Source organism: Panicum virgatum, chromosome 5N (assembly GCF_016808335.1).
Source record: "Panicum virgatum strain AP13 chromosome 5N, P.virgatum_v5, whole genome shotgun sequence".
In the NCBI taxonomy this organism is placed as follows: domain Eukaryota; kingdom Viridiplantae; phylum Streptophyta; class Magnoliopsida; order Poales; family Poaceae; genus Panicum; species Panicum virgatum.
Window position 1 is genome coordinate 70,855,123 of NC_053149.1, and position 65,674 is coordinate 70,920,796.

At 46.9% G+C, this 65,674-nt stretch overlaps 3 protein-coding genes, 1 long non-coding RNA gene, 1 other non-coding gene and 1 pseudogene across 8 annotated transcripts in view; 3 read left to right on the plus strand and 3 right to left on the minus strand.

Annotated features, from left to right (window-relative positions):
• The first annotated feature begins 956 nt into the window (after positions 1-956).
• On the plus strand, positions 957-2,000 carry LOC120671954 (probable NADPH:quinone oxidoreductase 2). The gene is made up of 3 exons (XM_039952231.1): positions 957-1,152; positions 1,238-1,429; positions 1,523-2,000. Exons 1-3 carry the CDS (start codon positions 1,047-1,049, stop codon positions 1,741-1,743), a joined length of 519 nt encoding a protein of 172 aa, XP_039808165.1. The 5' UTR covers positions 957-1,046; the 3' UTR covers positions 1,744-2,000.
• Positions 2,001-19,975: 17,975 nt separating this feature from the next.
• Positions 19,976-22,233, plus strand: LOC120672145. The gene is made up of 2 exons (XR_005673969.1): positions 19,976-20,343; positions 21,949-22,233. It is a non-coding gene; the product is annotated as an uncharacterized LOC120672145 (long non-coding RNA).
• A 3,916-nt stretch (positions 22,234-26,149) lies between these two features.
• On the plus strand, positions 26,150-28,451 carry LOC120673555 (annotated as a pseudogene). The gene is made up of 4 exons (XR_005674683.1): positions 26,150-26,381; positions 26,467-26,597; positions 27,328-27,432; positions 27,517-28,451. The product of XR_005674683.1 is annotated as an uncharacterized LOC120673555 (transcript).
• A 4,555-nt stretch (positions 28,452-33,006) lies between these two features.
• LOC120675584 (protein LATERAL ROOT PRIMORDIUM 1-like) lies at positions 33,007-35,348 on the minus strand. Of its 3 annotated transcripts, none has more exons than XM_039956784.1 (2): positions 33,876-35,348; positions 33,007-33,772 (listed from the first exon to the last, which is right to left on the minus strand). In XM_039956784.1, the coding sequence occupies exons 1-2, from the start codon at positions 34,555-34,557 to the stop codon at positions 33,387-33,389; spliced, it is 1,068 nt and encodes a 355-aa protein (XP_039812718.1). In that variant the 5' UTR covers positions 34,558-35,348; the 3' UTR covers positions 33,007-33,386. The 3 variants fall into 3 exon arrangements, with proteins under 3 accessions (XP_039812718.1, XP_039812717.1, XP_039812716.1); XM_039956783.1 differs by having other exon boundaries at positions 33,007-33,781; XM_039956782.1 differs by having other exon boundaries at positions 33,007-33,781; positions 33,858-35,348.
• A 28,567-nt stretch (positions 35,349-63,915) lies between these two features.
• The window catches only part of LOC120671868 (aspartyl protease AED3-like), a 1,993-nt gene continuing 234 nt past the window's right edge, over positions 63,916-65,674 (minus strand). Inside the window, exon 1 of the mRNA XM_039952130.1 lies at positions 63,916-65,674. This exon is cut by the window's right edge and continues 234 nt beyond it. Coding sequence (XP_039808064.1) covers positions 64,235-65,557 — 1,323 coding nt within the window. The 5' untranslated portion in view covers positions 65,558-65,674 and the 3' untranslated portion in view covers positions 63,916-64,234.
• TRNAK-CUU lies at positions 63,999-64,071 on the minus strand. Its single transcript has one exon. It is a non-coding gene; the product is annotated as a tRNA-Lys (tRNA).

Sequence of the window (65,674 nt, forward strand, 5' to 3'; positions counted from 1 at the left end):
TCGATAACACCGATCAATACTAAATACTTCATTTAGTATCGGTCAATCCGATTGGTACTAAATACTGGTGTATTTAGTACCGACAGGTCGGTACCGGGCAGGAGACCGGTACTAATCGGGTTCCCGCCCGGTACTGACGACCATTTTTCTTGCCGTGATAATTCGTCGAAAGGGATGCGGAGCACCATGCCTTGCACGCCCAAGGGCTGGTATTCGGTATTCCTCGATCGGCGGCTTAGCCACACGGAGGGAAGCTTTCATGCTAAGCTGCTGGAACCAGGGTTGTGTTCACTTCCAAATTTTCTCTCTCCAAACTTCACTATTCACCTATCACATCAAATCTTTTACCTTATGCATGGAGCATTAAGTGTAGATAAATAAAAAACTAATTGCATAGTTTTGATGTACACGACGAGACAAATCTTTTGAGTCTAGTTAGATCATGGTAGGACAACAATTACCACAAATAAACGAAAAGTGTTACAGTATGCCACAGTGTCCGATATGACTCTTTTTACTACTATTTTACGGATCTAAACACACCCCAAGTAGCTGGCAAACGGAGGGCCACGCCATGGCTTTAGTAAGCACTAGTGCTCCACTTCTGGTCAAAGACGGCGACGTCGGATTCCGCATCGCTTTGCTAGTTGCTACATATAGACTGTGTTCACTTCCCCAAACTCCTCCAAACTTTACAAACTTTCCATCACATCGAAATCACATCGAAATACTAAATATAGCAAATGACCCATGCATGTAGTATTAAATGTAGGTAAATAAAAAAACTAATAGCATAGTTTTGATGTACGTTGTGAGACGAATCTTTTGAGCCTAGTTAGTCTATAATAGAACAATATTTACCACAAACAAACAAAAAATGCTACAGTATACTACAATAACCTATGCGACTTTTTCTTCCAAACTTTCGCGGATCTAAACACAGCCATACACACCTACTACCTCTGCAGATCCAAACACTGTAAGGTTGCCAGGTAGGAGGAGGTAAGATCACCACTCAACCCGACTCCGACACGTCACAGTCACTCATGGAAGCCTCCACGGCACAGGCGCCGGCGAAGACCGCCCTGAGGCTGGCGGCGATCTCCGGCTCGCTCCGCAGGGCGTCGGCCAACACCGGCCTCATCCGCGCCGGTAAGTTCCAACCCTGTCTCGCTCTCTTCTTATCTGAATTTAGCCTCAGTGTTGTGTGGCTGCTGACCGCTGAGCACGGCTAAAGCCGCGGAGATCTGCCAGGAGTCCATCCCGGGGTTGCAGGTCGACCACGTCGACATCTCCGAGCTGCCGTTGCTCAACACCGGCCTCGAGGTCGACGGCGGCTTCCCGCCGGCCGTCGAGGCGTTCTGCGCCAAGGTCCGCGCGGCCGACTGCTTCCTCTTCTCCTCGCCCGAGTACAACTACTCCATTTCAGGTACGCGACCCTGAAGTCTGAACTCAGAGCACCAATATTTCCTTCTGAATCCCGCGTCCCTGACTGCATGCTCTGGACGCCTCTCCCTTGCAGGCCCTCTGAAGAACGCGCTAGATTGGGGATCGCGGCCGCCAAACTGCTTTGCAGACAGAGCCGCGGCGATCCTGAGCGCGTCGGGCGGGTCCGGCGGCAGCCGGTCGCAGTACCACATCCGGCAGGTCGGGGTGTTTCTTGACATCCATTTCATCAACAAGCCAGAGATCTTCACCAAAGCACACGTGCCCCGAAAAAGTTCGACGATGATTGCAACCTGATCGATTCAGAGACCAAGGAGCAGCTCAGGAAGATGCTCCTGTCGCTGCAAGCTTTCGCGCTGAGGCTCCAGGGGAAGACTGCAAGCTCTGAACCGGGGAGTTGATGGCTCCATTTGTTTCTTGAGGTGAATAGTACCTACTACTTCTAGTTCAGCAACGCGCTTCGCCGCGCCCCATGTCTCCATCCACTCAGTTTTATTCTATAATTTTTTACCCCATGTTGACGCAAAAATCAACACACTGGAATTTGAGGACAAGTGTTCGCCGAATTACATAAAGTCAACCAAGCGTGCCCGTCAATTTGACCTGAAATTGACAAGGGAGAAAATAAAATCAAATTCGAGAGCGTATCGGCTGGGACTCCGAATATCTCTCAGATGGGCGTATAAGCAAAGCTTGGCTGATACTATAGACGATGAAAAAATATTAAATGCAAGCGCGTAGTAAAAAGCGCATCGGCAGGATCAGCCGATACACTAAACAACAAAACCGGCTTTGAATAGCCGATTATATATATATATATGATAAGATCTAAGCTACGAATGTGTAACTTAAATGATGTGAAGCTAAAAACAGATCTAAACCGGCTCTTGAGATAACAAAAGTGTCACTCCAAAATCTAAAGCCGATCTAGTATGTTTTTAGATGTGATAATGGCCAAAAAGTATAGAAAAACCTACAAATCTAGCCGATATCGATAATTGGTGAATAAATCTAGACAAGACGACAACGATGCGCCCAGAAGTCAAAGTCTAGATAAACTCGATAACTTTTGAATAGATTTGAACGAAGCCACATCGATGCGCCCGGTAGCTAAAGCTCAAATATACTCGGTAAAACGAAAACTCACCAGCAAATCAAGTCGTTCGAATATGAGGCGTCCTTGATCAACTTGAAAGAACTCGTCGAAAAAAGAAGAGAAAAGGCGAAGTCGCCGAAAAAGTGCAAATGAATTGTAAAGTTTGTTGTATTAGATGTGTACCAAGTTTTTCCGGTCCCTTACAACTGATATATATAGCCTAGCGCTATCAAGTCCTAACCGATCATGGCAAACATTAATTAACTAAAAAGAAAAGACTTTCTAAAAGATAAACTACTTTAAATATTACAACCGAATAATCAAGAGTCTCGTAGAGTCTGGATCCTCTTCTCCTTTCTTGACTTCATCGGCAACTATCCATCAGCCGAACACTAGAACAGACAAATCAGCATCTTCATGGTATATTCCTCTGGTCCATCGGATGGACTCCATCGGCCGATTCCAACACTGTGCATCTTTTGATTTCTTCCAAATCGGTCACCTTCTCTTCACAAAAATTACCTCTCTTGACACGTGTCAAAAAACGGTGTCAACACATGCCCCCCAGTTTCGGAGTAATTTGTTTTGCACCGAAATTAACTCTAATCATGTTTGCCAACGTCTAAACGAATCTCTGTCTTCTAAACAAACAGTGCACCAAATCCCCACTCTACCCTTGGACAAAGATTATAAATATCTCTATCTTCCTCTCCGCTGGCACATTCCCTGTAGCACCTCCACCTTCTCTCTTGCTCGAGAACACATCTGTTTCGCCGCCACCATCGCAGCTCTCTAGGGTTTCGAAGATTCAAGTCCAAGGACCATCCCCTCCAGCAATGGCGTCCATCTCCGAGATTCCAGACGTACGTCTCCCTTCTTCATCCGTAGCATTTGTTTTTCACCCCCTTCCGATCCCTTCAGTCGTGTTCCTCATTTCTGCCTTCGTTTTCAGAATCTGAGGGCTAACATGATTATTCCGCTAGAAAATCAACCTAGCATGATCTGCTTAGGTCCCATGGGAAATCCAGACTGTGACATCCCAGAGTTTTAAAATGCTAAGCAAGAAATATTAAATACGATATTATGCATAATCAACCAAGAAGATGGACTCGAATACATTTATGTGTGCATGCACGTGTATGTGTATAGATGCATAGGTCAGAAATCGTAAATAATTTTGTAAACCAATGTAAGTATACATATGAAAACGAATAGGCGTCTCTCTAAAATCATGTTAAATCAAAGTCTTGTTGAAGTCAAAGAGAGAAAATAAAAGTTTGAACATAAAATGACAGGTCCTTTGAACCGTAGTGTTCGAAGATTTAAATTATCTGTCAAATTTCAAACTAATCTGTTTTGAAAATAATTTCTAAAATATAGCTCAAATGAATTTTTGTCCAAAACCAAAGTTGTAGGTTTTCAAAAGACGAACAACTTTTGTGTTCAAAGTTTTTCGAGTTACCGCACAAAAATGGAAGAAACATTTGAATTTCGAAGCGCACAGGACATTTTCAAATGCACTTAAGTTTTAAATTTTATCTTTCAAAAGAAGCTTCAAATGAACTTTTGCCTAAAACGAAAGTTGTAGATCTCGAAATTCTAAGCAAGTTTGGTATTCAAAAGTTTTTCATTTGAGGCCATGTAGAAGGAGAAAATTTGAGTTTTCAAACTGGAGTTTTGAACTTCGCTTTATTTACGAAACTGCCATTACCTCCATTCCCTCACACCTCCCTCTCTGTTCTCGCCGTGACGACGGCGTTTGCCGCCGCACGCCGCCGCCGTCGGCCACGCGCCGCGCCCCTGGTGCCTTCCTGGAGCTTCTCGAATCGCCACGCGTCGCCGTCCATTTGCGCGCACGCCGAGGTTCGACGCCGAGCCGCCACGACGAAGCCGTGACGACCCGACCGACTGCGCCTCGCCTCCTTCCTTGCCCGTTTCCTCCCCTTTGGCCCGTGCAGCAGACGTGCTCGACCCCCTCTCCACTCCTTTCCCTTTCTCCAGAGCCGAGCCGAGATTTTTTCCCTGCGCCAGGGCGCTCGCCGTCGCGTCCCTGGCGCTGCCGCCCACGGCCTCCACGCGGAGCCCCCTCCTTTGTCCTCCCTCGACTCGAGCCACCCCCGGGAACGCGTCCCTCTCAGCTCACAGGTCCCTCCCAGCCCGCTCATCGCCGCCCAGAGCCTCCGGAACACTGCCGCCGCGACACCCCATGGCCGCCGTCGCCCTGCTCCCGTGGAGCTCCCACCTCCAGTCTTCCTTCGTCCAAACTGAGCCCGGGAATCGCTCCACGACCTCCCCCTGAAGCTCACCGACCCCTCCACTGCTCGCCCTTGCCCACCGGAGCGCCGCCGCGCCGGAACAGACCACCGCCAGCCGCCGCTCTCCGCGGTGCCGCCGATTCCAAGCACCCCAGCCACCACCGAGACCTTCTACGGGTGCGGCTCGACCTCCTCTCCCTTTTCCCCAACTTTTCCCCCACCTCCGGTGCCACCCCTCGCCGGAAAACGGTGCCGTAGACCCTCCCCTGTTCTGTTCCCTCCGCCAAGGGCCTCCCGTGAGAAGAAACAGAAACCCAGGGGCCTAGATGCAAAAGTTCGTTTCCTTTTTCTTTTGTTTTCAAAAACAGCAAACTTGTAAATTCCATATAAAATCGTAGAAAAATCATAAAAATACAAACTAAAATGTTTTGGAATCCTTAGATAAAAACCTACAACTTTTGTTACAGTCACATGTTCGTATTATGCTTCTATTTTAATCTAGGATAAAGATTAGATTAAATAGCACACAAATGTATCTCCTGTTGTAGTCATGAACTAAGGCTAGTTTTTGGACAGTATGCTATACCCTAGATGAGTACCTTACTTTAAAAATTTGATGACATTTTGGCAACTCTAGCTATATGTTTCATTAGATCTTGGTTTATGCTTATGTTAAATAAAATTAAATCCATAGGAGCTGAAATTTTCCTGAGCCTTACTTTAGTTCCTAGATGCTAGAGAAAAATTTTGGGAATTTTTAGTAAGGTATCACTAGTCCTTTTGATTTATTCATGAATAAACTTTGTAAATCAAAAAACCTAGTTTCCTTCATTAGAAAAATCTCATATTTTTACTAGAGCTCTCCCTTGAGTACATAATCATGACAGTAAAGTTTGAGCCCCTGAAACTCAGTATAATTGCTTGTATGACTTAAACTTGATTAATGTAGCGATCACGTGTTTTATTTTTCATGCCTTGTGTACTGATCTTTTAAATCTGAAAAATTTATAGTAATCTCATCTTAGGATAGTCAACGTTCAGTTAAGCTTTCACTGCCATTAATTGCACTATTTGACCTATACAATTTAGCCTTTAGCTAGGAGGAACTTTATTGTTGGACTATACACTGGTGATTTAGTCTTTGTTAAAGTGCTGGTGTTACATGAGTTAGTAAGATTTTGAAACCACCCCGTTCTTTTATGAACTAAGTTGTATTAAATAACTACTTCATAAATGACTGCCCAGGAAATGTTAATTAAGAAGTTTCATATCCAAACTCACCTCATGTTGGACTGCAACTTTATCGTGAAGGAAAACTAATAACACCTAAATCACTAAGCCACTCGGAACTTTGCATTCATACGTATACATTGTTGCATTTTATTTAGGTACGATAGATGAACCATGTGAAGGATGTGACGTTGGAGTCGAGCCAGAAGACGGTGAATGGTGGACACATCCAGAAGATGGACGGATGGATCCCGATGTACACGACCGAAGGAAGACGTTTGCCGAGCAGTTATTCTCTAACTAACACTGACCTAGTGTTATTCCCAGGCAAGCCCCGGAGCATGTCCTACTATTTTAAATTTATGCAATTTATTTTTGTTTCTATCTACTTGCGCATTTAAATTTACAGGAGTTGCTTGGAACCTTAGTTGCATTATCTTAGGTACCTATGCTTGAACACTAGTATGTGTAGGTCGCTAGTTGGCTAGGCTAATGGTTCGGTAGAAGTCGAGTGATTTCCTGTCACTCGCGAGAATTATAGGAGTTGAATGTTTACTACATACTGCAACTATAAGGCTCACGGGCGGGGTTGTGGTACTTGTGATACCCCGTCTGTCTAGTAAAAGATGTTAAGGCCGCAGTGTGTGGTAGTGGTGGTTAAGCGTTTGAACGTACTAACCACATGCCGAGAAATATGGCGCTTAAGTACCTGATTGGCCCGGCGAGTGGACTTCTCCCTCACCTTCTTTGAACGTCGTTTCTCATGCGCGCACATGCGGGTGCAGAGTCGTCGTACTCTGTAGTCGAGGACGGTGACCCTGATCCACAACCCGGAAAGAAAGGGGAAAAGTCGTGTGGGTGACTTGGTTCCCATACGTGTGTGTTAGGTCTGCCTGGCCAGGTTAACAAATTCGATTCGAATCGTCCGCTTCTCACGGTTTGGGACTGCTTAACCCTTTTGCCACATAGAGTAAGAAGTGAGAGATGAGGATGATGAATATGGTTGATTGGATAATAAAAGATAATTGTTTTCACCATGCATGCTATAGGATAGATGCTCACCTAGAATGGGTAATTGAACTAGAACCTGCAAACTATAACCTGCAATTAAGGATCTACTCTTTACTGCTTTTCGGCAAATAAACCCCTCAAGCCAAAAGCCTTGCATGTCTAGATAAAAGGGCTAAGTATACCCTTAGTCGGGTAAGCCTTGCTGAGTATTAGTATACTCAGCCTTGCTTGTGGGTTTGTTTTTCAGGTGGTACATCTGAGGATGGATGACGTCATGTACGGGCTTCATCATGACGTCTTGTTTCATCGCTAGATTATCGTTCGTTTTCTGTCACTCTTGAACTCTATTGTACTTTTATAAATTCAAACTCGGTTTGTAATAGCATTTCAATTTCATACTCTGTATTGTAAAATTTGCGGAATGTTGCATTCTCTGGACTGCTTTGTCGATCCTATTTCAAGTGGTTTAATCGGGATTTTACCCGACAGCACTGCCGGATTACTCCGTTTTAAGTGCGTGTTAACCCTGATTGTCGTTTTGATGATGGGTAGCGCACTTAAGCCGGATTAATTTAGGCGGGGCTGCCACACAGACCCAACTTGTATAATCAACTTGGAAACCAGCAGGACCCCCTTAAGTCCTCCATTATGAACGTGGATTGGACTCAGGCCTTCAGATCTTGGCCGAGCACCACCCCTGGATGGAGAAATTGGTTCCGCAGAATAGCTAATTCCCAGAGGACCAACTGGGAACAATACGATATCAGCCAATGCCTGAACCTATTATTATCGGAGATGATTAGGAACGAGCTGATGCTCATATCAGCTTCCTACTTCTGGTCCGATGCGCTTAATGCATTCATGTTCAACCATGGACCCATGACACCGACTCTGATGGATGTCGTGATGCTCACCGGCCTGAATATCTATGTTTCTGATCGACCTTTCCGTCTGCTAGGAAAGGCTTCTTTCAAGATCGAAACAAAGAACATTGGCGGATGGAAAGGATATATCAATAAGAACATGAAAACTGGATTTGTATCTGCCAGAGAACATGCTGCATTCCTCAATATGTGGCTTGAGAAATTTATTTTCTGTAGTAAAACCGTTGGCCCATCAAAAATAATCTCAAGTTGGCAGAAAATCTGGCTACTGGCAACCCTGTCCCTCTCGGCAAACATCTTCTAGGGTCAGTTTACCATCTGCTTCATCAAGTATCATCAAGACTCAGAAAGAACCAGCCGATCACCAACTTGGGAGGCCCCTGGTGGTTTATTCAGTTGTGGCTGCACATGTACATGCACAAAACTATAACAGTCGAATTATCAGAGATAGAATTCCCATCAGAAAACTTCTCTGAAGAAGAAAAAACCGTCACTCGTCGATGCACATCATTCGGTGAAGCAGTTATTATAATTGCCAATGATTCCAAGACCCTTGGCATTACTGACTTTTTCAAATCTTTCTACAATGGGTTTCCAGAAATCTCTACTATCTGGTTTGCATATCAGGATGAAAAAGTCATTTATGAGAATCTCTTCAAATTCCAGCTTGATTCTTGGAAGATTGATGAAGAAGCCACAAAGATTATGAAAGAGATAATTTCTCCAAGAATTCTGCTAATCAACTTCACAGCTGGCAAAGATACTTCTAGCTATGAGTTTTATAATCCATCAATGGCAGCTAGACAATTGGGATTTGGCCAAGTGCCCCCTTTTCTCTTCTTCGCTAGCAAAGTTCAGTTCAGAGGAGCTCTTGACAACGCCCTCTCTTATAATCGGCTGAAAAACCTGGAGCCTGATGTGAACATGATACTTCTAGCCGATTGGCAGACTGCACCTTTTGCCACCACCCCTTTCATCCAATGGTGGTCTGAATGGCAAGAGCATATTTTCTGCAAATCGGCCAACTTATACTGCATCGCTCTAGACAACAATTATCAATCAGGCGAGAATGAGGTACAAGCAAAATCAACCCCCACAATGTTCCTTAGCACTTCTTGCTTGCAGCCTTTTAACTTCTACTCTTTGCAGGATGATGACCGGAATTCTCCAACAATCAGTAGGAGTGGACATCCGATCAACTACGCCCTGCCAGCCGATAAGCCAAATATCGGCTATGGTGCTCCAACTCTGACATATATGGCCACTGGGAGAAAACGTAAGGTATCTTATACCAAGGTGACAACTCATAAGAAAAAGAAATCTCCAAGCCAATCTTCAGCAGCAGCAACACTCCAAACAGACACTCCGATTGACCTTCCCTCCTCTTCTTCAGAAGGTAAAAGCCTGAACCCCATGTCTTCACTTTATCTGAATGCTGATCATATCCTTACTTTATAATTAATATGTCCCTGAATACTAATCTGGAGGAGAAGAAGACTCTCATAGTACACCTCCTCATACATCATCAAATATTCAGGTATTATTCTGCTTACTCAGCAAGTATTTAAATTCTCCCATGATCTTGAATTTGGCATCATTTTCCTTTGATTTTCATCAGGCACAGCATTCACCTTCGGCTCCCAGGAAATCTAAAGTAAATTCTCCATTGATACAGGTATGACTTCAGAGCTTGCTCATAAATGCATTATGTATATTCTGACAATCATCCTTCAGCTTGCCGACCATGCGCTATCGGACCAACCGGACATTACAATCCCGAGCTCTTCATCGCAGCTCCTCGTCCCTGCTGGCTCCAACATAGAGGAAATATGCCTGAAGCAAGTAAGCATCCTTCCCCTTGGCCGATTTCATCATCCTTTTGTTTTCATCGGCCATCCTAAACACATCTCCCTGTCAGGCACAAGAATCTCCAGACAATAGTCTGTTTTTTTTCAAATTGGAGCCACTCCCCAGGAAGAAGGAGAAGAAGCAACGTCGGCCGATCCAGTTGTATTGTCAGATAAAATCAAGGCCAAACTCCAAGAATCCCTCCAATTCCTAAATCAAGACATCGGCCAACTGATCAAGAATGCACAGCCGATCCGCACCATTTTAGAAGAACTGGAGGGCAAGCTTCCAGAATCAATTGAAGAAACATTAACTCCTGCAGCCTTCATCGAGAGTCATCGTGCACAATTCAACAAGACCCAGAAACAACTTGCCGATCGTCTTCAGCAGGAAAAAGTCATCAAACAAAGGGACGACTTCAAAGCTTTAGCAGAATCGGCCATTGGTGAAATCAAATCCCTGAATGACACCCAGGCTAGCATCTTGTGGAACAAGGCTAAATTGGAAGCTGAACGTGATCGTCTTCTGCAAGAACTTAATCGAGTGAACCAAACAATAGACATCACAGATCACGATCTTTCTCAGATTCCACCGGCCATCACCAAACTCCAAGAAGACAAGTAGAAATACGCTCGTCAAGCATATCAACTCCATAAGAGTCTGCATTCGATTTCTAGCTCATCGGCGGATAATAATCAAGTGATCGCAAACATTGATCAAATTCGCCTGCGTGCGATAAAAGTAATCTGAGAAGCTCTAGGATTACTGTAAAGACACTCCATGTATTATAATCTCCAGGAATTGCAAACACATGATCCAATTCCAGAAACTCTGCCTTTGTGATTTATTGGTCTAAGGGCGACTCATATCGTGTCGGCCATATTACAACCGATGCATCCAACTTGCGAATCGGCTTTTACATATTTTTCGCACTAAAGGCAATACTTCCTAGTATCGGCTATTACTTACAAAATCCGACCGATACTACAATCGGCCATATCCCTCATTGATCAAGACTCTTCTGAAGAATCTCCTGACTTTTCTGATGTAACTTCGTAATCAGCCATTTGAAAGAAATCCTTCTCCCATGCCTGACCAGAAAGACAATTCATCTTATCATAACTCAATATATGGGCTTCAGCCGATGCCACACTAAATGATGAATCGGCCAATACTATTTCAATAGTATCGTCAACCCACTGAATCAAACATTGATGCATAGTAGATGGAATGCAACAATTGGCATGTATACAATCCAGACCCAACAACAAACCGCATGAACCTTTGCCATTAATAACGAAGAAAGGAGTGGGAAGGGTCTTATTGCCAATTGTGAGATCGACGCATAATGCCCCCAAAGCAGGAGACACGACCCCTTCGAAATCCTTAAGCATCATATCAGTCTTCGTCAGATCATCTTGATTCTTTCCAAGCTTGCGTAGCATAACATAGGGCATTATATTCAAAGCTGCACCTCCATCAACCAACATCTTTGTAACAGGCTTGCTATCAACGAATCCCTTCAGGAACAGTGCCTTAAGATGTTGTCTTTTATCATCTTCTGGCTTCTCAAATGTTGCTGGCAATGGTTCCAAATTTAACAGTTCCATGGCTTCCTCTAATTCTGGTTCATGATCTTCATCACCTGGCTCCATAAACTCTTTCGGCATTATGAAAACCATATTAATTAGCGCAGCCGATGATCCAGAATCTTCATCACTATCGGCCCTGGGCTTAGCACGCCAAACTTGTGACCTAATCCCTTTCTTGCGCAGAATTTGTTCTTATTCTTCCTCAATGATCTCCAGCTGGCGTAACCTCTGAACACGTCGCTTCTGAGACCTGGTCAAACCCTCTGGGCACCATTGATATTGATCCGTGCAATCAGGCTCACGTTCTGGATCTCTCCGCATCAGCTAATCATCTTGTTCTCTGTCATCGGCCACTTGTTCTAGCCGATCGTATACAGGCACTCTTCTTCTAGCAGGATCACGTAGCATTGTCCTGCCCCCAGTCAATCATGCACTGATACCCTTTTTCCTAGCCGATCATGCACAGGAGTGCGCTCACGCCGATAGGGCTCATGACGCGACCTTTCATATGATCGGCTGCCTTGACCATTGCATTCGGGACAATCATATGCCGATGGCAATATCAACCTTTCTTCCCAGTAGTAGACAAAGAAAGGACACCTCCAATGATTTTGCTCGCGTCTCTCCTCTTCTTCTCTATGCTGCCGCCTTTCACGATCACGCTGAAAATTGTTCAACAGCATTTGAGACGTTACACGTCTACGTGGTGCCGATGAACGTTCAGCATTCCTCATCGGACCCTTTCCTTTGACCTCATCGGCCGCTATCTGCGCTTTAGGATCAACAGCTCTAGATTTCTTGGCCGATGATGACATCAGAATCTTAGCTTGAGAAGAACCTTTATCTCTGGCCATATCAACCATGTTCGTGGCGAAAGGATGTCCGTCGATCTTCATCGTCTAGTTGGGAGCCTCAAACTTTAATCTCCCTTGTTCAAAAGCCATCTGAATCTGCTGTCGGAAGACCTTGCACTCATTTGTATCATGCGATGTGGCGTTGTGCCACTTGCAGTACTTTATATTCTTGAGCCCGTCCTCCGATGGAATCTTGTGATATGGCTTCAACTTGATCAATTCTTCCGACAATAACAAGTCAAAGATCTTGTCGGCTTTGGTGATGTCAAATCCATACAACTCAGGCTCTTTCTTTCCAAACGAACACGTCACCAGCTTCTTGTTGTACTGTATCCACTCAGCCGATGCGACCGTTTCTTGCTCCTCTTCAGACTCATCATTAGCAGAATATTCCACATAGTTGATCTTCTTCTGAAAAGGCTTCTTGGACTCATAGGATCGAGTCTCTCCTGTCATCCGGCTTGCGATCTGACTAATACTTTCAAACTCTTGCGATGCATATTTATCTTTAATGTGCGGCAAGAGGCCATTAAATGCTGCATCGGCCAACTGCTGATCGGACAGAACCAAATTGTAACATTTGTTCTTGACATCTCTGAATCTTTGAATAAAAGCAGCAACCGATTCATCATTTCTTTGTCACAAGCCGGTCAAATCGGTCAACTTTAACTCAGTAATCCCAGAGAAGAAGAACTGATGAAATTATCTCTCTAGATCGGCCCAATATAATTTAGAGTTTGCTGGTAAAGTGGTGAACCAAGCAAAGGCCGATCCAGACAAAGACAAGGAGAACAAACGGACTCTGAGTGCATCCTGGTTGCCCGCTTCTCCCAACTGTAGAAGGAACTTATTAACATGTTCTATCGTAGAAACTTCTCCCTGCCCTGAGAACTTCGTGAAGTCAGGCATCTTGTACTTGTGTGGGAGAGGAATTTGATCATAAGTCGGAGGATAGGGAGTCTTGTACATAACGGATTGTTGTTTTGGACTCAAACCAAACTGCTCCCTCATCACTTCAGCTATCTTTGTGCTCCAATCAACTTGCGGCTTAACTATTGGCATTTGTTGAGGGGAAACCGTGTTCGCTGCATTGGTCATCATCGCAAGTTGCTGAGCTACATGACTCATCGGCTGTCCAGCCGATTGCATCTGTTGGGCTTGCTGAGCTATCCGATTAGGTGTCTGCTGAGTCATCGTCGGCTGTGTAGCTGATGGGTTAGCCGATTATTGACCAGTAATATCCATGTACGGCACATTGACATACCGTATCTGTCCAGTTGGTTGATTGTGGAATACCCAGTTGATTCCCTTCTGATGCGGAGATTGCGACAATAACACTTCTGAAGGAGACTGGGATTGGAGCAGGATAGCAAGATGCTGCTGTGGGGTCATCGGCGGTGGCGCCGATGCATTAGCTTGTGCCATCTGTTGTGGACTCCATGCACCTTGTGCATTCAGCTGTGTTACCAATGCATCCTGCTGTATACCGATAGGCTGAACGGCCAATGGATCAGGCTGAGAGGCTATCGGCTGAGAAGCCAATGCATTAAACTGCATCTTGGGTGGCGTAGAAAAGAAATCCGGATGCATACCATACTCAGTAGCAGGATCCCATCCTTTAGGAAATACGGACGCAGATCCACCTTGCACAGTTGTAGCAATCAGCGGCGTGGTTGAGTAGATAGGATCTGCCGTACCCGCCGATGTTGCAATAGTCATCTGGGGTGGAGTTTGACTGTTGTTTGTTCCTGCCTGGCTATTTTGAGCTGACAGCGCTGCTGCCATAGACACCTCCAAAGGAGTGTATTGCATCTGATCTGGTTGTATATAGCAAGGACCCATGCACCCTGGTAACGTGCCTTCAGCAAAAGTCTTGACCACTGCATTGTATACCGTGTTGCCCATGACTGTTGCACTCTTGATGAAGGCTTGTGCCACAGTCTGGCCAACTGCGTCTATCATCTTGTTTTCACGTTGAGCCTCTGTCAATGGCTGGAAAGATGGAAGATTAAACTTCTTGATCACCTCACCAAATCTGTTAACGTTGTACGATTTGAGGCATTCACATTTGAATTTCTCCACCAACTCTTCATATTCCTTCTTTTGTTCTTCTTTGAGCTTATCTTCAGGAATAGGAATTTGGTTTTCTTCACTAACTGCAGATTTATCTATGAGCTCCACCATGTTGAAGCTTTCGTGTCCCACCAGGCGTGCCAAAAGATGTGTTGACGTAAAAATCAACACACTGGAATCCGAGGGCAAGTGTTCGCCGAGTCACGGAAAGTCAACCAAACATGCCAGTCAATTTGACCTGAAATTGACAAGTGAGAAAATAAAGTCAAATTCGAGAGCGTATCGGCTGGGATTCCGAATATCTCTCAGATGGGCGTATCGGCAAGCATTGTCGATACTATAGACGATGAAAAGATATTAAATGCAAGCGCGTAGTAAAGAGCGCATCGGCAGGATCAGCCGATACACTAAACGACAAAACCGGCTTTGAATAGCCGATCGTGTATGTATGACAAGATCTAAGCTACGAATGTGTAACTTAAATGATGTGAAGCTAAAAACAGATCTAAACCGACTCTTGAGATAACAAAAGTGTCACTCCAAAACCTAAAGCCGTTCTAATATATTTTTAGATGTGATAATGGCCAAAAAGCATAGGAAAACCTAAAAATCTAGCCGATATCGATAATTAGTGAATAAATCTAGACGAGACGACAGCGATGCGCCCAGAAGTCAAAGCCTAGATAAACTCGATAACTTTTGAATAGATTTGAACGAAGCCATAGCGATGTGCCTGGTAGCTAAAGCTCAAATATACTCGGTAAAACGAAAACTCACCAGCAAATCAATTCGCTCGAATGTGGGGCGTCCTTTATCAACTTGAAAGAACTCGTCGAAAAAAGAAGAGAAAAGGCGAAGTCGCGGAAAAAGTGCAAAGGAATTGTAAAGTTTGTTGTATTGGATGTGTATCAAGTTTTTCCGGTCCCTTATAACTGATATATATAGCCTAGCGCTATTAAGTCCTAACCGATCACGGCAAACATTACTTGACTAAAAAGAAAAGACTTTCTAAAAGATAAACTACTTTAAATATTACAACCGAATGATCAAGATTCTGGTAGAGTCCGGATCCTCTCCTCCTTCCTTGACTTCATCGGCAACTGTCCATCGGCCGAACACCAGAACGGACAAATCAGCATCTTCATGGTATATTCCTTTGGTCCATCGGACGGACTCCATCGGCCAATTCCAACACTGTGCATCTTTTGATTTCTTCCAAATCAGACACCTTCTCTTCACAAAAATCACATCCCTTGACACGTGTCAAAAAACGGTGTCAACACCCCCAACGCCCTCTCCTTCCCATTTATCCCCCCCATCTCGAGTGCGCCTTGGCTGCTCCGCCGCATCGGCTCTCTCCGGCGGAGGAGGGCGGCGACCGGCCGCCCGTCCATCCGCGCAGCCCTCTTCCCTCATCAGCCTCCAGCTCCCTCCCTTTTTCCTCCCAGCCTAGAGCTCCCTCCCTTCTCCCTCCCGACCTCGAGCTCCCTCCCTCTACAGCGTGGCGATGGCAGCGGCAAAGAGGGGCCGCCTGGAGTAGGCAGCCCCCGCACCCAGCGGCCATCGATGGCCTGTGCCCTGCGCATGGAGGAGGTCGCCGCCGCCGCACACCCCTTCAGGCGACGCGCTCCGCTGCGTGGAAACGGCACCCCCGCACCGCCAGCCAGATCTGCCTCCGTGATCCACTAGGGCGCACGGAAGCCAGCAGCGACCGAGATGGAGCGAGAGGGGGAAGGGGGCGGGGACCTTGGTGGACGACGGCGCCGGAGGGTGAAGCAGTCCAGATCCGCCACCGGGACGCCGCCGGTCGGATCCCCCTCGCCACGGCGAGGCGGAGCGAACGACAGGGATCGGAGCGGTGGCGACGGCGGGGGTCGAGAGGTGCGGAGCCCGGGAGGGGCGGCGGCCGAGGTCGGCGACCAGCAGCGGGGGCGGAGGGCGGCGACCGGCAGGCACGCTAGGGTTAGGGTTAGGGGAGGGGGGAGGCCCGGGGGGAGTGGGGGATGCTGTGAGGGTGTGTGTGGGGGGGTGTTTTGCAAAAAATCGTGGACTGCGGGTTTGAATAAAAAACTTGAAGGGTCTATTTGCAAAAAAACAAAGGAGCGGCGTGGATCGACCGTCCGCGACAGATCAAATGGCCCGCGTCGGGCTATCTCTCCATGGCACGACACGTGTCGTCTCAGGAACGCTCGTTTGCTCACAGCTCTCACTCTCCACAGTGTATAGTATTAAGAGTAAGTACTAGTACCCATGAGATTGTCTAAGCGGATGCAGATCATTGCACTCCAAATGCCAGAGATCTGTGCTAGCGTACACTCGAATTGATGTCTTGAATAATTCCGTGTGACTCGGTGGCAATAATGCAAAACCACAATTATCAGATGATTAGTTTTGTGAAGAAGAACAAAACTTCCACTTAGCTGCCTTGACCCGCTGGAATCTGAGAGACCGATGCCATGGAAGAGACCTATGTCCAACTTTTCAGTTGGCTCAAGCTCAAGGAACTCCTTTGTGCAGAACTCAACGCAAAGTCCAAAGATGCTAATGGACACGATTTGGTCATGCAAATAATTCCAAAACTCGCAGAATCCATGCTGAACCTGAGCAGACACCTACCATGGCAACCATTCAGACGCAGGCACGTACTTGCTAGGCCGGCATGGAGACCTGTCCCGCTGACGGTGGAGCGGGGGCGAGGAATTCCCCCAGACACGTCTCCGGTCGCTCCGTCGCCGGCCGTCTTCGCCGGCAAGGCAATGGGGAATCCCCTTATGCGCTGAATCCACAGGGTGGACGGTATTTTAGGAGTGTACCCACAGGGTGGACGGTATTTCAAATACCGTCCACCCGGTCGGTATTTGAACGCCGTCCACCCCCTGCGTTGCGAGGAACGCCGCCTCCGCTTGAGGCCGTGCCTTGCCGCTTGCCGGAGCTCCGCCGTACCCAGGCCGCTCCGTCTTCCCCTTCTCCCCTCCTAATGGGTTTCGTGCAGGCGGGCGAGCACAACCTGCAGGCTGCAGTGGGCCTAATTATGCTGCTAGTGGCGATATGTTATCTTCAGAGGCCTTAGATCAAAGGCGCCTCTTGCGGTCCAGCCGGCCCAGGCCGCAAAACAAGATCATGCATCCGTCTTGTGCAATTTTTAGGACAACCGAATGATGAACAAGGTCCGCAATGTAACATTAGAGTTGAAATAAAAAAAATTGAGGACGATAGCTTGGTCTTTTTTTTTGCAGGGTGCTAACTCTGTGCATATGTAGCTCTAACACTTGTTGAACTGAATAGCTGATACAGAGGTCACGTCAGGCAAGCTATGAGCCAGAGGTTAAGGGGATAATTCACTATCAATTTCATGCCATTGGTGCAACGCTCGCATTTTCCAGAAGCGCCTTCTTTCGTGGTAACTGCAAAAATCAGAGACGAGGCATCAATGTGTTCTGTGGCTGGCACGAATCATCTGGCACGCCTTACTGGTAGAGTGTGAGTCTGCTTGCGTATTTTTTGCAGTCCACTTTTTTCTTGATTTGTGCTAACTTCTGTACAGTGTTGAAGTCTCTTGGCTTTCCTTCTTCTTCTTATTAATATGACAGGCAGCTCTCCTGTCAGTTCCGTTAAAAAAAGATGCATTTTGTGCTAACTAAGAAAAATACTATTGGTATGGTGGTGGGGTTGTGACTTGTGAGTTCATGACTCCATCGAGCAAGTTTCAGATCATATCGCCCACCTCTTCAAATGTTTTGCGAGTTTAGTAGCTACATAAGCATTCATTAGTTGCTGCATATGTCGAAAGTTATATTTTCTTCAGCTACGAAACTTTCTGCTCAACTGTGAATTGACGGTCTATGTCAGTATTTAAGCTGTAGAGTGTAGACACCAGTAAAAAAACGAATTGGTCTGACACCTCATTTTTTTGGTACTGGCGGTCGTCATGAAAGTGTCATAGCTCTCCTGACTCCAAAGGAGTCAAGGTGCTTCATTTTCTGTTTGTACAAGATAAAAACTGAACGATTATATGAAGGAAAAATATATATATTGCTGGAAAATAATAACGTCATAAAGGACGACACAAAATGGCTCCATGAGCAAAAGTCGTCTCTTTTTTTATTGAAGGATTAAAAAAGCCAAGTGTACGGGTGGACCATGGATTAGATCCATTGTCCTCCCGCTTCGGTGGTGTGCTCGCTAACCAATCCAGCTGCTACTCTTCTTTTAGCAAGAGTCGTCTCGCGATGGAAAAGACTGATTAAGGATAGTAGGTGCCTAGATGATAGTCTCCCACTCCTTTAGCAGGATTCCATATTCCATATAAAAATCAAAGAACTCTAAAAAAGAACTTTGAGATTGGAATGGATAGACCTTGCATCCACGTGAATGCTCTGGGCTTGGCCACTAGCCAAAGTACATGTCTTGGAAGGTTGCTTATTACAAGACGAACTAGTATGATAAGCAGATCGATCGATGAGCATAATTAAATTATTGCAACGTACCGGATGTATGAATGTTACATAGGAATGGATCGGATGAAAGCGTAGAACCGTGCAGAATGGTAGCTGCTGCCGCGTCGGTCTTGGACTCTAATTAACGGCCACCGGTAGTAGCATCGCCTTGCGACTTGTGCTTGCCGGCTTCCTCCGCCGAAGACCTGCCGCCAGTGGCCGCCGGTGGCTTCTTCTTACTAGTGTGCCCTTCGCGCCCTTTGGCGGCATCTCCTCGGACGCCACCACTGCCAGCACCGGGTTTCTGGCTCCCGTCAACCGAGGTGGCGCCCTTGGGCGCTCCTGCTGCTGGCCCCTCGTCGTCGTCGACGTTGAAGTCGAGAGGGAGCGCGCGAGACGGTTGCCGCCGATGGCGAGACATGGTGGCCGGCCGCCGACGACGCACGTCGTCGTTAGAAGTTAGAACCTTAATTAGCTTGAGGTAGATTTGGCAAGTATTGTAATAATGTAGGTGTGGTACCAGTAATAATATGCAGGGCAGAGCTAATAAGTTGTTTGCTGGACCATGCGTGGTGTTGGGTGCTGGTGAGTGAAGGGAGCTTGGTCTCTCTATATAGCTAGCTAGCAGAGCTCTGCTCAGCTGGGGATGCCGGCTGGATCGGAGGCGGAACTTGACGCCAAGACCAGTTTTTTGACGGATACATCGATCTTGCCTGATTCGTGGTGAAGATTGTTTTGGTCTTTTGGAGGACGAAATTAATTAAATAGCCATTGTCAATCAGTGTAGGGCTCCGTAGCATGCATGTGTTTGTTTGTACCTGAACATCTCGCAGTGTAGGAGTACGTACGTATCTCTACCTACCATTCCCGGCTAATAAAACGGGCTGTGGTTGTGCCATGTCAGAAGGCCTTTCAAAATCGTACGGATCGGGCGTTTGGTATTTCGTTCGTACAAACAACATTTTGACGGTAGTCAGAATTCTCCATTTTTACTGTGCCGAGTAACACACCTCGGTCCCTTCACCTTCCTCGTAGCTTTTTATCTCCGCGGGTCCCTCTGCCTTCCCTAGTTCCCCGTGCCTTAGCCTTGTTTGGTTTGGTTCTAATTAGTGAATAGTGACACTTTGACCGCTAATTACGGTGTCAAACAAAGCCTATTTACAAAACTAATTTCAGAACCCCCGTGCTAGTAACCCTGAAGAATCTAATAAAACCTTTGACCGCGCGATTAGAGAATGGTTACTGTTCTTTGCTCCTGAGTCCGATTTCTCTATTGTTGTACTAAGACTCTGAAGTTCGAATAAGATCCATCCCAGTTTTCCTAAACCCTATAGTCCTCGCCATTTGATGGGGGAGGAGGCACCTCACCCCGCCGCCGCCCCCGCCTGCGGATCAGCACTGTCGCCAATCCGAGGCCCCTCGCCTCCCCCCCGTGGGCGTCGCGCGGTGGGAGGATGGACGGTGGCGCGGGGCCGGCCGAGCACAGCGACCCCGGCCGGAGGAGCATCTCCTCCGCCACCGCCTCCAAGAGGAGGCTCCCTCCCGCCGAGAACGGCCACGGACACGACGGCGATGCCTCCAAGAGGTCCTCCGCCTCCATCTCCCGGGCCAACTCCCCGTACGTGCTCATTGATGGTCTAGATTTTTCCTTTTGGTGCTGCGCCAGGTCAGAACAAGCCTCGGATAGTCGGATCCTGCCCGGCCTGTAGTGCGTAGGCAAGCAGTGGCCATCCCTCCTCGGCTCCTCCCCGGCCTGTCCTCTCCTTCCTTCGCCCTCAGACTCACAAGGCCAGTTCAGGTCAGGTCGCACTCACACCACACAAGCACGCAGGCAGACAGCGCGGCCAAGGCAGCGTGGCTGGGATAGATAGCACCGGTCATTCAGCACCCACGGCTGAGACCTACCATCCGCCGCCACTAGCCTAGCCAGCCATTCCGCTTGCCTCTCGTTGTGGCTTGTACCGCGGCCACGGCTCGCGACTCAATTTATTACCCATTACATCATGTTCTATTTTCTATCAGCTTGGTTTCATGCAGCAATATGACTTAGTTTATGTATCAGACAGAGGGTTCTTTCCTTCCATATTAGCCACCTGCGTCAGTAATTCAGTATCACTACCATCTAAGTAACCTCCAGCGGCACACTAATTTAACCTGGTAGGTAAGCACCCATATGCATTATTAAATTGAACATTAGATCATACCAAGTGCAAATCACCAATGAGATGAGGCTTATGATATAACTGCCAACTAGACCAACACTAGCGTCCATTTTTTCTTTTTCAAGATGACACTGGAATAAACCAGCAGAATAATGACACAATCAGCAAGTTTTCTTGAACTCTTCGAAGGAGGGAGCATGCACAGTTTTGTCTCTGCACCCATTGAAAATTCCCTTCCACTGATAGAGGCATGTTTGCAGGGTGTGTATATGTAGACTTGCAAGCCAAATGTGTCAGATGCCATAAAAAATTGTTGTATAAAAGTGGTCAGCAAAACAGCCCCTGTCCCATAGTTATGTTAAAGATCATCAGAATTAACACACATATTCAGTGGGAGCATTAATTACCTAAATGTCCAAATGCTTTACCTTGTGTTAGACAGTTAAACTCCCAAGACTAGAACTAATGCTCATAATTCTAATAGACTTGAACCACCACAAAAATCTTGCTGCACTAAAGAAAACCAGATTCCTAATAACGCTCAGTTTATTATTCAGTTGATGTGCAATTTTCGAGCTAAAGTGGTGACTCTTCACCAATGTTATTATTCATTGCATACACTCGGTACTCAGCATACTGCAACGTTGTTGCCTCATTAGATGGAGATGACAAAAGTGCACAATTAAATCTTGCTGCCCCTTACAGTCACTTAGCATCAGTTTAATGACAATGGCATTAGTTAAAATTTAGGTAGAACAAAGCAAAATAACTTCAATAACAGTTAAGTGTGCCATCTTCTGACCTGAATAACTTTCTTCAGGATCATCTTCTGTCTGCAAATTGTTAAAATATGTATCATGGATCAGTATAACATGGCTTGTTGAATTTTATAAAGTTAATTGTTTGGACATTGTTTACCTTGTATGTGTGGACAACAGTTAATGTCCGTAAGTGTAGTGCCTACTATTGTAATGACTGCGCATGGTGATTGGTTAACTGTGAAATGTTATCTTTTTAAATTTGATTCAACTGTACTTAATTACTTTTTCCATATGAATCAGATATCAAGGAACGAAGGAGTGAAGGAGATGGAAACACATTTGGCATTAGAAGATTTTGTTTACTACTATCCAGTTAGCTTTTGTGAACTACAGATGGAAAAAACATTGGAGAATAATATTTTACTCTCAACAAGCTGATAATATGACCCTTGTATTTTGCTATTGTGGTACACAAATCTTTGGTAACACCATGCTCTTCGTGTAATGGCAAACACATATCTTTTGCCCAGTACATCTGAAACAACAATCTTTTGGCCCCTATGTTAAGTCAAGATCTTTATAAAATCATGTAACATTTAGAATTCTGGTGGTTCAATGCAATTATGGTGCTCACAGATCAGTACATTTGTTTTTTACAAATTCAAAACTACAAAATATGTACAAATAAGCGGCAAAACCAAATGTAGATAATGGCTTCAGCACAGCAATGCCGCGTGTTATTTCTAGTGGTCATTATTGTCGGGCCAACAGGACAGGAGAGGTTCGTTCAAAATCATTGAGGCCGCATGCAGATATGCTGAGACAGGCAGCTAGAGCCTAGGACAGGGCAGAAATAATTGAAACAGAATGATCCCGCCCGCCTGTGTAAAACGTACTAGGGTTCACCAAACAAGTAAGGCGTGTTTAGATGGAACTCAAAAAAAATTTGCGATGGAATTTTGCTAATTTGAAATACTAAATGAAGTTTATTAACAAATTTTTTTTGCATAGATGGATTGTAAATCGCGAGACGAATCTAATAATGTTAATTAATTCATGATTAGTCCATAATTAGCGGATGATTACTGTAGCATCACCGTTGCAAATCATAGATTAAGTAGGCACATTAGATTCGTTTCGCGATTTACAGCCCATCCATACAAAATGTATTGTAAATAGACTTCATTTAGTACTTTATGTATGTGTCTAAACATTTAATGTGATTTTTTTTGTGTTTATGGGATTTACGGATTATGATCTGGGCCTAAAGGCCCCTACTACGTCACGTGCAGTGGCGGCAAGAAGAGATGCCATGGCAATCCAAGACCGTCGGCAAGCTAACCTGGCCATCGGCGGCATCATCAGCAACAAGCAGAGGAAACGGAAGCGTTTAATTTGGCACGCGAGAGCAGGTAGCTAGCTAGCGGACAGAGCGCATCGCTGCCGCCTGATCGTGATGAGCACATGCATTGCAGTCTTCGCCTCGACCTCTCGTCTCCGTCTCCATCCATGGCCGTGTTTGGTTAAACGTCTTGTCAAGTTTACACAAAAAGACAAACGTTCGCATGAAGTACTAAATGAAGTCTATTTATAAAACTTTTTCAGGGATGAGTATAACTTTTCGAGACGAATCTAATGACGGTAATTAATCGATGATTTGCTACATTGATGCTACAGTAACCATCCTCGAATCACGCGGTCAAAGGCCTCATTAGATTCGTCTCGCGATTTACAGGGGGTTGTGGAGGTGGTTTTGTAATTAGACTTCATTTGATACTCTAAATTAGCGGTCAAAACGTGCTACAGTAATTTCACGAAAAAAACCAAACACGGCCCATCATCGGCATCGCTGCCTGCCGCGCGCCTACTTGCATACATCTATGGCTTCTATGGCTGTGTTTAGATTCGCAAAAATATAATAAAAAGAATCACATCGGATATTGTAGTATACTGTAGCACTTTTTATTTATTTGTGGTAAATATTGTTCTATTATAGACTAATTAGACTCAAAAGATTCGTCTCGCAACGTACATTAAAACTATGCAATTAGTTTTTTTTAATTAACTACATTTAGTACTCCATGCATGAAGCAAAAAAATTGATGTAATAGATAAATAGTGAAATTTGGAGAGAAATATTTTACAACTAAACACAGCCCATAGTCGGCGAGGTGGTTCATGGATCGATCATCAATTATTGGAGGTGGGAGATGTCGCGCTCCCACGCGCGCGGAGGTGGGCAGGGCAGCGCAGGGCCGGGAGGGGCACGATGAGACGAGGGTGCCGACACCGGCTGGCAAGAAGGGAAGACGCCAAGGGCACCAGTGTCCTCCTTCCTGCGGTGCTCTCAGTCCACCTCTGCTGACTAGTCCGCCGAGCTCCAGTCGAATGGCTGTACTCAAGCTCGTGGCTGTGCCTTCTCCTGCCTCTTTTTTTTTTTTTGCGGGTTCCTGCCTCTCTTTTTTTTGTGCTGCCTGCTGTGCACATGCCTAAAGATCGAAGTTGTCTGTCTGCCTCTCTCTCAACTGATTACTGAAGAATGTGTAAGGCCCGTCATGAAATTGCAGATAGGCCCAGTTTTTCTTTGATGTCATTCAATTTTTCCTTTTTCCTTTTGCCGCTGTATGGGCCGAGCGTTTATGGGCCGCATGAGCCCAAAATAAACATTACATATATACTCGGGGTCTTTTTTGGGGGCAAGTTACCGCGCCCCGAGCACGAACGAATTTGTCAAGCGAAGAAAGTCAACTTGTCACACGTCTTTAGTACCCAGCAAACTTGAGAGCCAAGTAGCTTACCAGTACTACGCAGCAGCACATGACGCGCTTGAATGAACTTTAGCCCGTGTTTAGATACAAAATCTTAAAATGCAAAATTTTTATAAATCGTTTGCATGGTATATTAAATATAGTTGAAAAATAAATTGCATTACACAAATAGACTGTAAATCGCAAGACGAATCTAATAAGCCTAATTATGATGTGATTAGATACTAAATTACTATAGTAAATCTACAGTAACATGTGCTAATGATAGATTAATTAGACTCATTAGATTCGTCTGTGGTTTACAGACGAGATTTATAATTAGTTTTGTGATTAGTTTACATTTAATACTTCAAATGTTAATTTTTTTTCAAAATCTAAAAATACAAAATGAACTAAACACATGTTTTAATTAATAAGAAGAAAGCATTTATTTCCTTGTCGTCAGCGTGTAGATCATGGCAGCACACGGTCCACGCACCAAGCGAGCCAGCGGGGGCCCAACAAAACCAACACGGAACCTGCACAGGCGCAGCCCAAGGGATGGAATCATCCGAGCCGTTGGGCCAGGCCCCGCGCCTCATCACCCGTCCGTCCAGCTCCAGCCCGCGGGCGGCGGATAGGGCACGCGTGGGGCGCAGCCGAGCGGATCTGATTAGTTGTCGCTTTAGACGATATTTGTCGGACCCATCGCCTGAAGAAGGCCCACGTGGCCCACTAACGGCCTCCCCCGCCTCCGCGCCGCCGCCCCTAACCTTTCTCGCCGCCGTGCCGCTTCTCTTCACCCCTGCCGCCGGCCACGGCCCATCGGGGGTCCTACCCCGGCCGGCCGGCGGCGCTCCCGCGCCGCCACCGCCGGGCCGCCGCCACCCCCGGCCCTCTCCTCTAAGGTCGGCGGCCATGGAAGCCCCAGCAACCCGAAAAATTAAGTTCCGCCGCCGTCCTCCACCCAGGGTTTTTTCCCAACCGGACACCCCAAACCGGAGCACTCCGGTTCCGGTAAACTGGACTGATTTCACCGGAAACCTGTAGAAAACGGTCAAATCCCAGTGCAAATTCAAATCGTTCGGCGCATTTGGGAACCGACCGGTTTGACCGGTATACCGGCTGGTTTGGCTAGTATACCGGTCGGTTTGACTGGTAACCGATCAAATTCAATTTTTTTTTCTTTTTTGGTTTAAATTCAAATGCCCGCAAAGTATACTAAATAAATGTTTGTATAATATATTTTAGTCTAAATGAACCCTCCAACCCTCTTTTGTACTACTTTTACATTGTATTTGTATACTTTTGTATGCACGCTTTTTTTTTAACTTCAAATCCCCGCAAACTATACTAAATGAATGAATTTTTGAGAAAATTTGACACCATTAGATTTGTCGCACCTTGAAGTATTTTTAGGAATTTTTTAAAATTTTTTCATTTTTTTGAATTTAAATTTAAATTTTGAATTTGGTCCGGTTTGGTACCGGCCCAAACCGGACCGGTTTCCACCGGTTAGGTGAACCCTGCCTCCACCACCCGGCCGCCGGCGACCTCGCCGGTGGCCGCTCCCCCATCAACCACCCCTCGCCGGCCACCCCCTCCCCTCCCCTCCCCTAGCTCGCTGCCGCCGCTCCCCCTCCCCTGGCTCGCCGCCGCCGCCCACCGGAGCACGAGGAAGAAGAAGGGGAGCCCTCAGACGCGATGACTTCGAGCTTTGTCGCGCGGGCGATATATAGCGCTGGCGCAGCCGAGCCCAACGGCGGGCGAATAAACGGGCGGCATCTCATTCTCACGTGAAGATCCGCCCGCCGGCCTCTCTTTTCTCCGGACGCGCTGCTTCGCGAAGCACCCCTCCCCTCCTCCTCACATCCGCTCCGCTCCCGTCCTTCTCTCCACCGACCCCCTTTCCCCACCGACATGGCCGCCGCCTCAGCCGCCTCCGAGGGATTCGTCGGCGCGCCCGACGCCCTCCCCCTCGACAAGGTGGGTGCTCCCCCCGGATCTGCGGCGGATCGGTCCGATCTGTTCGCTCGGTGCCCTGATTTGATTTTTTTTGCCCTCGTGCTAGGCGGCGGCTTCGGGCTCCGGGAGCGGCGGCGGCGGCGACCGGGTGGTGGATTGCGGGGTCTGCGCGATTTGCCTCGATAAGATCGCGCTCCAGGAGACGGCCCTTGTCAAGGGATGCGACCACGCCTACTGGTATCTCGTTGGAAATTCCCCAATCTCCCCTCCCCCCGAACCCCTGAACAAAACACACACACTAGGACTTCATTTCGCTTTGGGGTTGCGATTCCTTTCTAGTAGATTGATTCGTGTGTTCGTTGTCTCGGCAGATCATGTCTAGCTCTATCAATCTAATTCCTAGATTTGGGACATTTCGACCAGACCCTTCTACTAATTTGGAACATTGGGAGTGGTTGGCTTGTCTATTACTAGCATGCGATTCAGAAGCTGATTACTAATTCAACATTTCAACTGTTTGCACAATTTGCATTGATTCTAGCATCTTAGGACTATAGATAGAATAATAATATATGCGGTATCAATGCCCACTATTATATTGACATAGAAAGTTTTGTGAGTTGTAGTGTATTCCGAATGGGACTAGTATGTTTCGTTATCCAAGTCTATGCTTTGTAGTTGCCATGTGCATTTGCTCGCTCCTTGCCAGCTAATCAATATTTTGCATTCCATGGTTGTTTCAACAACCCTTATGGTTTCAGCCACCAGATTGAATTATAGTTTATTCGTCCTGTGAGGTAGCGACTTGCTCAGATGTATCCATTTCATTGCTAAACAAATAACTTCCACTATTAATTCTTCTGCTTGCACTTACTTTCTGTTTTCTGCTACAAAACCTCTCAATTATCACAAGACAATGGTTCTTTTCCTAAGTACTTCATGATTTTTTTTCTTTCTCTATATGCAGCGTGACGTGCATTTTGAGGTGGGCATCCTACAAGCAGACCCCTCAATGCCCACAGTGCAAGCACCCATTTGAATTCCTCAGCGTGCACCGTTCTCTTGATGGCTGGTAACCCCTTGTTCATCTGCATAATGTGGGGGCCTTGGTTGTTTCAGGTAGACTGTGGACTTGATGCTTGTTTCTTTTCTTCAGCCTACATGACTACCTGTTTGAGGAGAGCGTTTGCCTTCTCCTAAGGGCCGCCTGGTTTGAACCTCTTATCGTAGAGGCTCATGAAGAGGCTCCGGAAGAAGACGAGATTTACCTCCAGTACCAATATGATGACGATGAAGATGATCTTGACGAGGAATCTTATTACATGAGCAGGTCCCCAAGCATTCGTATTGGTAACAGGAGGTGGGGTGACAATGGGTACATCAGAGGAGGCAGGAGAGAGGCCAGGCCAGTAAATGCTGATGCTGCTGGTCCATCCAGGACCCCAAAGAAGAAAGAGAGAGCTGCATAAGCCCCCCAAGAAGAGAGAGCTGCATCTACGTCGGGTTCAGGATCGGGATCAGTATCCAAGGATGCCTCTGGAAGGCGGGCGAAAAGGGCTCAGAAGCGGGAAGCTGCAGACAAGGCAGCTGCAGAGAAGCACCTGAAGCACCTGCAGAGGATGGGACTCGTGAAAGCACCTGCACCTGAAGTGCCCGCGGAGGTCGGCCCTCAGGTGAACGAGTGATCCACCAGCAGCTGCTGTATATAATGGTGCTGTTAGGGAAACTGCAGCCCTTGGGCCACTAAATAATCTTCCTCTGGGAAGAACTGGAGCGGTGGCCTTGTATCATGGCAACTTGGCCGCATTGTGCAGTTGTTTTAGTTTGTCAACACTCTTTAGACCCAGCGCACAGAAAATGAACTGCTGTCTGCACCACAGTTGCAGCTGTGTGGTTTTATCTCACTCAGAATCTTTTTAGATTCGGGTATATTAGGGGATTAAATTGCAATTAATGTGGGCATCTAAGATAGGGTGTTGCAAATCAGGTGATGAACCAATTGCCGCTGCAACTGTGAACTGTGTAAACAGTCTGTCTGGTGACATGTTTTATTGATGTAGTCGGTGTCTTGACATCTCTGTTTACTTTGCACTTGTATGCTGTACATTTTCTGTTCTGGTGGCTCGTTAGAATGATGCTTTTGCGCCTTATAATGTGGTGAGGTGGCTGGATACTATTTGTCTCGTAACAAGAATGATCTCATTTCCCTTGTAAATGGACTATCAGTCGGTGTCAACAGTTTGATGCTGCCATTCTTTGATTGACTCTGCTTGCATGCTCTGAATCAAGGATGAAGGTTCATGTCAAGGCGAATCTGGTTTGTCTGCAGATTTTAGCATCTTCTCTCCCGGGCCTCAGGTTTTTGTATGCCGGCTTGCAAAGCAATATTCATCCAGGTCCGTTACATTTTTCTTTGACGGCCCATTTCATTCCTTGAGCTGACAAATTTTCGAAACGGCCCCAGCCCGGCAGCCCCCCAGCGGGCTGTGGATGCACGACTGAATTTGATTGTGTTTTGGTTCTTCTGACTAGGCGGGCTCCCGGTCGCCGGACTAGTCGCGCTGGCACAGGTAGGAATACCTTACCAGTTGGCAGGTGCGCCTGCCTGCGTTGCCCGTTCGAATGAGAGATGCTGCTGGTCCGATCCCGAGCACAACAACGTACAACAGGGGACGCCGGCCCATCACCTCCGACCACGGTGGACCAACACATGTAACGTCAACAACACTAGCCGCGGCACGCAACGCAACAACACCCCGCGACCCATGCATGGTTCAGTCAACTCCATCCTCGACAACTGCACGGCGCTTGATCGTATTCTCCGGCACTGCACGCACACGCCCGCTGCGGCACTATGCCCTGCCACGGCCGAACGCTGGGTCCAAATTGAAGGAAGCTACTACCCCGAGTCCCCGACCCGATCGATCTCGACGTTCGCGGCGACCGAGCGGCCGGCGAGCCGGTGAGGCCCACGAGAACCCGCCGGCGGGACTGGCTTCCATTTTGCACGACACGAGTGCTGCTGCGCGCCTGCGTGCGACGGAACATGGGGGTCGCAAATTAAAAAGGGGACAGTCGTGACGGGACCTGTGCCCTGTACCACGGGCACACATCTCCATCTCGCAAAAGCTACCTAGCTAGCTGTGCTACGCCCTAGGGTTTCCATGACCCCTAGCTAGCTAGGCCTCCCTACTGCTCCCAGCAAGGACACTCGAATGGATGGCAATGCCACGGCGTGCTACCTTTGCTAGCTGTGCTGCGCACAAATAAATATCTCCCTTCACCTCCTACTAGAAAATTTGCTCCTTTGTTGATGATCGACCCGTTTCGTCCATGTTTGAATGCTCCCGAGTCCAGCCAACATTTCGCGAAACTTTTGAAACAAAATGCGGTATTCCACCCAGAGGAGAGCACCGCTTTAGTAACCGAAGTACCCAACCTATGAAATCTCAGCCAAGGCGTTATAACCTTATATTTTATGAATATCAGCAGAACATAATTCAGTTCTTGCATTTCAAGATTAGCTATACTCACCTGCATTATTTCGTAATGATACTTGATACTATAGAGCAAATAATACCCAGAAACACTTGCCGAATTTTTTTCCTGGCAGGTTAAAAAGGGCAACACACACACACACTTTGGTTTCCAGAAGTACTTCCTTGACAAACAGGCAGAATCAACAGGTAGAACCGCTGAAGTGAACAAAAACCAGGCTCAGATGCAATTGTCTACTCTGTATGACCCCACACAGAGCAACTCGTCATGCTTGTAATGGACTGGTGCAAGAGTATTAGAAACTAGCTAGTAGTGCACTGGGTATATCGTTCATAACAATGGTACGGCATTTCAAACAAGCAATATTCTCTCCTCTAATATCCTAAATGGCGTAATATAACAAACAGGCAAAATGATAACAATAACAGATAAATCCATACAGGACAAAAAAATCCTAAAGTTCACAAGACACCCATTCAAGCAACCACTAATAATTATTATCTCAACAAATAAACCAATCAAGCACCATGCATCAACACATAAATGATTAAATTAATCATATTTAACAACCCTAGCGCAACAGGTAATCGTTACAAGAATTTATCCCATAATCATTAATTTCTTCTTCAGATATGCATGTGCAACAAATTCCTGGTACCAAAACTCCCCTCATTAGCTACTCATTTGCATATCAAACCATCAAACATTGAGAAGTGTACATGATGCAAATAGACACAGCCAAGTAGGCAGCATCATTTTAATCAATCTTGCTCTCGGTTCAACAGAATTGCAGACAAGGCTTTTTCTGGCATCATTACAAACATGGTGACATTTTTAGGTCACATTTTCAGCAATAGCAATTGTCAGTTGGAGCTTGAAACAGTTTACAAAAAATGAAGCTATCAGATAGTCAAAATGTAACCACTCAAGCACCAAAGACCCCACAATAAGTCAGTGATCATGATCATGGAAATAAATTGTCTTCCCCACTGAAGTCATAAGATCCCTAGTTCATGCACAAGATGGTACTAAATATTCACTTTGGTTTGTGGTCAAAAGGATAAACAGATTAGACACCATTATGTCAGAAAAGCCATTATCTCTCAATGCAACTAGGAAAATTATTACGTATAAGCAGGAGAAAGTAAATTAAATATACGGATTGGAACACGTCCATTGAACCCATATAAAAATCAAAATAGGTCCTCAGCAAGTATATATAAAACAAGAAACTATTGCTCCTGTTACTAAGCCTCAGGCTGTATAAAATTGATTCTATTGTCCTCTGTAGTTAAGCCTCAACCAGTACAGAAATTGAAACTGACCTGTTGTAGGAAGCTTCAATGCTAAAGAATAATTATATTTGATTATGTAATCAACTGGAACATTAGAAATATCAAACAAAAGAAACATGGCTTGAATTCGTCCATATACACATGTTTTTTTTAAGAAACTTAAAGGAACTAATATAGCCAACCGAAAGTTGGACCAGTCAATTGGATAGGTAAATACCAAGAGACAGCTTGGATTGGCATGATAACAAAAGAAAAGCAAACAGAAGTCTACATTTCTAGACGCATCGTATTTATTGTTCAGAAAAGACACCTATCAGAATTCACAAGTTGCTAACAGCAAGTGTATGCATGTGACAAATGTGCACATTGCAGATGCATCCAGACAGCATGCAAAACGATTGCACCAATCATTTGACCCAGCAGAACCAGTCATTGCCGTCAGTTTGTCAAGTGCCACACGTTTCTTCATCAGTAAACACAAATAACCTCACTTGCCTGGTTGCGTTTCTGTACAAGCTAAAACAAAGAACAAAGTATAACAATCGTAACCACAGATTCTGATCATTGTACTATTATACTGTTAGGCAGAATTCTTGAAGTGGTAAACTCAGGAACAGCTATTCAAGTAAGTCTTGAGTTGCAAAAGTAGCTACGACAAAGCTAGCATGACCTGGAACAGTAAGAGCTATTGAAATATTCAGTTTGCAAGACAGTATACTACCACGATTCACGGTGCCCGAGTTGTACGCAATCGCCACAGCTATATACAGCACCGAATAAAGAAGCAAAGTGAACAGTGACCGGGCCTCCCGACGGTTGACAACAGTCGACAAGACGATATGGACCAATGCCATCATCACACGTACATGAGATAATAGCAGCTTTGATGATGATGACAAGATTGCGCAACAACAGCAATCTCCAATTCTAAAATGTTCTCCACAGCTCATGACTGCCCGTAGCACCATGTGCTGGGGGCTTGTGTTTTCACAGAGTTACTCCAAACCTGTTACAGAGGCCTTGCCAATGCAAAAACCAAAAATGCTCACTCATTGGAAACGAAAAGCAAAGCAAAGCTCCCAATAGTGAAAATGGAGTACTGCAATCAAATACTAGGAACTATAAATCAAACACCCGACCCCCAAAAGGCGAAGGCAGTGCATGCCATTGCTTTTACCATCACCACCTTTCTTTCGTTTCACATCTTGTCAACCACAACGGGATCCAGCACAAGGAATAAATTTGGGGGCTTGCGCAAAAAAAATAAGGAGAAGGGGAGCAGCCGAGCAGGAAGCCAGGAAGCCACCATGATCCAGCATCCTCCTCTGAACGTGTCAAAAGAGTCAAAAGAAGGAAGACGCGGCAGCGGCATCACCGGCGGCAAGGCAGGCTATAACATAGGACGGGAGTAACATGCACGGCCGAGATGGTTTACAATATCCTAAGCCCAAGGATTATCTCAATCACATGCATTACACATTGGCCTCAGGATACAATGCAAGTCCCAATTCAAAGTAGTAGAAGATGCTCGACACGGCACATCAAGGCCAGGGAAAGAATCCATGCCTTCCACACCTACCCATAGAAAAAAGAGAAGAAACCAGAGGAAGAGTGCTAGCGAAAAACAAGTGAAGCTCAGAAGCTCACAGTGGCCAAATTAGGCACGCAAAGAGCAGAGCTGGCGGCCAATCAAATGAGGGAGGAGTCAAACATTGCAGCTCAGGATGCTTTATCAATCACGAGGGACAAGAGCGCACGGCTCAAGGTGCTCGAGGTCGAGGCGACACTGAACACATCCCCAATCCCCAAATAATGGAACGACAGGCATTGGGAACATGAGAGAGCATGAACCAGAGGTCAAAAACCAGCAGGCAATATCTTACTATGCCTAATCAAGATGGTTTTAATCTTGCACTATCTTGTTTCCAATTCCTAACAATTATTAATTCTCCTCTCTACCCAACTAGAAAAAGGAATTGTTAACTGGCTCTAGAGCAGTATATATAGAACGACTAGAAACAATTCTTCATCGATGTTATTTTAGTACACCAACGAATCACGAGAAAATTGCTACTAATAACACCAGCATATCATGCATTGATCGATGGCCTCTCTAATGGCGGCACGGGCAAGAAACAAGGGAAAATTAATCTCCACCAGCAACGAAGAGGAAGGAACAAAGAATGGCCATACGCTCGATGTAGCCATACTTTCCCGGTGTAGAACAACGTACTCAGTTCATGGTGCCGCCGTAGCTTGACCCGCCGAGAATGCGATGCTGCCCGCCACCGCCGCCGCCGCCGTATAGGTCCGCGGGCACCATCGAGGAGCCACCTTCCCTGACGCCGCTGCCACCGGCGACGGAAGCGGACGCCGCTCCGAGGTGGAGCTCCGAGATGTTGGGCACCCCCGCGGCGGAGTCGTCGTTGCTGGTGGCCGCGTGACGGCCGTCGTCGGGGCCCTGGTCGTAGAGGAACCCCTTGAACAGGTGGCCGTTGATGGTCACCATGGCCTGGTACGCGTACTCGTCCTCGCCGTCTTCAATGGACGTCACGCGCACGCACTTGAACACCGCCGGCGCGCGCACCTGCCGCGGAAGGCTGTCCCTGAACGACGCGTCTGCAGCAGCTAGCGAGACATGTTTACTTCCTTACTTGTTCGGTGAGCAGCACGCATCCGATCGACCATGTATATATATACTTACTGCAAGTGTTGGTAGTACCTTGGTGGCTGGAGGTGGTGTCGAAGCTTCGCGGCGTGGTGGCGTTGGAGGTTGATGTGTGCGATGTGGTGGTCTGCGACGCGAGGAGGCGGGGTTTCTTGGACGCGGAGGCGGACGCGGCCGCGGCCGCCGCCGCTGAGGCAGTGGCGGTGGCGGGGGAGGACGATGCGGAGCCTGAGGCGGCGAGCTGCTGGCGCTCCAGTCGGCGGGCGGCGGGCACCCAGGTGCTCTTGACGTGGGTGGAGCAGTCGAAGCCGCGGCTCTTGCAGCAGGTGCGGCACCGGTTGTGGCCGCAGTCCTTCTTGGCTTGGTTGCCGCAGTCCTGGCACGTGGTGGCGCCGGAGCCGGAGGAGCCGGCGCCGGTGTCCAGCATCGGGAGGGGCTTCTTGATGTAGGCGAAGGGGCTGGCGCTAGGGTTAGGGTTAGCTGCCGGTGCGGACGACGGCGACTGCGGCTGCCAGAATTGGATGGCGCTGCCGGGCGGCGCCCCGGAGGCCGACTTGGCGGCGTCCGGATCAAGCACGCAGGGCCCCCCGGAGAGCAGCGGGAAGATGGGGTCCGCGGCGGCGGCGGCCTCGTGGTGGTGGTGGTGGTGGTGCGTGTGGTGGAAGGAGGCGGCGGGCGCGACGACGACCATGCCGACGTCGGGCATCCCGTAGTTCAGCGCGGCCGACTGGCGCATGGAGGAGGCCGGGCCCCAGAGGCCGGCGCCCAGCGAGGCGCCGGAGGCGGCCGCGGCCGCGGCGGCCGCGCCGGCATTGAAGCCGAGGGAGAGGTCGTCCCCGCGGGCGGCGGCGGCGGAGGAGGCGACCCAGTCCGCGAAGGCGCCGGTGTCGGATGGGAGGCGCCGTCCCGAAGCCACACTTATAGGCCCGGAATGGATTTCGCAGAGCTCAGCTAGCTGCCTGCGGAGAGGAGAGGAGAGGAGCGGCGATTTAAAATTGGGTTGCGCCGCCCGCTGTAGATGGAGCCTAGATTTCGTTACGGCCGCAGCAGCAGCAGCAGTCGGCCGCCGCCCGCCACCAGCCGCAGCAGCCAGCAGCCCGCGCTCTTGTGTGCGGGGGAAGGGAAGGAATAAAAATCTCCCTGGGCTCCCCTGATCCCCTCTGCTCTCCTTCTCTACTCGGTGACGGCGATGCTGGTAGCGGCGGTAGTGCACTAGAGGCGCCCTGTCTCTATCTCCCCCCTTAATTACTGGCCTGGGGGGCCTATGATAGCGGGGAGGAGCTCTCCCCACTTTCGCTCGGATGTGATTTTTTATTGCGATTTATTTCTTGGGCCTCTTGTGTTGTGCCTTGGCTAGGAGAGTGACATGAGAGAGAGAGAAGGCGATGGAAGAGAAGCGATCGATACAGCAAAGTGGTAGAGGAAACTCTGAAGCAGTGCAGCAGCGAGGTGGTAGAAAGAAAGAAAAGAGAAAGCGGGGGCGATTTAAGTGGGTGTGTGGGGACACTGAAATTCCTCTGTGAGATCTTCTCGATCACTCCCTATCTATCTTTGGCGGGGGCGCCCCCTTTTTATTGGCTTCCTCTTGGCCCCCGCTTGTCTTGTTGCTCTGCTCGTCCAGGCCCAGCCCAGGGTTCACCAAACCGGTGGGAACCGGTCCGGTTTTATCGGTTACCGGTCAAATTAGTTCGGCCCGGTTTCGGTCTTGGCCGGTATCAAACCGGCCTAAATTTAAAATTTAAATTTAAATTCAAAAAATGAAAAAATCTCAAAAAAAATTCTAAAAATACTTCAAGGTGCGACGAATCTAATGGTGTCAAACTTTCTAAAAAATTCGTTCATTTAGTATAGTTTGCGGGGATTTGAAGTTAAATAAAAAAACATGCATACAAAATATACAAATACAATGTAAAAGTAGTACAAAAGAGAGTTGGATGATTCATTTAGGCTAAAACATGTTATACAAATATTCATTTAGTATACTTTGCGGGCATTTGAATTTAAACTAAAAAGGAAAAAAATTTAAATTTGGCCGGTTAACAATCAAACCGACCGGTTACTAGTCAAACCGATCGGTAAACCGATCAAACCAGCCGGTATACCGGTACGAACCGTTCGCACAGAAAATTTTAAATTTAAATTTGACTTCGACCGGTTTATATCGATATACCGGATGGATATACCGGTACCGGATCCGCCGGTTTTACCAGACCTGTCGGTAACTTAAACCCTGTCCCAGCCTGCGCTGCCGCTGCCGCTGCCGCTCATCACAGCCTGACAAGCTTCTTCGGCCGCTGCTTCTGCGCCTGCCGATCCTGCAGCTGCGTTAAAAGCAGAGGGATCTAGGCTGCAGCTCCCTACTGCTACCGGCATTGCCATCCCACGGATCCACCCAACAAGAGTCAGAAAACCACTGTAGCACGATTTCCGTCGCCACTCCTGCCATTGGGCTCAACCAAAATACTCCTAGGATTGTTCTTCTGTTCTGTTATAAAAAAACACTAGCAGGAGCACGTGTCCTTTTATTAAAAAGACGGAAAATTTGGTATGTCAACTTATATATAGGAGTAAGGTGCTACAGGCAGGCTAAATGACATGCTATATCTTATCTATGCCGAGTTGGAGGGAAGAGAGGGTGAGAAGAGAAGGAGCTGCAAATTTACATCCTCCTCTCAACCAGCTGTAACACAGAGTCGCTCCAATGAACTTGGTGAGAGAATGAGAAAGTGACATGAATCATATTTTTTTTGCAAAGGGATGGGAGACTTATATTAAATCTTGACAAAGTACATCTCCAAATTACACATAAAAATTTTGAAATACAAAATACATAATATTCTATCCAAATTCTTCCATCGTCTTCTTCCCCAATTACTTCCATATAAAGTCGAAGCCAAAATGCAGTCCTTATACCAAATCCGACGACCAACCCCAGAACATTGGACATGCCGTAAGATCCAACGCTTCGAAACCAATCAAAAACGTATCTAAATCGCTGAAAGAATATCGGCGGTTGCATCATCGGGTGTAACATAGGATGCAGATTTATCATCTTCAAAACTTGATTTCCTCAAATTGGCCGTCTGCCGATGAAATCGATGCTTGGAACAACGATCTTGTCGTGCTAATCACCGATATCATCGCAGGTCACACAAACCCGGTCGAAAATCATATAATTTCACCGGAAATTTATTTAGCAAACCCTAAGACACTATAAAATTAGGAGAAAAGGAAAAGGATGGGTCCCCTCCCCTATGGGAGAAGAAGAAGGAGAGGGGACCGAGTCTTGGCGGCGTAGGCGGCGCCGCGGCGGCGGTGGAGGGCAGGAGCGGCGTAGGGCTTTTCCGTGGAGCCTGCAGGGGCCTACATGAATCATACATTTATCATACATCCTACATATATACTGGCTATTATATTGATTTAGGATCATATCATATGGCAATGAGATATAGCCACAGCTTGCTAAATTGTTAGCCTTGTTCTGTGGGTAATTTTGTAGGTCCACCCTATTCGGAAATAGATTGGGTTATTGTTTTCTTAGAATGGATGTCGCCGAATTTTCAAGCCTACAAGCATGCCTATTAGGGTTGTCTTCAAAAAAAAATTGAAAGAAAAGGGTTGCCTTTAAAATTAAACATGCAGTCGGACTAGCGTAACCTAAGTATACTACACGTGCTATAAGATTGCGCATTATGTCATGCATGCATGCTTTGGTGCCGCCTGAGAATTAGCACATATATATCATCATTTACCGTTCACTCAAGTCATGTCCCTCTGCAAATTAAACTAATGGCTTCGTTGATGTGCCCCAGAGGTTGGTGCTCTGGGAATCTGTGATCAGCTCTAGCTAGGATTCACATATTATTGTGTGCGTGTTTTGCTTGAAGAGCATCTATATATGATATTTTGCATCAGAATATCATTTTCCCCGTTTTTATGGTATTTCTTGGTAATGATAGTGAGAAGTAATTTATATGTTGCCCCCATTTTTCAATAGTTGATATCATAATTCTATGCTTAGAAATTAGCATTTGGACGCCTCAATTAAAAATTCTGAGTATAGCTTCTTAATCCTTTTCTTGGCACCTCTGTTCCGTTTCTTAAAAAAAAAACACTCGAAGACAGAACAAGCTAAGTAGTGCATCAACGGATGATGTAAATAGTAAGAAACTAAGAACAAGAGAACGTGGGGGCCGGGTATTCCGGCCATCGCATTTCCAATGGATCGATTCCCTTGGTACTGCACCTACTGTTGTAGTACTCTTACTCTTATACGCCATGGAAAGAGAGGGATGGGAGCGTTTGGACGTTGTGGCCGCGACACGTGTCTTGGAGAGAGAGAGTAATTCCGACGCGGGATATGGATTCGGTCCATACGCAACAATCAGCCCATTCGTGTCCTGGAGAGAGGAAGCCCGACGCGGGACATAAATTCGGCCTATACGTAATAATCAACGCATACGTAACCATCAACACATCAACTATTTTGCTCTATATTTTCAAATGGGCGCAGCGTAGCGTGCAATTTACGTAGTGCTACGTAGGTCTGGTGGTAGAGTGGTCTTGTTCGTCTGCTTCGCCCCCGGCCCGCATGTGCCGATCACGTGGTGCAGCGCAGCGGCGGAAGGAGTAGAGTCCGCACCACACCAAAATCAGAGAGAGAGGCGCCGGTCCAGGGCAGGGCAGGGGCAGGAGGCCAGGTCGTGGTCGACTCGTCGTTGGCGTAGGGGCGGCGGGCGGCGCGGCAGTAGTAATTTAATTTTACCTGTGTTCAGCAGCGGCATGATTGGCGATTAATTGGGGGAGAAAAATTACTCCTTGTCACTGTCAGTGGGGCCGGACTTACCTGCTCCGTCCGATCGCCATCATTGTTAGCACATGTTCCTGTAGCGCAACATGGTTAAGGTCTACAGATCTTTACCCGTAAACCTCATAAACGCAAAAAAAATATCACATCGAATGTTTTGACTCAAGATGGCAACGGGTAAAATCCGCGCGGATATGGGTTTGATAAACCCGCACCAGCAAGCCAAAACCCGCGCCCGCAACCCGCTACGGGCATAAAACAATACCTGTGCCCGCTGTCCGCAGATATCCGCATGCCCGAGGGCACACCCGCGAACCCGCTGTCCTGGCGTTGGGGGCTTGGGGAGCGCCGGCCGGAGGGGGAGCGCAGACCGGAGGGAGAGCGACGGCCGGAGGGCTTCTGGTCCTGGCGTTTGGGGGCCTGGGGAGCGCAGATCGGAGGGGGAGCGCCGGCCGGAGGGCTTCCGGTCCTGGCGTTGGGGGCCTGGGGAGCGCCGGCCGGAGGAGATCTGCTGGCCGCCGACCGGAGGGGAGCTGCTGGCCGCCGAGACGCCGAGCCCGCCAGGGAGAGCTGTAGGATCAAGAACACCGACTAGAGGGGGGTGAATAGGCGGTTTAAAATCTAAAGCCAACAACACTAGAGAAATTTAATTAAAAACAAAGAAAAAGCCCTATGTCATGCTATTACTATCTCTAGATGGGTTTGCAACCTAAGGTGACAAGAGACAAGTCAAGCTCCAGTAAAGTAAATTTCTCAAAGTAAAAGCAAGTATTAAAGTGAGCAAAAGAAGTAACCAAGCTTGACACAAGAAATTATCCCGTGGTGTCGCTGACTTGCCGGTCACCCCTAATCCACGTTGAGGTGGATTCCAAGAATCAACCGCTCCTCTATCAAGAACCTCTTGATCTTGAGCCGGCTAGAATCAAGGAACCGCTCCACACCTCGATTCCACTAGAGTTGCTCTTCACCACTCCGGTGAGGTGAGCACAAAACCTCTCGCAACCGAAATCGGGGCTCCTCAACAATCTCCTTGGAGGAGCTCCACGAAATCCACTTCTCCAAGCCGTCTAGGGAGCGGCAACTCCCAAGAGTAACAAGTTGATGACGCTTGCTTGAAGTTTCCCTAATGCCACAAAGCTCAAACTCTTGATGCAATGCACTAGGAAGCTCTCACACTCTCAAGAATGCAATCTCTAAGCAAGTGTGTGTGAGAGAGGGATGCCTTAGCTCTAATGTGTCAAGAATGCTATCCAAATGGCCAAGAGAGCCACCCAATGGCCGGGCATTGGGTATATATAGACACCCCTCAAAAAACTAGCCGTTACACTCTTTTCTGCGAAGTCGGGGACCGTCCGCGTTTCAAAAACCGGACTGTCCGCCGTTATAAACCAGTGAGTCAGAGTGCAATAAATGCATGTCAGAACTAGCCGTTAAGCCATGGCGGACCGTCCGCAGTTAAGAGTTCCAACCCACCAGAGATTAACATCGTCTCTGGAACAATTTTGAGATTAGCCTGCGGACCGTCCGCAGTTTAACTTTTGAGCCCAAACCAGTGAAACATCCTCTCTGGTACAAACCTGAGATTAGCCGGCGGACCGTCCGCGCCCCATGGGCGGACTGTCCGCCGTTCAACTTTGAAGCTCACACCAGACAGACTCTTTCTGGTACACATTTGAAAAACAGTGGCGGACCGTCCGCCCACCTGGGCCGGACCATCCGCGAGCCCACCAGAGACTCTGCAAGCTCTCTGGAACGGTCGCGGACTGTCCGCCCCTTTGGTGCGGACTGTCCGCCGTTACTCAGTCTTTTTCAAATCTTTTCAAAACGCCGTTAGTCCTCATGCATGCAACTAGACATTTTGAGCAAAATGGCACTAAAGACCCGTCAAGCATGAGTACACAACCCCTCTTGATAGTACGGCTATCTATCCAACAAATCCGGTCACTTTTCATCCACTAAACGCCTTGTGACCGGTAAAATACAAAAGCCCTATTTTATACCTTTGCCTTGAGCCCGAGCTTTGCTCATCATCTCCAAAACTCCATACGCTCACAATCAATTCTCTTTCATCCGTGGATCAACCTACACTCATTATCTCAACTGAAATCGTTAATCCACAAACCGTTGTCATTAATTACCAAAACTCGAATTAGGGGCCTAGATGCTTTCAATCTCCCCCTTTTTGGTAATTGATGACCACACTTTATACGCTAGGCATAAGGTGGACTTGGAATTGAACTTTGGAAGAACTTACTCATTTTCATGAAAATTTCAGAATATGGTATGAATAAATTCACCAAGTTCGATGAGTAGAGAGAACTCCCCCTTGATATGTGCATATAAATTTGCATGAATACCAAGTACACACATATATATATATATATATATTTGAAACTTTTGACGGAGATTTCCCTACAAGTGAAAATCGAGGCATACAAGATACAAGATATATATGATACGAACTTTAGCATGGTTAGCACAACCTCACAACCACAAGAAGAACATAAATAGATAAGAGTAGCATAAACTAACATAGTTCTTCACATAATACAAACCAAATGTTCAAATCCAAACACAAGTCTCAAATAGAGTTCATGAAAGACACAAATAAAACATGAGAGGCAAGCAGAAGCTGAAAACGAATGATCTCCATAAGAAGTCCATGAGCTCCCCCTAGATCCAAGCACTCCAAAGCTCCTTCTCCCCCTTTGGCATCAATTGCCAAGAACGTCAAACGGCTGGTGGAGGAGGTGGCGGTGGGTAGAACGGCTGGTGCGGGTAGAACTCTGGAGGCGGCACTATAGCCGGAAATACCGAGTAGAAGTGATCCGAAAATCCAGTGAAGGCTGTGCTGAAGGCATCAAAGCGCTGCTCTAGCTGCTCCTGTCTCTGCTCAAACTGCTCAAACTGCTCAGAAGTGGGCAAATCCTCAAAACGTGAGTCAAGAGCTGCTATATCTGAGTGTAAACTCTCATGAAACCCCTGCATCTGAGCCATCATGGGCTGGAGCATCTGCTGCTGCATGTTCTAAAAGTTTAGGTTCATCTGATTCTGCATCTGACTGGCCAACCCCGCAATCTGAGAGGACATGCTCTCCTGCATGGATGCAAAGTATGGGTCAAAATAGCCAGCTGGAGGAGCACACTGCTGCTGTGCTGGAGGGTGCGGTGGTGGCATGGCATGCTGAGCTGCAGCTGCTCCCATGTGAGCATCATCATCACTATCATCTTGCCCCTGTGCTTCAACATCCATATCATCTCCAGGGAAGGGAGTCAAAGGCCTCAAGAGAAAAGCATTGTCATTCTTGAATGGCCTGAAAGGTGTGTGCTTGCTTTCACATATCCCTCTGAAGCTAGTCTTAATCTTGATGATGGACATAATGTATGGAGCAAAATACAAGTTCATCTCCATGTTAAGCCTTAAATCTGCAAGCTGATCCATGATGAGAGCAATGACATTTATCCTATTTCCATTCATGACATGAGATATCACATTCCAATAGTGTCCTCTAATCTTATCATTGTTGCCACTCTTAGGCATGAATGTGACTCTAACAATCTTATTGATCACTGCAGGATGATGCCTCAGACCCTGAGTGCCCCCAAAGCTTCTAGCAATTCCAAGATGTGCAGGCTCATAGAACATGGGGTAGTCATTCTCATCTAGTGGGTTTTCTAAGACAACATTCATGTTTTGCTCACTATTGATGAAATTGTAATCCAATTGATTTGCCTCAGCAAACTGTGCAAATATAGCCCCACAGGTTCTTTTGCCAGTTGTCCACCTAAATGTTTCCTCAACCATGTTGATCTCTAGAGTGGCATAGAACTGGCGTATCACAGTTTCATTCCAATCACATCTATGCTGCAGAAAATTAGCTAACCCCATTTGCTGAAATCTATCTACTTGATCAGTCATGACTTGTTGTTGTCTCATGTAGCCTATGTCAATGGTCTGATGTTTGAATACATTTTTCTTAATTAGATGACCAAAGTAAACATCTTTTTGTACCTCGGTTTTGAAGAAGAGAATGTTGGTGTCACGAGGCAAGCTGAACTGATCCATTGCTCTTGCATTTGCATAGCTTTCTGCAGTCCACTGTCGACTAGGTAGATCCAGCCCCATCAAATCTGTAACATCATTGTCAACCCCCTCAGTATCTTCCTCTGAAGACTCATCACCAACATCTCCCACTGAAGATGCTGCAGCCATCTCACTGACATTTGGAGCATAATCCACATCATCCGAGTCATCACTGTCTCTTTGTCTCTTGGAAGTCATTGCCTTCTTAATTTTTGAAGCAGTGGTCTTGATGATCTTTCGAGGTGGCCTAAGATCAAGATTTAACCATAAGAACAATTACTAAAGACATAGAATCAATCCTTAATGGTATAACTCAATTCAGCACTGATCTGAAAAATCTGATACTAGCGGACCGTCCGCACTTCTGAACGCGGACCGTCCGCGGTTCATGAACTACCACGGCGGACCGTCCGCGTCCAGCAGGCGGACTGTCCGCGACCCATCTGTTCTGCGCAGGAACACAAAATCGCCCTCATCTTTGATTCACCCACATTTTGAGTTTCGATTCAAATCCACCAACCAAAATTAAACTATAGCATCTCCTCATCACTAGGAATAAGATCCCCCAAGTATTTTGAAGAATCCATGGTCCAAAAATAGATCGGAGTATCTAACCCTAACTCTTTCCAATAAAGAAATCCAAGAACAAGAGTTAGGGATTCATCGAAATACCGAGAGGACATGATGCACAATCTTGAGAAGAGTCCGGGGATATGCTCGGACCGTCCGGGAACCACTCCAAAAAGGCTTGACCTTGTTGTCTCCCCCACGTGCTTGAGAGAGAAAGAGAGAGAGCCTTTTGGAGGATATGTGCGGTTTGGTGGGGGAGAGTGAGAGGGACATCCAATATAAGTCAAGTCTGGCCGACCCCATCTTTCTGTCCAGTCGCGGACTGTCCGCGATATCCTGGCGGACCATCCGCCGTTGAATTTTTTACACTGCCAACCGACTGAAACTGCCTCTGTAAAAAAACTGCACAGCACAGGCGGACCGTCCGCGGTCCTTTGGCGGACTGTCCGACCCTTACCCGCGGACTGTCCGCAGTACCAAATTTCAAACTGTCCAGAATTGTGCCAATTTTCTCAATTCCAACTCCGATTTGGGATCATTGCTCATATAAAAATCAAAAAATCTCAAATATTGCATAAAAACCTTCAAAAGACTCATATGAGCAAGTTTCGACAAGAATTCAAAAATAAATCGAGTAGAATCATGAAAACTCATAAATGGCTCAAAAATACCTCAAAAATTCAGAAAAATGAAACAAGGAGAGCATGAAAGAACCATATACCACATGTGCTAGTTTTCAAGCCACATTTGAGAAGTCAATGATATTTAACTCATTTCTCAACTTGCAAAACCGAGATTCATCCAAAGGCTTGGTAAATATATCGGCTAATTGATCATCCGTGCCAATACCATCAATCTTGATATCACCCTTGTTCACATGATCTCTAAGAAAATGATGGCGGATATCAATATGCTTGGTTCTTGAATGTTGAACCGGATTAGAGGCAATCTTCACGGCACTTTCATTATCACACAACAAGAGAATTTCATCAAATTTCACACCATAATTTAGAAGAGTTTGCTTCATCCATAACAATTGTGCACAACAACTTCCGGCCGAGATATATTCCGCTTCGGCGGTTGAAAGAGCCACGTAATTTTGCTTCTTTGATGACCATGATACAAGAGATCTTCCAAGAAATTGACAACCACCGGAGGTGCTTTTCCTATCAACCTTGCACCCCGCATAATCCGAATCCGAGAATCCAACCAAATCAAAATGAGCACCCTTGTGATACCACAAACCAATATTAGGAGAATATTTCAAGTATCTCAAGATCCTTTTGACGGCGGTCAAATGACATTCTCTAGGTGCGGCTTGAAATCGTGCACACATGCAAACACTAAACATGATGTCGGGCCTAGATGCGGTCAAATAAAGCAAACTACCAATCATAGAACGGTAAAGCCTTTGGTCAACCGGGTTACCTCCCTCATCTAGGTCGAGATGCCCATTTGTGGCCATAGGAGTCTTGATTGGTTTTGCATCTTCCATACCAAATTTCTTCAAGATATCCTTCACATATTTTGACTGACACACAAAGGTGCCTTTCTTGAGTTGCTTGATTTGAAGTCCAAGAAAGAAACTCAATTCACCAATCATGGACATCTCAAATTCCCTAGACATCATTTCACCAAATTCCTCACAAAAGCTTGGGTTAGTTGAACCAAAGATAATATCATCAACATAAATTTGACAAACAAACAAATCTTTACCAATATCTTTAGTGAACAAAGTAGTATCAACCTTACCAATTTTGAAACCCTTAGAAATAAGAAAATCCCTCAATCTTTCATACCAAGCTCGTGGAGCTTGCTTAAAACCATAAAGAGCTTTAGAGAGCTTGTATACATGATTTGGCTTCTTGGGATCTTCAAAACCGGGAGGTTGCTCAACAAAAACAAGTTCACTAATCTTGCCATTCAAGAAATCATTTTTCACATCCATTTGAAAAAGTTTAATGTTGTGAGAGCAAACATAAGCTAATAAAATTCTAATAGCTTCTAATCTAGCAACGGGAGCAAAAGTTTCACCGAAATCCAAACCTTCGACTTGAGTGAAGCCTTGAGCTACCAATCTTGCCTTGTTTCTCACAACCATTCCATCTTCATTTTGCTTGTTTCTAAAAACCCATTTTGTGCCAATAACATTATAATTCTTGGGCCTCTTTACTAAATCCCAAACTTGATTCCGGGTGAAATTATTTAATTCTTCATGCATAGCATTCACCTAATCCGGATCTCTCAATGCTTCATCTACACGGTTAGGTTCAAGAAAAGATACAAAAGAATAATGTTCACAAAATGAAGCAATGCGAGATTGAGTTTGGACACCCTTACTAATATCACCCATGATTTGATACACCGGATGATCCTTTGCAAGAGCATGATGAATTCTTTAAGGAACAATGGGTTCTTGAGTTGATGAAGAAGGTGCACTAGATGAACCAACTTGATCTTGTACTTGAGAATCATCATTACTAGAATCTTATACAATTAGTTGTGCTTGATCATTTGAGATAGAAGTTGAAGGATTTACTCTAATAGAGATAGAAGGACCATCTTCATCTTCATCTTCTTCTCTTGGTCTAATATCACCAATTGACATATTTTTCATTGCATTTCTCAAACCATCACTTCTCACATCATCAAGATTTTCTTGTTCATTGTGAGACTCATTGGTTTCATCAAACTCAACATCATATGCTTCTTCAACAATGCCATGTGTTTTGTTGTAGACCCGATAAGCCTTACTATTAGATGAATATCCAAGAAGAAAACCCTCATCACATTTGCTTTGAAACTTTGATAACCGAGTTCCCTTCTTGAGAATATAGCATTTGCAACCAAACACTCTAAAATATGATATATTTGGCTTCCTTCCAATGAGCAACTCATATGGGGTCTTGTTATGAAATCTATGGCAATACAATCTATTAGAGGCATGACAAGCCGTGTTGATTGCTTCGGCCCAAAAGCTATCCGAAACATTATACTCGGAGAGCATTGATCTTGCCATATCAATCAAGGTTCTATTTTTCCTCTCAACAAGACCATTTTGTTTCGGAGTGTACTTGGTTGAGAATTCATGCTTGATTCCTTTCTCATCACACCATTCCTCAACTCTTGTGTTTCTAAACTCACTTCCATTGTCACTCCTCACTTTCTTCACCTTGAGCTCAAATTCATCTTCGGCCCTTGTAAAGAATTTCTTGAAAGTGTCATATGTATCGGCCTTGTCATGAAGAAAGAAAACCCATGTATATCTTGAGTAATCATCCACTACCACAAGACAATAGCAATTTCCACCAATACTTCTATATGTTGTAGGACCAAATAAATCCATATGCAATAATTCCAATGGTCTCTCGGTTGACATGACACTCTTAGTGGGATGAGTATTTGCAACTTGCTTTCCAGCTTGACATGCACTACAAAGCTTATCTTTATCAAACTTCACATTCTTCAAGCCAACTACTAATCATGCTTCACAAGTCGGTTGAGTTGCTTCATGCCAACATGACCAAGCCTTCTATGCCATAACCAACCCAAAGATGATTGAGTGAATAAGCAAGTGGACAAATTTGCCTCTTTAGTAGCAAAATCCACAAGATATACATCCTCATGTCTAAATCCCGTAAAGATGTGATCTTTTCCATCCAAGCTAGTCACCACAACATCATCTTTAGTGAAACTACACTTATATCCAAAATCACAAAGTTGAGTGACCGCTAAGAGATTAAACTTGAGAGAATCAACCAACAAAACATTTGAAAGAGAATGATTGCTTGAGATAGGAATTGTACCAACTCCTTTGACTTTGCCCCGGCTATTGTCACCAAAGATGATGTCACTATAGCCACGCACATTCTCATCTAGAGAGGAAAACATCATTTGATCTCCGGTCATGTGTTGAGTGCATCCACTATCAAGCACCCAATGTCTTCCTCCGGACTTGTAATTCACCTACAAAGAGGAAGTAACTCTTTTAGGTACCCAAACTTTCTTGGGTCCTTGAATGTTAGTGACCACATTAGTGACCAAGACTTTTGGCACCCAAATGGCATTCTTTTTAGCACCATTTATAGGTTTCCCAACAAATTTTGCACTAACATTGCCATTTGAATTTTTCATAAGCATGTAACTTGAATCAAATGATATGACTTTCTTGTTGGTGCAATTCTTCTCAACATGGCCAACCTTCTTGCATTTTTCACAATATGGCTTGTCACTACTCTTCACAAAGGTAGTTTTAGTTTGCACAAAAGCCTTCTTTCCTTTCTTAGGAATATATCCAAACCCTTGCTTGTTCAAGGTGAACTTTTAGCTTGCCCAACAATGATTAAACTTTGCTCTACTATCATAGCATTTTCTCAAATCATTAGTCAAGCAAGTAACCTCTTTCTTTAACAAATCATTTTCCATAATGAGAGATTCATTGCATGATGAGTTATCAATTTTGGTGCACAAAGAACTAGTAGAGCTAGAGCCACAAGATTTATCATCAATTAAATCACAACTAACATCAATGCTCAATGTTGTTTTTCTTTCATGACTAAGCAAGGTATTGTGAGCTTCCTCAAGCTTCTCATGAGTTTTTTTGAGATTCTCTTGAGAAGTCTTTAGCTCCTCATAGGAATCTTGAAGAGAAGTGAACTTCAACTTCAAGTCCCTCAACTTAGCCTTTTCCTTTGTCATGAATTCATCGGCATCATTAAGCATTTCAACAAGATCATCATATGAAAGTTCATCAAGTTCACCATCTTGTTGTACCTTTGCACCACCCTTTGCCATAAGACAATGTGGTGTAGAGAAGAGTGATGGAGCCTCCTTGATGGCGATACCGGCAACTCCCTTGGATGGCTTGTCATTATCATCATCATCATCATCATCATCGGAGCTTGCATCGGAATCCCATTCAACAAAATATGCTTGGCCATTCTTTTTCTTCTTGATGAACTTCTTCTTCTTCTTTTCATCATTTTTCTTGCCCTTTTTCTTGTTTGGACAATTTACAATGATATGACCTACTTGTAGGATCAAGAACACCGACTAGAGGGGGGTGAATAGGCGGTTTAAAATCTAAAGCCAACAACACTAGAGAAATTTAATTAGAAACAAAGGAAAAGCCCTATGTCATGCTATTACTATCTCTAGATGGGTTTGCAACCTAAGGTGACAAGAGACAAGTCAAGCTCTAGTAAAGTAAATTTCTCAAAGTAAAAGCAAGTATTAAAGTGAGCAAGAGAAGTAACCAAGCTTGACACAAGAAATTATCCCGTGGTGTCGATGACTTGCCGGTCACCCCTAATCCACGTTGAGGTGGATTCCAAGAATCAACCGCTCCTCTATCAAGAACCTCTTGATCTTGAGCCGGCTAGAATCAAGAAACCGCTCCACACCTCGATTCCACTAGAGTTGCTCTTCACCACTCCGGTGAGGTGAGCACAAAACCTCTCACAACCGAAATCGGGGCTCCTCAACAATCTCCTTGGAGGAGCTCCACGAAATCCACTTCTCCAAGCCGTCTAGGGAGCGGCAACTCCCAAGAGTAACAAGTTGATGACGCTTGCTTGAAGTTTCCCTAATGCCACAAAGCTCAAACTCTTGATGCAATGCACTAGGAAGCTCTCACACTCTCAAGAATGCAATCTCTAAGCAAGTGTGTGTGAGAGAGGGATGCCTTAGCTCTAATGTGTCAAGAATGCTATCCAAATGGCCAAGAGAGCCTCCCAATGGCCGGGCATTGGGTATATATAGACACCCCTCAAAAAACTAGCCGTTACACTCTTTTCTGCGAAGTCGGGGACCGTCCGCGTTTCAAAAACCGGACTGTCTGCCGTTATAAACCAGTGAGTCAGAGTGCAATAAATGCATGTCAGAACTAGCCGTTAAGCCCTGGTGGACCGTCCGCGCCCCAGTGGCGGACCGTCCGCAGTTAAGAGTTCCAACCCACCAGAGACTAACATCGTCTCTGGAACAATTTTGAGATTAGCCTGCGGACCGTCCGCGCCTCAGGAGCGGACCGTCCGCAGTTTAACTTTTGAGCCCAAACCAGAGAAACATCCTCTCTGGTACAAACCTGAGATTAGCCGGCGGACCGTCCGCGCCCCATGGGCGGACTGTCCGCCGTTCAACTTTGAAGCTCACACCAGACAGACCCTTTCTGGTACACATTTGAAAAACAGTGGCGGACCGTCCGCCCACCTGGGCCGGACCGTCCGCGAGCCCACCAGAGACTCTGCAAGCTCTCTGGAACGGTCGCGGACTGTCCGCCCCTCTGGTGCGGACTGTCCGCCGTTACTCAGTCTTTTTCAAATCTTTTCAAAACGCCGTTAGTCCTCATGCATGCAACTAGACATTTTGAGCAAAATGGCACTAAAGACCCGTCAAGCATGAGTACACAACCCCTCTTGATAGTACGGCTATCTATCCAACAAATCCGGTCACTTTTCATCCACTAAACGCCTTGTGACCGGTAAAATACAAAAGCCCTATTTTATACCTTTGCCTTGAGCCCGAGCTTTGCTCATCATCTCCAAAACTCCATACGCTCACAATCAATTCTCTTTCATCCGTGGATCAACCTATACTCATTATCTCAACTGAAATCGTTAATCCACAAACCGTTGTCATTAATTACCAAAACTCGAATTAGGGGCCTAGATGCTTTCAAGAGCGCCGGCTGGAGAGGGAGACGCCGACCGGAGGGGAGAGCGGCGGCCGGAGGGGAGCCGGCGGCCCTGGGGCTTGCGGCAGGGAGCTTGGGTTGGGGGCGCAGGGGACCAGGGCTTGGGGGGATGGGGTTTGCGGCTGGGAGCCTGGGACTGGGAGTCGCCGAGTCGGGCCGTCGGGGTGGGTGAGTGGAGTGGCTGCTGGGAGCTGGGAAACCCTAAAAACTCTTATATATACTCATGTATTTGGGCCCACATGTCAGCGGGTATGCAGGTTTGCGGGTTCGGGTATTAAATTTTGAAATCCGTTAGCAAATATCCGTCGGGTTTGAATTCGTACCCGCGCCCGCGGGTACGAACCCAGACCCGAATCCGCGCCCAACGGGTTCGGTGTCCGCGGATTTGCGGGTTTTTTCTACCCGTTGCCATCTTGAAACATGGCATCATTTATGCCATTTCGAGTGATTTTGATGATCGTATGACAACACAATCAATGTGACTAATGGTTTTGTTAAGTGAACATTTCTAGATCCCAGGGATGAAGTAAAAAGGCCATACAAAGCAATACACAAAGAAAGAACTCAAAGAAACGCTGAATTGGACGAGTTCTACTGAAATCAGTAGCACCGAAAGAACTGATGCCCATAGCATCGGTGCATCCGATGGTTTTCGGAAGAACCGACGCCCTGGCTTTGTCACAAGTCTGTGCGCCTCTAAAGATCAAGTGAAGCACCGGATGAACCGACGGCGTCATAAGAAGCATCGGTGAATTCAATGTACTATGTTCCAGAGACGATGTCAAGCGCGCAGGAGCCAATTCTTCAGCACCGGTGTAATGACGTCAGCAGGAGAGAAAGAGGCCAACGACTAGTTGAGTGCTGTGAGTGACCGGTTTAACCGACACACAGTCATCGGTTAAACCGGTGGTGTCGCAGACAGTGCGTCAGAAGCTCAACGGCTACTTCGGGTCTGAGAGTGACCGGATGAACCGACGCCACCCCAGGCAGAGGCATCGATTCATACAATGGTATGCTGTTTTCTGCTGACCGTTGGAGCAACGGCTACAAGACTTGGTAGCCTATATATACGCCTCACCCCGGCCATTTGATGCTCGCTGGAGTCCCAAGACATCTCATACACACCCAAGAACACCTCCAAGCCATACAAGAGCTCATTGATCATATCCTTAGGTTTTAGCACTAGCTTTGTAAAGTATGAGTGCTAGATTAGCTCTTGAGTGAGTGAACAAGCAAGGTTGAGATCCTTGTGGCTGGTTCTAGAGTAAACCACACTTGTATTACGGTGCGCCGGCCCCTTGGAGCAATTGGTGGCTCGCCGGCAAGTCAACGACCCTCTGGTTTAGTGTAGAGTGGCGTCGACGACATTGTGCGGGGGACGGAGACCCCTCCTTCGTGGGCAATCTCCCTTAGTGAAGATCGGGGTCAAGGTGACCATGATTGTGTTCACTGAAGATACTTGATTGTCGGGAAGCAATACTTTTCGTGAGTGCTTCAACAACGTGGACGTAGGGGCGTTTTTGTGGCAATCCGAACCACGGGATAAATCCTCGTGTCGAGAGTTCGCTTTCTCTCATCCCTCTCTTTAAGTTTCCGCATTTCATATTGCAACTTGTGTGCCTTTACCTTCTTAGTGTAGTATCTTGTTAGGATTGGCTATAGGTTGCAAAATTCTTTTGGGATGAGGGTTACACACTAAGGTGAACCGTAGTTGCACATCTAGTTAGCTTGTTTTAGTTTAAGTCTTGTGCAAACTAGTTGGAGCCATAGGTTAAGGTTTTAATAGTGCCTAATTCACCCCCTCCCCCTCTTAGGCTATAGCACCCGATCACTTTCAATTTTTTAATGGCAGATGTGGGTAATTTATTAGAAAAGATAACATATCCAATGACTATTATGATTATAGTAGTATGATGGATGGTCAGATGTTTCTGATTTTCGTGAGAATTTTTAAGATTTTTTTATTTATTTAGAGTGTCCCCTAGGATCCTAGGTAGCTTTACGTGAAGACTTCAAAAGAGCTTCCTAAATACAAATAGCTTTATGATTAGTTTATATCTAATATTTCTAACAAGTGTTCAAATATCCAATGTGATGGAATTAAAACTCCAAACAGACCCTCTAATTGCGCACGTTTCACTTGGCAGCTGCACACCCAATGAAAGAATGTGATAGCAACACTTGCTTGATGCATGCATCGATATGATCGGGCGGGTCCCCCCGGCCCGGGGCCAAAATCAATCAAAGCCAAAAGAAATTGAAACGTGCGTGGCCGTCTCAACAAACGGCTGGAACAGATAAGAAGAAGGCGACCTAACAACCTATCTAACAGGGCAAACGACGACAAAGTCCACCAGCAGCCGCCCTTTTCGAAGCCGCAGCAGCAGCAGCCAAGCTCATGCTTACCACAAAAACTAACAATGAACATGCATGCATGTGAATGTATGCAAGCCGCAAAGCGACGCGTCGGTGCGCCCACACTGTACAGCTCGTACTGGTACTAATAGTACAAACTAAATTAAAGCAGGCAGGCCAGGGCAGATGCATGTAGTATTACAGTAAATGTACTAAATGTACAGCCCGTTTAGTTACCAAAAATTACAGTAACTGTATTAAACTAAACTAAATGTATAGTTACCAAAAATTTTCACCCAAAAATTTTTATCTCCCATTTGAACACATGCATGTAGTATTAAATATAGTTAAAAAATAAAACTAATTGCACGGTTTGAATGTACACGACGAGACGAATCTTTTGAGCCTAATTAGTGCATAATTAGCCATAAGTGCTACAGTAACCAACATGTGCTAATGATGCGGTCAAAGGCCTCAAAAGATTCGTCTCACGGTTTCCAGATGAGTTCTGAAATTAAATTTTTAATTAGTATCCGAAAAACCCTCCCGACATCTGGTCAAACAGTCAATTTGACATCCAAAAATTTTCATTTTGGGAACTAAACAGCCCCCAAATTGAACAGCCGGGCGAAAAAGAGCTGCTATAGCCAGCTTGAATGCCATAGAAAATGGCGGCCAGGGAAACGGGACCTGCGGCCATTGAGGTCCAAGCATCAAGTAGATCTGCCACACGGCATAAGGCGGCACATGCTGGCGTCGCACGCCGTGCAGTGTTTCACACGCTCGATGAAGGCCTTGTTTAGTTCTGTTTAGAATTTCAAAATTTTACAAGATTTTACGTCACATCAAGTTTTTGAATGCATATATGAAATATTAAATGTAGCTAAACAAAATAACTAATTACACAATTTGTCTATAATTTGTAAGACGAATCTTTTGAGTCTAGTTAATCCATGGCGGTAAATAATTATTAAATACAAACAAAAGTGGTACAGTGCTTTACAATTTCACTTTTATACGTCTAAACAAGGCCGAAGCCACCAGGAACGAGCACGATGCACGCAGGCATGTCAACCAGGCCGGTTTGGGGTGGTAGCCGAGCTAGTCGCCAAAGTAGGCATGCAGATGACCATCTATCATCGTTCAGAGAGACATGCCATCTAACGTGACAAAATGCGCTGCGCTGGAGTCGTCTCGTAAAAATGGTAAAAATGGTGTAGGCGACGGGTCCAAGTAAGGCCCCCCCCCCCCCCCCCCCCCCGCGATCCGCAGAATACATTGGACGGCAAGTCGGCAAACAGATTCAAGGTACAATCACTACACCAAAACCGAATTACCTTGGCGGCCAATTTTGAACCGCCAAGGAATATATTGTTACCTTGGCGGTGCTTGTTAACAGCCAAGAAAATATAATTCCATGATGGATTTTGTAGGCAGCCAAAAAAATTTGTAATTTCCTTGGCGGTTTACAAAGTACGCCAAAGAAAGTTCTCATTTCATTGGCCTTTTCATCAAACCGCCAAGGAAATTATGCTTTTCCTTGGCTGTTTCATCAAATTGCCAAGAAAAATTCTAATTTCCTTGGTCTTTTCATTCAAACCGCCATGGAAAATTGTGCTTTTCCTTGGCTGTTTGATCAAACCACCAAGGAAAGTGCGCATTTCTAATACATATATCCTTTGTTTGTGGCACATTAGATTGCAATAATTAAGATCATATTTAGTGCTGTCAAAACAAAACACACCTTAGTTCTACAATTATTTTTAAAATTGACATGGGATGGATAAAATTCTTGATCCCGTGTACACGTTGGTTTCGCACATCTCATCCTAAATGAGTACACATGTGATGTAACCATGAAAGAAATACAAATAAGAGTTCACACACACATGAGCTATAGGGATATATGTGATACATATACCCATTTGTGAACAATATATGATATCACATTATTAAAATCATTTAAATTTTTATGGTAAGCTTATGTGCCAAAAAAAACATATCACCATGTCAATTTGTAGAATTTTATGACAAAATTTAGGTATTATAATTATGATGTGATGATTAAGAGATAGAAGTTTTAATTATCTTTAGAAAACAGTTGCAATTTTCATCTATCTCTAGTACATATACTAAAATAGAACTTATGAGCCTAAGTATAATTTTTATGCAATTGTTTTATCTTATTAGAAGCACATGTAGTTCAATTTGGAATTAATTTCTATAACAATGTATAAATTCATTTTTATACTGTACTTTGCAATGTTACAATACACTGAAAAACAAAAAAAAATGTTAAGCAGGGAAGAAGGTAGTACAATACAATGAAAAACAAAAAAGAAAATGCTAAGCAGGGAATTTCTGGTATTTCAAGTTGTTTAGCTGGTTGGTCTACAAATTTGTTTGTAAGTTAACATTGACAATGTCCAATTCATGCAGTTATATGAACAAGCCTGATTTGTATGTGTAGCATTCAATTTGTTTGATAATCTTTGGATAAAAAATTGCCATTTGCTTTACATTGGATATGTTTGGATGATATTAAATTGTATTGCAATACTTTAATGGTGCCATCTGTTTCATTGGCTGTTGGTAGCCAAGGAAACCACAATTCTTGGCGGGCAAGGGTAGCCAAGGAACCATATATCCTTGGTGTGTGTGGGCAGCCAAGGAATGTGATTTCTTGGCGGCTGTAGGCAGCCAAGAGATATGTTTTTCTTAGCGGGTGATGGCAGCTAAGGATTGTGATTTGCTTGGCGGTTGTTATATTTTCTTGGCGCTATGGAGATTTTGCCGTTGTCCTGGTTTGCTTGGCGGCCATACCGCCAAGGAAATTATACTTGGCGGCCAGCAGCCAAGATAATTGCATTTTATTCGCGCTCTATTCTTGGTGGATTTTGCTTGGCGGCTGGCCGCCAAGGATCATTTCCTTGGCGGTTTTGGTACTTTCCTTGGCAGTTTTTGGCCGCCAAGGTAATTCGGTTTTGGTGTAGTGAATACAAGCAGAGATGGCTCCGCTCGATATACACACGAGGCTCGGCTCCTTCCCAGCTGGTGGCTGGTGCCCGCCGCGCCCACACGCTCCCCATCTGAGCTCGCCGTGCCCCCGCCCCCGCGCTGCCATCCCCACCCCGGTGCCCTCCGGCCTCGGCTCCAACTCTGTAGTGGACTCCGCCCGGCTAGCGATAGATCGGGCTGGCCCCACGTCTCCCGCGACCGCCGCATCCTCGCTGCAGCCGGTTCCCCCGGCCCGTGCTGTCGGGACCCCGGCGGCCTCCGGCCTCGCCTCCCGAGATACTGAATCGATCAGGCCGTGTTTGGTTTTGCCTGAAAAAAATTTTGAATTTTTTTTGTACATCTTTGACCACTAATTTAGAGTATTAAATAAAGCCAATTACAAAACCACCTGCAGGACACCACGTGTAAATCGATAGACGAATCTAATGAATGCTTTGACCGCGTGATTAGAGAATAATTACTGTAGCATCACTGTATTAAATCATCAATTAATTACCGTCATTAGATTCGTCGCAAAAAGTTACATCCATCCCTAAAAAGATTTTGTAAATAGATTTCATTTAATACTTCATGCGGACATTCGTCTCTTTGTGTAAAATTGATGTGACACCTATCCAAACACGCCGACTACCATTCAAATACAATCCAACAGTACCAACGACTAAACAATGGTGGATTTCTTCAATGGAAAAGATAGGAGTTAATTCATTGAATGCCATCAAAATTTATACCAATCCTTTCAATGCCACTAAAAATTAAGCTATCTCTTCATTGCCATTAGAATTTAAAGTTTTATCCTTTCAATGCCATTCCGTTAAGTTCTGTTGTTACTCGAACGGAAGCTGCCATGAACCTCACATGTAAGTGAAAAGGAGCATTAAAGCCTTCCTTTTTGCCCCTTCTTCTTGCTACAGAGCCAGAGCGAGCGCACGCCATGCCGCGCCGCGTACCTGCCGCGAACTCGAACAGACTGGCATCGGTCACAGCGGCGCCGGCGCCCGTGGAGGACGTGTGCATGCCGTGGCCGTCGTCATCGCACGAGGAGCGCGACTCCCGGTCCGTGTCCATGGGCCCAAGGTGGAAAAATTAGAGCAGCAGAAGCAGTAGGAGGAACCGATGCCCCTGAACTTTGGGTGCACTCGGATTGCACGTTAATTGATGCACAATCGGCATAACTAAGATTACAATATATAGTCCCTGCAGATGTATCCGACTAGGATTTTAATACAGATTTATATGCTTACAACAACTTTATCTACAAGGATACAGACTACAACTACCTGGCCGGACTCATCAACAAGTTCTGCTTTGTTTGTTATACACCAGATATTCTAACAGGCCTCGTACCGCGCCTCCGGGTTCACGGCGAGGACCTCCACGCGCGACTGGCATGCGGCCTCCGCCGGCGTGAGCCGCGCCGAGAAGCCGTGCAGGACCATGCCATAGGGGTACAACATCTTGCGCCCCCACCACTCTCTCCCTCTCTCACGCTCAGTCTTTCTTCTTCCTCCGGCCACCATTGACGGAGCTCGAGCAGCTCGCCTTCGCCGGCGAAATCCGCGCAGTTCCCTCCATGAATTTCAAATCCCTCGCACCCGAAGCTCCTTTACCTCCCTAGCTCTCTCCATTACCCCTCAGACTCGCCCCGACCCCCACCTCGCCGGGAATAGAGGATTTACTGGCCGTTGGCCTCCATTACCGTTCAAGATGCGTCCACAGTGGAACTCCATCGTCCAGCCACCGTTTCCTTTGCCCAATGGCTCAAATCGACCCTAGGTGATGCAGTGAAGCTCATGCTCTCCTCGTTCTTGCACGTTCCCGCAGTTTCCACGCTCGTTTTTGGGTGCCGCCGCTACCGCCAAGTCGTCGCCCGCTGCTGGCCGCCCCAGGCTGCGCCGCCGCCTCCCCTGAGTGTGTTGGCCGCGGGCCTGCGCCGTACTGCCACCAGCCGGCCTCGCCGCCAGCGGAGACAGCTCGCCACGCCGCCGACCATGACCTGTCCATCATAAATCAAGAAGAAGGGGTCAAAAGGAAGCTCCATTTCACTTACATGTGGGGTCCATGACAGCTTCCGTCCGAATAACAACAAAACTTAACGGAATGGCATTGAAGGGATGAAACGTTAAATTTTGATGGCAACGAAGGGATAGCTTAATTTTTAGTGGCATTGAAAAAATTGGTATAAATTTTGATGACATTCAAAAAATTAACTCAAAAGATAGAGGGGGCGAGACCTCAGGCAACCGCGAGGAGTATCATTTCTACTGGAACACCTGGGAAAGCAGCCGAGACTCGCGTGTATACCGAGCCTAGCCATCTCTGCTTCTAGCTTGAATCGAGTTGCCGTATTCTGCGGAGGGCGGACACGCGGCAGCGGATTGGGAGGGGTCGCGCGCGAGCTTCCCTGAACCCGTCGCCCACACCATTTTTTCCGTCTCACCAAGGCCGCCCGGCCCGATCGCTCGTCCCATATATTCCAAGCGTGACGTAAATAAATACTAAAGGTTTGTTTGTTTAAATTGTAGCTTTTGAGCTTTTCTGAAATGTTGTTGCTACCTTTTTTGTTTTGAAAAGTTAACACAAGCTTTTAGAAGATGTGTGTTTTGGACTACGAAAAGCTCATAAAACCGAGATTTCGAGCTTTTCATATAAACTCAGTCTTTTTAGACTTGAAGCTTTTCAGAATATGTATGAAAAGTTCATTGTTTGTTTGAGTTTTTGATTTTTTACGCTGAGAAACTGTCAGCAACCTCAAACACATAGGCCGGTCGGCTGAGGGACGCAGATCCCGGTTGATACTCCATCCGTCCCAAAATATAAACATTTATCGACTTTCGCAATTCACGTTTGACCATTCGTCTTATTCAAAAAAATTATGAAAATATTATTTATTTTGTTATGGCATGTTTTATCATCATATATATTTTAAGTATATCATAATTATTTTTATATTTTTATAATTTTTTTAAATAAGATAAATGATCAAATGTGATCAGTAAAGTCAACAAATAATTATATTCCGGGACCGAGGGATTAGATACTATGCGCCTGCCTCGTTTCAGCTTTTGCTTCCCGTGAGCCAGCATGCATGATGGTAAACGTGCCGGCTGGGTCGAGCAGCTTCTTCTTTCTGTCCGATCCACTTTTATTTGTGACACCCGTGCTCCGCTTCATCAAGCGGCACATCCATGATCAGATTTGGTTTTATTACCAGCTAGCGGATCATTCTGTAACTCGCAGAGAATTTAACTAGGGTTAGTGTTTCGATCGTAGGCTTTATCATCGATTGGTTTGGTGTACTTCAACCATTGAACGTCAAGGACAGAACAGCCGCTGATTGGAATCTCGCAAATTCTCTAACAAGTAACAAGTGCACGCCGCATAAATTCACACCAAACAATGGACAGTGACAGGACTTAGCTTGCTTGGGGCATTCATGCGACTGCATATCTTTGCCCAGTACTCTTGCTGGTAGCTGAGGTTAAGTGGGGACAGCAATTGTCCGGAGCCACAACTAGTACCCTCTTTTGTTTTTTTATCTAGATTCTTATTATTTGATTTCGTTATTAGAGTGAAAAAATTACAACCTATTATATACTATGCATGCTTTACTAAAACAAAAATGTGTATTTTCCTCTCTTTAAGTGTCGCAAAAAGTGTGATTTTAATTTCTTGCTTGGGTATGGCAACATGCATGACTTTTGTCTTCAAATTTTCTTTTTTATGAAATTTTCTGAACATTCAGCCTCTTGTTTTATTTTCAAAGAAGTAAGAGTTTGAACGGAGGTAGTACTAGCAAAATAGTAGCAAAAGTAGAAGCGTGAATAGAAGGGGAACATTATTGGTGGCGAAGTAGCTAGGGAGCAAAGCAAGAGAGAGCAAGCCCTGTGCAGTCCTGCTGCCCTTCCAGGAAGGCGAAGGTAAGGCACTGAGGCTGCAGGCTGCAGGCTGCAGCCCGCGGAGCTATTGATTTTTGGACGCTAGTGAGCAATAATAAACTGCGACCGCTGCTTGGCGCCTCCACACGCAGATTACCTGGAGAGGAAATTACTGACCAGATCCACCCGAGTCACCGACTGGTAAGCACGGTCGGTCGTCTTTTTTTTTCAAGTATATATAAGTACTACAATTTTTAGTAGTTGATCGTGGTGCCACACTACCACCACCGCATTGGATGAAAATGGGAAAGGTAACCTTTAGCCAGCCATTTGGATGACAAAGATGGCGATGTAGTACCATCATGCCTGAGGACGTACAGTCGGCGGCGTACGTGTGCAGTACAGGACGGATCGAATTATGGTGCGATCCGGATGGATCAAGCCTACCAAGTAGATGTACTTAAGTAGGTACTTATTGGCATTTTTAGGTTTATCATTTTAGTTGATTTTCTCTCCTAAACTAATTACGTAGTATGCTATTATAGTTCATTTTATCAAGTTTTGAGTCGATCCAATGACCAAAAAAAAAAGGTAGTTATTGCATCCCTAGGTACTATCAAGAGTCCCGGCCTGTCCCTAATGGTACTTAGTATTGATCCAGTATCATCTGACTTTTGCACGTCAAATCTGGCAGGGACTGTATGCCTAGCAGCAGTACTAGGGCTCGTGATTGATTCGGCGCGTACGTATGTGTTGAAATATAAGTGAATTGTCCACCTCTTTCCATCAGTTTAAGGTTTTGGGTTGAATTGGTCGGTGCATGCAACTTAATATGATATCAAAGCCAGAGATCTCGAGTTTGAATCTTGGTTAGCGCAATTAAATAAAATAATTGTTGTTCGCTCCTCAATAGTATGGACCCAGCACTCCCATCCGTGGCTCCCCCGGGAGAAGAGGCCAATAGAGGGGACGCACGCTTTGGGTAGGAGGAGCACAACAGATCACTAATACCATGAGTCAGCATCTGGTGCCAAGCGCGCGGGGAAGGAAAAAGATTAACCGAAAATTCAGCATACAAGCATCAACCATTGGACATAACGGCCGTCACGGATCGACAACCACCCTACTCTTGAGAATTCAGTATCGCCCCCATGACTGTGCATCAATATTTTGCCATGACTTAACAAGCGCCAATATAATATCACTGCTAGCGAATACACCAACTAAGGGCTAGTTTGGGAGAACTTCCCAAACGGTTTCACCAGTGACCAGTGCAGTACTAATAATAGGTTATACCGGGGTCATGTTTGATACTATTTCCGCTAACAATGTGCAGTACTAGCACACAATTTGTAGCATTCTTTATCTCGTGTTGTAGTGCAGAGAATATGTAATGCTAGCGCCAGCAGCAGACTGCAGCGCGGATAACGAGCCTTTCTGCCCTGCTAATCCCATCATCCCTCGTTCTACTGCTCGCCTCATTGGCCCCTAACAATCTGAGCCGGCCGGTAAAGACAGAGCTGATATCGGTGTCGGGTTCAGAGTCCTGCTGGTCCTGGCCCATAAAAATTAACCTGCCACGTCCCAAGCCCGCGAAGCTGCATACTACCCAGGGGCCAGGGCCAGGGTAATGGAATGGTCCACAGATGCCCGGTGGTTAATTAATTAATCGCCCATCACTTGTTGCGCCTGCGTCGCGTCGATCCATGGGCCCGCCGCGCCGTCGACGTACGGAGCGTGTTTTTTTCCGGCCGGCGGGCACCCCTCGGCGCGCTAGCTGCTCGGCGGCGAGCCTTTCTCTCTTGCCCGAGGTCGCCGATCGGAGCTGCGGCCGGGGGAAAGCAAGAGCTCCGTACGTCCTTGAGATGGGGGCAAGCAAGAGCCAAGAGCTCTATCTGTCGTCTTGTCCAGGCCAGGAAAGGCCGGCTTGCGCTGGAGGAGTGGAGGTCATCGCTTTCGTGCATGTGACTCGCTCGTTTCGACCCCCGAGGCGCATTCATCATCTTCTCCGGCGCTGCCATGCATGGCATCGTTGACAATGGTCGCGGACTGATGGATCATCGATCTTCAACATCCTGCATCATTCACAAAGACAAATAATCTGGAGTAGATTCATTAGATTCGTCTCGCGATTTATAATTCATCTGTGCAAAAAAATTTATAAATAGATTTTATTTAGTACTATTTCTAAATGACAAGTGTGTAGTATAAGTGGAGTGGAGCGATCGAGCGGTGACAAGACAAAAGGGGGAGAAGACACTCTCACAGGGAGCTGAGCCGGGAACAGGGTTCCATTTTTCCATATCTGCTCAGCTCTAGCTAGTGGTTCGCCACCAAACCACTACATCCAAAAGTCACTCGTCACTACTGTTAACCGAAGCAGGGTACGAGAGAGAGAGAGAGAGGGCGCCAATTATTGGGTGCATCATTCTCGCGTGCGTGTGCGTCTATCCTCCTCCTCCGGTGAAGCTTCTTCTGCTATGGCATCGGATCCTTTGCTTCGAGTGCACTGTAAGCAGCGCAGGAGTACATCAACTGCCTGCTTGCAGTAGTTCAGGCGGATGATGTGCTCAAGGGAATTGTATATGAGGCCGGTCGGCTTTTGCTGTACAACGTGAGCTTTATTTCATGGGACAGGATCAGTGCAGAGCGAAAGGAGTAGCAACTTGTTTCCTTTTTCCTACTCCTACTCCTACTAGCTGTCTGTCCTGGACGGTACCGCAGCATAGCTAGCTCCCAATTCTTCTGACGCTGGTGGCGTATCGTGCGATCGCATGGCAAAACACGTAGGAGTACGTCGTACCCTGAACATGTAATGCATGGTTATTTCTTGATGGCCCGTTACATAGTAGTACTCCTTTGGTACCCTGGTGAAACTAGTCTGCTTTCGCACAAGTTAATAACAACAGGATCTGCATGCCCAAATCCCCTAGTATTTTATGTTTTATTCAGCTGGCTTGTCAGTTAGCCAGCCAACGTATTTTCTCTTATATTAAATTAAAATCAACTATTAGTCTTCAGCGAGTTGATAGAATTTATTTTTAATAATAAATCAGCATCAGATACCAGCCAATCGGATGCAGGTGCAGAGGACGACGGCACGTCGCGCGGCGGGGAAGTGAATTGCATTGCTGCGTCGCGGAAGAGGAGGAAGCAAAGCAGGAGGCACACACGCATGGGCCCCCACGCGTGGCACGGGGAAAAGAAACTTTCGGCGGACTCCACAGCCCGCCCTATCCAGCTCCAGATGCCACGCCACTGGAGTACTGGACAGACGACAGATCACACAGGAGAGGAGAGACCGAGACGTGCAGGGTGCGGGCGGGCGCGGCACGAGACGCACGCTGGTGTGTGTGCCTGCGGCGCGCGGCGTCGGCAGACTCGTCTTTGGCGCCGCGGTTTCCGAGGAGCAGCAATGGCAGCGGCGGATGCCCGCCTCGAGCCCCGCGCGGGCAGGCGGGGGAGGGGACCGGACGCATCCGTCCACACGCCTCCGGCCTGCTGCCATGCCTGCTCTCTTTTCTTTTCTTTTTTTGTTTTATCGGCGACCACAATAACTAAACCCCTGGCACGGGCAGTGCCCACCGCCGCCCCGATGACAGTATTTAATGAAAGCCTGAGCGGCGCTGGCGTGCGGCCAGTGGCCCGGCCAGCCAGCCTCCCGGCCCAGCCGCAGGCGCCGACACGTCCGCGGCGTCCCCCCCACCCAAGGCATCTTCTCCATCACGTGAGTGACGACGACCCCGCCGCGTCTCCCGCTCGCTCAACAATGCTCCTTGGTTCTTGGTTGGTTGGGTGACCTCGGCTCACAGCTCCGATGCCGTCGTCGCGCCGCCGCCGCCGCCCAGTTCGAGTCGTCGTTTCCATCGAGTCAACCGCTCCGATCCACTTGCGGCAACAGCCAACAGGACCGTGCCGCGCAGTGTAGTCGGGCGGCCCTGGGGGGTGCGACGCCCGACGCAACGGTGGCCGGCGAGGAAGGAAGCCAGGAAGGTGTGTGCACGGAAAGCCGGATCGACTCAGCACTCAGCAGGGGGTGCCAGTGGCCCAGGCAGGCCAGCAGGCCTGCGGCTGCGGGGGAATGGGCCTCAGGCTAGTGCACGCGGAGGCGCAGAGCCTATGCCTGCGCTGGGCCGCCTGCCCGCTTGTCTTTTCTTCTTTCCGGCCTATTGCTCGCTCGCTGCAGGGCACGCACCACGCAGGAAGCCAGATCCCCACCGCACGTCCAGTACGGACGCTAACCTGCCGCAGTGCTTGTCCCCTCTCCGCCGCCGTCACGTGACCACGGCATGGTGTCTCTCTGACGATGGGTGGTAGTGGTACCGCGCTACGCTGCTTCTGCTGATGCAACATTATTATGCCCAGATGCGTATAGAGTACCTACGTAATAACAATTACAAAGGGGTTTCTAGTGTTGGTTTACCCAAAAGCGTAGTAATAGTAACAAAGATGAGTATATACAAAGATGTTTACAACTTACTACGTACAGTACAAAGCAAAGCACTGGACTTGGTGACACATGCATGGACTCAATTAGCCTGGGTAAAGTAAAAAAGGCCGTCCACAATTCGCTCCAAGGGCCGCCGGCCTGTTGGACGAGGCTCGCACAGATCTTTCAGCCCACGCACGCCCTTTTGGGTCCGGCCAAATAAGGATCGATCTGGCACTAACTAGCTTCGTCCTTGTGTTACATTACAGAATCTGTGCTGTTCATGCGTGAAGAACTTGTAGTTCAATTGTTCAGTTAAAAAAAATGGAGGGGAAAAAAAGTAGAACGCCCACCGTGGGGTTCGAACCCACGACCACAAGGTTAAGAGCCTTGCGCTCTACCGACTGAGCTAGACGGGCGCCTTGCCATTTCCAAGTGCTAAGTAGTTTCACTCCACAGATTTCACTCCACAGCTCAGCTTATCTGGTCCATAAAATCAAGAAAACACGACATGTCATACACAGTGCCTAGAACTAGAGAGTACGCAGCATCCATTTCAAATAGAAGTACGTTCCACTTGATTCAGACCGTGCACAGCTCGCGGGAGAAGCCGACGAGGCCATTGGCGACGTCGAAGAGCACGCGGTGGTTCTGCTGCTGCATGCTGGCCACCACGTTGAGCGCCGCGTCCACGCCGTCCGCCGGCCCCGCCGCCATCGCCAGGCACGCCACGCCGCCCGACGAGCTGCGGATCACCACGTTCTCCTCGGGCAGCGTCACCGCCACCGGCCCCGCGAACGTGAAGCTGATGGTCGGCACCGCGACCGTCACGTTGTAGCACGTGTCGAACCCGCCGAGCGGCCCCGCCACCGGCGCCCGCACCCTGCGCCGGAACGCGTCGCGCACGGCGGCGTACACCGGCGCCGACAGCCGCGTGAACATCGTCCCGGCGTCGAGGATGGTGCCCCTCCCGCTGGCCGGGTCGAACGCCAGAGCGGACGCCGGGACCGGCACGGGCTTGCCGCCGACGCGGATCCCGATCATGTTCACGTAGTAGAGGGAAGGGCGATGGGGGTTGGATAGCAATGGCGTCGCCTTGATCCTCTTCGGCTGGCCGATGGGGCCGAGCCTAAGCGTGCCCGAGAAGTTGGAGGACTTGTAGCTCGGGAGGCAGTACGAGAAGACCGAGCCGTACACGTCCTTGGTCTGCGACAGGAACGACAGCGGCCCACGGCCGAAGCCGACGAGCCCCTGCGGCGGCACAGAGCTTCCCGTCACGACGTGGAGGCACCCGAACGTGTACGACGCGGCGGCGACGCTGTTCTCGAGTGCGAGCGAGTCCTGCCCCAGCAGTGCCTGGAACGTGGACGCCGCGTACGTGAGGTTAAACGCGCACGACGCGCCCGCACCTCCGGGGCACGACGGGCTCGGCACCTGCGCGCACTCCGGCGAGCCGCAGCGCACGGGGCGGTACGTGGACGACAGCGTCGGGGCGAACGACGGCGCCGAGGGGGCGCATCCCGTGCAGCCGCCGCACGGCACCCACGCGGCGTCGTTGCTGGGGTCGATGGCCACGAGCAGCGTCTGCGCCGGCGTGCCGAGGCGCGCGCGGGCGACGTAGTTGGGGATGCTCAGGATCTGCCGGCCCGGCGCGATCGGCACGAACGAGCGACGGCCGCCTTTCTTGGTGTTGCCGGAGCCCGCGGCGAGCGTGGCCACGCGTGCTGCGTCCGCCGCGGACTGGGCAGCGAGGGAGGCCGCCCATGCGGTGATCGGTGCCCCGGCGTCGGGCGAGACGGAGTGCGAGCGTGCGAGGTGCAGCGTCGAGCTGCGCACGGCAGTGGAAGGGGCCCAGAAGGTGGACAGGAGTACGATGACGAGGACGGGTAGTCTCAGCGGTGGCATTGTTGGTCAGGGCTCCCAGATAGTCTGAAGAAGGATCACAACAAGGTAGGGAGAGATTAGATGAGGCATGGGATTGAAGGGTTGGATGTATTTATAGGAGCCGTCAAGAACATGGAC

Excerpts from the sequence above, each read along its gene's own strand:
- LOC120675584 (XM_039956782.1), bottom strand. The coding sequence starts at position 34,557 with ATGCGCCAGTCGGCCGCGCTGAACTACGGGATGCCCGACGTCGGCATG. Across the intron at positions 33,782-33,857 it reads AGGTACTACCAACACTTGCA|CTGCTGCAGACGCGTCGTTC; the intron begins GTAAGTATATAT and ends ATGTCTCGCTAG.
- LOC120671954 (XM_039952231.1), top strand. The coding sequence starts at position 1,047 with ATGGAAGCCTCCACGGCACAGGCGCCGGCGAAGACCGCCCTGAGGCTG. Across the intron at positions 1,153-1,237 it reads CACCGGCCTCATCCGCGCCG|CCGCGGAGATCTGCCAGGAG; the intron begins GTAAGTTCCAAC and ends GCACGGCTAAAG. Across the intron at positions 1,430-1,522 it reads GTACAACTACTCCATTTCAG|GCCCTCTGAAGAACGCGCTA; the intron begins GTACGCGACCCT and ends TCTCCCTTGCAG.